At 36.0% G+C, this 60,948-nt stretch overlaps 1 protein-coding gene across 6 annotated transcripts; it reads left to right on the top strand.

Moving 5' to 3' along the window:
* The first annotated feature begins 2,462 nt into the window (after nucleotides 1–2,462).
* On the top strand, nucleotides 2,463–27,309 carry LOC111719702. Of its 6 annotated transcripts, none has more exons than XM_031959753.1 (4): nucleotides 2,544–2,626; nucleotides 11,901–12,246; nucleotides 21,853–21,902; nucleotides 22,808–27,309. In XM_031959753.1, the coding sequence occupies exons 3-4, from the start codon at nucleotides 21,872–21,874 to the stop codon at nucleotides 26,857–26,859; spliced, it is 4,083 nt and encodes a 1,360-aa protein (XP_031815613.1). In that variant the 5' UTR covers nucleotides 2,544–2,626; nucleotides 11,901–12,246; nucleotides 21,853–21,871; the 3' UTR covers nucleotides 26,860–27,309. The 6 variants fall into 6 exon arrangements, with proteins under 6 accessions (XP_031815609.1, XP_031815608.1, XP_031815607.1 ...); XM_031959751.1 differs by having other exon boundaries at nucleotides 22,805–27,309; XM_031959748.1 differs by lacking the exon at nucleotides 11,901–12,246 and having other exon boundaries at nucleotides 2,479–2,626.
* Nucleotides 27,310–60,948: the final 33,639 nt, after the last annotated feature.

Raw genomic sequence — 60,948 nt, 5'->3', positions numbered from 1 at the left:
GGAAAACAAAAAGTCAATAATATCAAAAAGAAATAATGAAAAAAATATAAAGTTAGGTTAGCAATATCAGATCTTAAACTATATTATAAGTCAGTAACTATCAAAATTATCTGGTACTAGCTAATAAATAGAAAAGTAGATCAATAGAATAGAGTGGACATAAAATTTACAGCAGCAAATAAACATAATAATCTTATATTTGACAAATGTGAAGATTTAAAATTTTGAGATAAGAATTCATTACTTAGTAAAAATTGTAGGGAAAACAGGAAACAATATGGCAGAAACTGGTCACAGATAAATATCTTAATCCATTTATAAAGATAAGGTCATAATGACTACATGACCAAGATATAGAAATTTTACAAGAAAATTAGAAGTATACAGAACAGTATTATCTATCAGACTTATGAATAGGGCAACAATTTATGAATAAACAAGAGATAGAATCAAAGTAAGGTAAAATTGTTAATTTCAATTATATTAAATTAAAAAGGGTTTGTATAAATAAAACAAATATAACCAAAATCAGAAGGAAAACAGAAAATTGAGAAGAATTTTAAAGCTAATTTATCAAATACTTTTGATCTGAAATATATAAAGAACTTTGTTACATCTATGAGAATATAAGTCATTCTTAATAAATGGTCAGAGGATATAAACAGGCAGTCTTCTCATGAAGAAATCAAAACAATTCATAGTTATATGAAAAATTCTCCAAATCATTAGTGATTAGAGAATACACATTAATAATTTTATACTATTACATTGTCTAAAATGAAAAAAGAGGAAAGAGACAAATGTTGGAAGGAATGTGGAAAAATTAGAGACACTAATTCATTGTTGGTGAAATTGTGAACTGATGCAACCATTTTGGAGAGCCATCTGGAATTATGGAGTTCTAAACCTGCCTATTCCCTTTGATCCAGAAATGTTTCTACTTGGTCTATATCCAAAGATAATTAGGGAAAAAGGAAAAGAGCTTATATGTTTTGAAATGTTTATAGCAGCATTCTATCTCTTTTCTAGCTGGACTAGAGAGAGAGCTGAATAGTTCCTTTAGATTTTGACATTTAAATCCCTTTACGGAAAAATCAGCCAGCTTTCCAGGGTCATGTCATTATATTCATCTTCCCATACTGAACAAAACACTATGGCTTACTTACCTGTTCCTGAAATCTGAATAGAGAGGGCTGAAAAGTTCCTTTAGAAATCATAATGCCTAATTGTGATGCACAGAAAGAACTCTCACTGAATGGCAAAAGAGATATCCTGGGTTCTAGTCTCAAGTCTGCCTCAAACTTATGTGATTTTTGAAAAATATCACCGTGCTTCCTTGAAAAATTAAGCCACATTTGGTTCTCTGGGTCTAGCCCAGGATTATGATTCCTACAGTACCACCAGTCGCCTTGACTTTTGTGTTGTCAGTGGATTTTAATGACCCTGGAAGAGAGAGTGAGACTGACCACTTTGTGTAACTTTGCCTCACTTAAATCCAATTCATGCAGAAGTCAAGACATCACCCCAAGATGTCACTGGTCCTCTTCAAAAATGAAGGATGAACAATGTTCACCATCCTAAAAGTCTAGATTTTTTCATCTAAACTGGTGTTGTCAGACTCAAATAGAAAGAAATCACCAGAGCAGTATACTGACTTAGACAACCACAAATTATTACTAACTGGGTTTTGCTGCATGTTTTGGGGGGTTTTGTTAATTATTTCCCAATTACATTTTAATCAATTGCAGGCCATAATGGAGAGTTTTTACATTGTTCTCCTTTGCCTGGTAAAACATAAGCTTTTTGCAGGGAATTACTTTTTTTTTGTTTGTTTGTTTTGCTGTGTGTTTGTGTGTGTATGTGTGTGTATACATATACATACATACATATATACATATATATATATATCTTTGAATATATTTATAGGTATGTCTTTCCATAAACATATACATGAGTATTTGAGAAGGAAGAAATCACTAACAACTAAGAAAAAATGCCCACAAGAAATAGCTGAGGCTAGGAAGCCAGAAACCCTAGATAGTGCAATGGATAGAATGTTGGTTGGGCTTGGAGACAGGAAAATCTGAGTTCAAATCCTGACTCAGACATTTGCTTGCTAGCAAGGCACTTATCTTCTCTTGGACTCAGTTTATTAATCTGCAAAACAGGGATCATAATAACTGCTTCCACACAAAATTAAATGAGAAATTATGTAAAGTTTTTTTGAGGCTTGCAAACAATTTTTATTACTTTGAGATCTGCAAAGAAAGGACGTAAATTGGGGGCTTTTATTGTTTGTTCTATTAGAAGAAGCATTCTGGGGCAGCCAGAGGGCATAGTAGATGGAGTGCCAGACCTCAAATCAAGAAGATCTATATTCAAATCTAATCTCAGACATCAGCTGTGTGACCTGGGCAAGTGACATCACTGAACTTCCTCATCTGTAAAATGAGCTGAAGAAGGGAATAGCATACCACTCCAGTATGGAGTCACAAAGAGTTGGATGTGGCTAAACCATCTGAACAACAACAACATTATTTCTACTAATGGGTGAAAAAGAGGAGGAAAAACATCCCAGCCATGGGAGAAAACTTGCACAAAAACAGAGATCAGATTTCAGGAACAGGTAAGTAAACCATAGTGTTTTGTTCAGTATGGGAAGATGAATATAATGATATGACCCTGGAAAGCTGGCTGATCTTTCCGTGAAGGGATTTAAATGTCAAGCCAGAGAGCTGTTTTTTTTTTTTTTTTGTTTTGTTTTTTTATCCTCAGGGACTAAGTAGTCTGACACTAAGCTAATGAGAAAGAGATTCCCTCTTAAATGAAGGAGAATTGACTTAGAAATATTTCTTTTTCTTCTTAAAGATTATAAGTGATGACAACATGAACAGTTCTAAAAAGAACAATCCCTCTGTTCTAGATGACTGAGAGATGACTTTATTCCTTGCTTATACAGGATAGAGAACACTTAACTTGAATTCAGATCTTCCCTTTGAAACTTTCTGTGTGTGATCCTGGTCAAGCCACTTGACCTTTCTCAGCTTCAGTTTTCTTATCTGTAAAAAGGAGGGGGTTGGACTTAAAAGCTTTCTTTCCAACGCTAAAGCTATAGCCCTCATCATCATATCCTCTTACTCCAAAGCCAAATAATTTTATATAATTTAAATAATGTGGAATTTGTCTATTTCGTTTAAGTTTGTGTCTGGTGTGGGAGCCTAGATTGAACCTCATCTCAGTGGTCAGATCTCAGTTCATCCTCAAGTTAGTCATCATAACCCGTTGGAGAGTGATGAGTTTGTTAGTCTATAGTTGAGGCTTAATGGAACTGTTTCCAGTATTTTAATATTGAAGTTTCACCCTTTGGGTTGATTCATAGCTAGGTAGAAGAGTAATTTAGGATTTGGGAGTGGGTAAGAATATGATGTGGTTGTACAGACCCACTGACAATTTTGCTGCAAGGTATAAGATATGTTGGAGCTTGATATTAAGATTTGGAACAATGTCTGATTGGTGGTTAGGGTTGACTGGAGATATCCCAGTAGTTGGGCCAGATACAGAAATCTTTTATATGAGGGTATATTCTTGGTAACAGATATGTTGACCTATAATCCTAGTTTATTCTATTTTTTTGTTCTGTATATCAAATGAGATTGATCTTCAGTGGCCTAATTCTGGTTGAAATGAGAGCTAGCCAATAGGATATTTCATATATATATATATATACACACATACATATATGTATATGTACACATATACACATGCATATGCATATATGTATGTACCCTTTAAATTTAATTGTAAAATGAAAAATTGCATCATTTGCATCAATTTCACTCAAATGATTCATTAAAGTTTTCATGTGTACTTGATTGAACATAAATTTAATTGAGCATTCATTTTCTGTAGAACAATTTACCAGCATTATTTAATATGACTATTTCATCATCAAACATGTGTCATGCTATCACTAAGAGTATGATGTGATAAATCAACAAAATTATTTTTTACTGTTTTTTTCCTCAATAGAATTTTGTTTTTCCAAATACATATATGGTCTTCAACGTTCATTTTGATAAGATTTTGTGTTCCAAAATTTTTGTCCCTCCCTTATGTTCATTTTCAAGAGAGAAAACAATTTGATATAGATTAAATCTACAATATTTTTTAAACATTTGGATATAAAGTAATATTTTATGGCTAATGAATGCATTTTAAATAATTTTATAGTTAAATAGACAATTTTTAGAAGAAGAAATTAAAGCCATTAATAGAAAAAGTGCTCTAAACCAGTATTGCTTAGAGAAATGCAAATTAAGACAATTGTGAGCTACCACTTCACACTTTTCAAATTGGCTAAAAATACAGGAAAAGATAATGATAAATGTTGGAGAGGATGTGGGAAAACTGGAACACTAACACATTGTTGGTAAAGTTGTGAAATGATCCAGCCATTCTGCAAATCAACTTGGAAGTGTGTTTGAAGGGCTATAAAACTTTGCATACTCTTTGATCCAGCAGTATCACTACTAGGTCTATATCCCAAAGATATCATTAGGACCAATACTTGCAAAAATGTTGTAGCATCCCGTTTTGTATTGACAAGGAATTGGAAATGGAGTGAATACAACCCATCAACTGGGGAATGATTGAATAAGTTATGATGTATGAATGTAATGGAATGCTATTGTTCTGCAAGAAATGATGAGCTGGCTGATTTCAGAAAAGCCTGGAAAAACTTTACATGAATTGATGCTGAATGAAGTGAGAAGAACCAGGAGATCACTGTATACAGTAATAGCAAAATTATGTGATGATCAACTGTGGTGGACTTGGTTCTTCACAGCAATATGGTGATTTATGAAGATTTCAATAGACTTAGAATGAAAAATGCCAAACTCATCTAGAGAGAGAACTATGGAGACTAAATGTGGATCAAAGCATAATATTTTCACTTTTTTTGCTTATTTATTTGCCTTTTCTTGTGTTTTTTCCCTTTTAGTCTGATTTTTTTATTCAATATGACAGATATGGGAATATATTTAAAAGTATTGTATATGTATAACCTGTATCAGATTGCTTGCTGTCTTGGGGAGAGGATGGAGGCAAGGGAAGAAGGGTGAAAAAAATTGGCAGTACAAAATCTTAACAAAAATAAATGTTAACTATCTTTATATGTATTTGGAAAAATAAAATACTATAGATTAAAAAAACAATATAAAGATCAGTTCTAGATGTAGGATAAAAAAAATAATGTAGAATGTCTAAAGACAAGGAAAGAATATCAAAAACAATAAGAAATGAGTGGTAAATAGCATAAATTGTTGCAGAGAGTTTAAGAAAAATGAAAACTAAATATGCATTTGTTTTTATGATTTAGAGATCATTGGTGAATATTGTGACAGCAACTTCAGCAAACTGGAATGTGTCAGGTTGTATGTCATAGGGACCATAGATAGACAGAAGTAATGGCATAAGTTAACAGATAACTTTTTTCTTCCTTTTCAAATAAAATTTTATTGACAAAAATAATTTTTTATTCTTTCCTAATTACATGTTAAAAAGTTTTTCCTAATTTTTAAAAAAAATTTTGAATTCCAAGTCTCCCTTCCTCCCTTCCCCTTTCCCTGAAGCGGTAAACTTTTTGATATATGTTATACATGTATATTACTATATACAATGCTCTTCTGTTTTGGCTTACTTCACTTTGTATCAGTTCATGCAAGTCTTTCCAGATTTTCCTGAAATTATCTTGCTTGTCATTTCTTGTAGCATAATAGCATGCCATTACAATCATATACCACATTCATCCGTTCTCTAACTGATGGGTATCCACTCCATTTTCAATTCTTTGTCATCTTAAAAAGAGCTGCTATAAGTATTTTTGTAAGACGGGTCTTTTTCTTTAATAAAAGCTCTATGGGATATAGACCTAGTACACTGGCATCTATTCTAATTCTGCTTGCTAATCAGGGTTGGCTGGGCATATGGTTCCATACTTAGGGCTAAGTACAGTTTTGGCCTGGGAAGGTCTAAGCTTAGCAGGTAAAAGGATCTCCTAGTGGTCTTGGTCTTTTACAGTATTGATTTAGTGGTTTGCTCCCTATGGCATTGTTTCCTAGGGTTATAATTCTGGTTGAAGTGTGAGCTGCATGTGGAGGTCTTGGTATATTCTCAGTCTGATTGTCACAGTTAGATGGAGATTTGGCTTGGTGGAGTTGTGGACATGTGCCTTATTGGTAAGGACCAATTATATTTGTGTCCTAAGACCATAAAGATAATAAAGTTACTTCTTGATGATCATAGATTGATAAAATGGTGGCCTGGAATTCCATTTCCAGAGGAATTGTTTCTTAATGTCATTTTTTTAAGAGGGTGGGAGAAGAAAAAATGAAGAAATGTAGATGGTAATTTTAATACATATTTAAAAGAAATAGTAAATTGTACATAATAGATTTGCAATTTCATATTCTATCATTTTTTTGTTATACTATGTTAAGAAAATATTTGTTTTATTCCATAAATTAATTTTTTTGAAGAGACTTCAACATTGGGGTCTCATTAAGCCTGGTTCTTAGGTCTGAGCAGAGATTTTGTCCAGTGGTTGAGTCAAGTAGAGTAATATTTTAAAGGTTTTTACCCATTTCAGATGGTTCTTAGTAATCCTGGACTGCTGGAATTTTGGCCTCATTGTTTAGTCTCAGGGATATTTTCCCAAATAATCTGGTGCTAGTTGCTGTGTGATCTGGGGCTAAGAGTATATTAAGGCCTCAGCCTTGGGACTAACAATTGTTAAATCTTATGAAATCTCATAAGTAGACTTAAATTGAGATAAATTCTGGGATTAAGATGTTGTTTGGCGATATAGTCCTCTCGTGGATTTACCTTCAAATATTTGGAATCTGATGAAAGTCCAGTTGTGTGATTAGCAGTAAGTAGCAACAAGGCCTTGTGATGAGAGGCAGGTAATAATCTGACCGATGGTCTGGATATTATGACAAAGTTGTACAGTGGGCAAGTTCCATCAAAATTATAGCAAAAAGGTCTAGACTCATTATTTAGATGAGGAAATCTGATATACAGAGAAGTAAAGTTATTTACCTAACAACCATTGGCTAATAAATGGTATATTTGTTGTTGAATCACTTTTCAGACATGTCTAACTCTTCATGACCCATTTTGGGTTTTCTTGGCAAAGATATCATAGTAATTTGCCATTTTCTTCTCCATCTCATTTTACAGAAGAGAAAACTGACCCAAATATGATTGTGACTTGTCCAGGATCACACAGCTTCAGGATGGTACTATATCCAATAGGCCACCTACTTGCCCAAATTGTGAATGACTAAGACTTAAACCTAGAAAACTTGAGTTTTGAGCATGTGGGTGGTTTCCTTAAAGGCATGGTTATTTAGTGACAGACACAAGATTAAAATTCTGGTCCTCTGGTTTTTATAATATTGGCCTTTGGCTTACTATCATGATTTTGGTTCTCAAGAGAACCACAAGAAGTATTGCCTTCTCCCTCCTTAGAGATTTCTAAGAAGAGTCTGAACAGCTATTTATATGGTATGCACTTCTTTCATGAATAGACTGAATTAGATGTCTATTTTCTGTGATTTTAACTGGGAAGGTTTCAGTGAAGAAAAATAAAAAACAATGTCCTCAGGTTTGGGAAATAATTCTGTTTTTCTCTCATTTGTTTATCAAATAATTTTTTTGAGAAAATAGTATTTACAAATAACTGGAAACATTATAAAAGCTCACCCTTGCCAGAAGTAATGTCCCGTGGTGAGGGGCTTTTCTTTAAGACTTTGGTGTGTCTGACACATAAATGTTGTATGATGTAGGCAAATCAATTAGCCTCCCAGTGGATAGATAACTCTCCAACTATAAATGGTAGAAAAGATGTCATCAGTAGAGGAGATTCCCTCCTTCAGCAAATTTTCAGCAAAATTACAAGTTCAGTTTCTATCACCATAGCCTTCTATAGCTTCCCTTTTCCCACTGTCAGGTTGACCCTTACCTTCATTAAAACCTACTCTAAAAAGCCATGACACTTATTTACGTGCAATTATAAACTACCCCATTTCTAATCTCCTAACACCCAATTACTCATTTTTTATTCCTTTTACCTCACCTCCTCCAAAGTTTCAACCTAACTCCACTTAGTTCTTTCACTGGACCCTTTGGAATACCTATTACATTGACAATAAACTTGTCTTCATCTTAAATCTTTGTCTCTCTTCTGTATTCTATCTCCCAGCTCTTACTGAAAACTGGCTTTTCCATTATGACATAACCTTTCTGGCCATACTTTCTAGTACTGGCTACACGTTCACTCATTCTCCTTAGCTCTCCAGTCAAGGCAGGGGTGCTCCTCAATGCTATTTCCAGGTTCTACCTCTAGCTTTATCACTTAGTAATCTTGTCTTCCTTTTGAAGTTCATGTTATATTTACATCATCTAACCAATCAAAAATCATAGTAGCCGATGTCTAGGCCCCCAGATCATGCGTTCATGGAAAATGAATAGATTGAGGAACTATGTAGTTAGAGTATTTGAAGGAGAGTCAATATATACATTGAAGACCATTATGAAAGGAGTCAAGAAGGAAAGAAAAATTATGAGCAAATTGGAGAATAAAGAAAAATGACTTGAAATCATTCTACCTTGGCCATGACTCTACCTTCAATCTTGCCAACATCCACAAATGTTCCATCTCTATGTTCAAGAACTCCCCAATCTCCTTATTCAATCATAATCCATGGCTTTTCACCTCTCTTTGTCTTTTCTTACAAAACCCTATTCTTTATCAACATCATGACCTTCAATTTCTTTGATCTGCTCAATTCTCTTCCAGGCCATCTCTCCTTAATTAGCTACTTTTTCCTCTTCTCCACATTATAACCTCTTGGTGAATCAATTCAACTCTAGATTGTCCTTCTCTTTTGAAATCCTAGCCACCTTATTAAATCACTGATTACATCCAGTCAAGTCTCAGCCTGGATCACTCTGGATCAACACTGGATCACTTATCACCTTCAGTCCTATATATGAACAAAAATTCACTGAAGAAAAGAATTCCTTAAAAATAATATGACAAATGGAAAAAGAATTATGAAAGCTCACTGAAGAAAATAATTACTTAAAAATTAAAATTGGGCAAGTGGAAACTAATGACTATGAGACTTTAAGAAAGAATAAAACAAAGTCAAAAAAAAGAAGAAGAAAATGGTGAAATATCTCATTGAAAAAACAACTCTCCTGGAAAATAGATATAGGAGAGATAATTGAAGAATTATTGGACTACTTGAAAGTCATGATCAAAGAAAGAATCTAGACATCATATTTCAAGAAATTATCAAGAAAAACATTCCTACTATCTTGGATCTAAAGGGTATAATAGAAATTGAAAGAATCCACTGATCTTCTCCTGAAAGAAGGCCCCAAATGAAAACTCCCAGGAACATTATATTCAAATTATAAAGTCCCAGGTCAAAAAACAAATATTTCAAGCCATGAGAAATAAATCAAATAACAGTCAGAATCACAAAAACTTCCATGTTAAGAAAGTAGAAATATGATATCCAAAAAAGCTAGGATTATAATAAAAAATAACAGTAAAACTGAGTGCAATCCTTCAGAGGAAAAAAATTAATAAAATAGAGGAATGTCAAACATTTGTTATGAAAAGACCAGAACTGAATAGAAAATATGATATTCAACCACAATACTCAAGAGAAACATATCAAGTAAACATGAAAGATCACTCATAAAGAACTCAATGAAGTCAAACTATTTTAATTCATATATGCAAAAATGATACTTGTAACTCCCAAGAACTTTATCATTACTAGGACAATTAAAAAGAACTTTATCATTACAAGGTCAGTTTACATAGATAGAGGTTATGGATGTAAGTCTATTATGTTGGAATAATCTTCAAAAAAAAAAAATGAGAGAGTGAGAAAGAGAAGAATGAAAGGAAAAGCTCTTACAAGAGAGAGAAAAATCAGCAAGAGAGGTAAAGGGTAATGCCTGAACTTCACTCCCATCAGAATTAGTTCAAAAAAGAAAGGATATATACAGTTAGTTGTGTATATACACAACATGCTCAACAGGGAAATAAGAAGAAAAAAAAGATAAGAGTAAGGAGGGGGGATAATAAAAGGGAAGGTGGATTATAGGAGGGCAGTTGTCAGAAGCAAAGTAGATTTTTGAAGAGGGATAAGATGGGGGGGGGGAGAGGAAAGCAGGGAGGAGAAAGGAAAGGCAGGAAAGAGGGAGAATAGGAGGGAAAAAAAGGAAGGGAAGGAGATAGGAAAGGAAGGAAGGGGAAGGAGGGAGGGAGAAAAGAGAGAGAACAGAAGAAAATAGGATGGAGGGAAATACACAGTTAATAAACATAACTATGAAAATAGATGTGATGTGCTCATCCATAAAACAGAAACAGAAGAATGAATTAGAAACCAGAATCCAACAATATGTTGTTTATAAGAGATACATTTGAAACAGAAAGACATATACAGAGTTAGAATAAAAGTCTGGAACAGTATCAAATATGCTTCAGCTGAAGTAAAAATGGCAGGTGTGGCAAATGACATATGTTGGTGAGAATGGAGAGGAAAAGAATATATTAATGAACTGCTAGTGGAACAGTGAACAAGTCTAAACATTCTGGGGGATAATTTGGAACTGTGTCCAAAGGGCTATAAACCTGTGCATATCTTTTGACCCAGCAATACCACTAAGAGTTCTATGTCCCAAAGAGATCAAAGAAGAAAGAAAAAGGCCTACTTGTGCAAAAGTACATATTGCTATTCTTTTTGTGGTGGCAAAAAACTGGAAATTAAGAAAATGACTATCAATTAGAAAATGGCTAAACAAGTTGTGATATATTATTGTGATGAAGTACTATTGTACTATAAGAAATGATGAGATGGGATGGTTTCAGAAAAAAATATGGCAAGATCCATATGAACTGATGCAAAGTGAAGCGAGAACTGAAACAGCAACGTTGTAATGATCAACATGATGATCCAAGACAATTCTAAAGAAATTATGATGAAAAAATGCTGTTCACATCCAGAGGTAGAACTGATGATCTCTGAATGTAAAATGAAGTATATAATTTTTCATTTTTCTTTATTTTTTGGAAATATATGGAAATATATTTCACGAGATTGATTTCACTTGTATAAAATTTTTATAATATTGCTGGTTTTCTCAGTGGGTATGGAAGAGAGTGGGAGGGAGAGAGAATTTGAAACTCAAAATTTATAAAGAAAAGGATATTAAAAATAAATGATAATTTAGAATTAAAAAAAACTACTAATGGCCTCTTAGGTACTAAATCCCATGGTCTTTTCTGAGTCCTTATTATCCTAGACCTCTCTACAGCCTTTAACATGGTTGATCACCCTCTTCAATTTGAATATACTCTTCTTTTGAGTTATTCAGAATACTACTCTTGTTAGTTCTCATGGATTACAAGAGCTACCTCTTAGAGGCTCTTTAATAAGAATCAAAACGTTAAGCTAAAAAGGAGGAAGTTCTTACACTTTGTGATTTGGAATGATTTTAGTTGAGAGAGGGCTTCTTTTTAGCCTCCCTGAAAAACAAGTTGTCTAAGACTAGCTCTAACATTCTTTGATTTTATAAAATCATCTCACAGTCTTAAGCTTGAACTGCAAAGCTATTCCTATCTATGACAAAGAGTTCTTTTGTATATTTCTGGATTTTTCATTTGTTGCCAAAAATACTTTATTTTGAGAATGTGAGACAATCTTTCAGGAAACAATGGGGCAAATTAATATAAAATGAGAACTAAAATACTAACTAGTTTACATGCTCACCCACACTTCCAATATATGTTTTTCTTCTCTTCTTTCACATAGTAAATCATTCTAATAAGCTGAGAACTCCCATCCTACAATGCTTCTCATCAGTAGAGGGAAGAAAGATACTAGAAGAGTAGGAAGCAGGACATTGCAAAAGTTCCCAGATCAGGATATTGGAAAAGTCTAATTTCAAGTGGTTTCAGTGGATCAAGTTTTCCCTACTTGATGAAGACTGGAGAGAAAACAAATACCCAATAGAAAGGAAACAACCATAAGAGAAGCTCGGTAATGAAAAAAAGAGAAGTGACTCTGAAAGACTTGAGAATTTTGATCAATTAATTATGTCTCCAAAAAACTGATGATCAAGCCGATTCTTAAAGAGGAAATAGACTATAAGTTCACAGTAAGACATGTATTTTTCAGATGCAATCAATGTTTTAAATTTTTTTCCTCCTTGACTTATATGAGGGAAAGCACTTATTTGAAGAGGGAGTAGAAGAATTATAGAGGAAGGAAAATAGGGACTTATGATAGTAAGAAAAAGAAAAGAAAGAGGAAAAGAGGGAAGGGAAGAAGAAAGGAAGGAAGGAAGGAAAGAAGAAAGGAAGGAATAGGGGAAGGAGAAAGAGAGAAAGAATATGAATGAGCCATTAGAAAATGCAGAAGAGAGCTGAAAGAAATTATGCAGTGGACACAGACAAGCAAGGTAGCATTGGTACTATAATAACAAATTTAGTATGTGCTTTTTAAAAACCTGTAAGAGAGAGGTTCATATACAACGTGTTTTTAATATACTTTGTATATGGAAATGTTCATGTTTGCTGATTTCATAATAAAAATAAATAAACAAGACTTTTCAGAAAAGTTTGAGCAAGGCTGGTGCCCTTGCTCAAAGAATACATAACATATCCTCTCTCAGACATTTATAGCAGCATTAAATGTTATCTCTCTTTACAAAAGCAGTTCTGTCCCTTTCTTGTTCCATGAACTACTTTGGCAGTCTGGATAAGCCTATGCACTTCTTGGAATAATGTTTTTTAAATGTACAAAACCAAAAACATAGGATTACAAAGGAAGCCAATCAAATCAAAATTAGTTATAAAAAAAATAATGCATACACTCCAAGCTTAAAGCCCTGAATATATAAATTTTCTTTTGAATGCATAAAATCATTAACATTCTCTTTTTTGTTATTAAGATCATTAATGGAAGAATTACTTTGCTCATGATCTTTGATCTAAAAAGCTCAAAAAATTTACAGGGGCTACTGATATTGGGATGAACTTGTAGTAGGGCCCTAATAAAAGGTCCAATAAAAGACCATTTATTTTTCCCTTCATGATTCTTTAGGAAATTTGGTCATTGTTTTTTATACTTCTGTTAAGAAATCACTAGCTCATAGTGATTTCTTAGCAAAGTTCAAATCAAGCTTTTAAGGCATGAAAATGGGAAGGACAGCATAGTAGGAGAAAAGATGACAGTTATGGGAGAAGGGATTTTTTTTTTGATGGACTGATTAATTCTATGTTCAAGAGAGTCCAAGATGGATGTGTGAATTTAATGCTTTTACCAAAAAGGGAGGCTACCGATCCTTCCTTAAATCAACTTTCTCTGTTGCATTTAACACACCTCCAAAACAGCTTGAGAGAACAGTATAAAATATGCATTCTATCTTAACTTCCCATAATCTGGGTATAAATGTTGCCCTCAGGGGAAAGAGGAAGAGACTGGAGCTCCAAAATTCATTCAGTCTAAGTATATCATAGATTTAGAACTGGAATGGGTCTTGGGACCATCTCCTCTCATTTTACAGATGGGCAAGTCATTTGACTTGCCTAAAATCATACAGGCATCAAGGAGCTAAAAAAAGATTTTATCCCGTTTTTTTTTTTTTTTTTTTTTTTGACTCTAAAGCAAGCAATCTTTTTACTCAGACTGGAGTTAAAAATTCATGAATTTTATGCTTGACAAAAAGTGACTCCTCTGTGGAAGGGGTATGGAGAGGGATGGAGAGATAGGTGTGGGGAAAAAGGTGTTCAATTGGTTAAAATCAACAAAAAAATTTATTTGTCAGTATGGCTTTGAGACAGAGCAACTTATAGTCACTGAACCAGTTTATCTATTTATCTCTGCACATCTCTGATTGACTGGTCTCTTATGGGTGGGGCAACTCTGCCAGCTAGTGGACAAAGGACAACTAGTATTTTATGATGTCAAGGACAACTCAGATCCCTTACCTGGGATAGAGGCATCTAAAGGCTCAGTCAAACTAAAAGTATCTGAGGAAGCATCTCTTTGCTTTCTCTGTGTTCTAGGACCCGGACATCTTAGGACAATGGCTTTTTTTTTTTTTTCTTAATTGACCAATTATTCTTTTAGTTACTCTATTTTTTTGTGTCAGGGGATTTACTCCCTTTGCCTTCCTTTCTTGGAAGGTTCTTGTTGCCACCAAGGACCAAAAACTGCAAAAAGAAACTATCTACTCCTGATCTTCATAGCCTGTTTCTAGCTCTTCCTGAAGTTCTGGTAAGAGGTGTTGTAGTGCTTACTCTTTGTGCTGGGAAGATATTTTTTCCCAGGTATAAAAATGATAAAAAAATTTTTTGCCGCCAGAAATGGAAATAGTAAAAGACTGAAGGTCTGTCTGTACTCAGAGAAAACTCAGCAAACCTAGATCGGGGATCCCTTGCTGATTCCTCAACAGAGAAGCTGTTGAGAAGCAAATATCAGATGGTAGAGTTGGGAAGATTTAGAGAGGATGGTTTAGGCACTGAAAAGAGCACTGACTTTTGGAGTCAAGAGGTCAGCATTTGGGTTCAAATCCTGATTCAGGTGTTACCTGTTTGTGTGACTTTGGGCAGATCACTTAGGTTCAAATTTAATATCCTTTTCAACTCTAAATTAATCATAATTATATTTGAAAGTGGTTTACCAAGTAATTCTCCCCCCCCCAAAAAAAATCACCATCTATCAAATTATGTTTAAATAGAAATAATAGCTTCAAGTATCTTTTCCCCCGGAGACAACTGGGGTTAAGTAATTTGCCCAGGGTCACACAGCTAGGAAGTGTTAAGTGTCTGAGGATATATTTGAACCCAAGTCCTCCTGACTTCAGATCTGGTGCTCTATCCACTGCTCCACCTAGCTGCCCCTAGCTTCAAGGATCTTGAAATACAATAAGTTGGCACACAGGGATTCAGGGGTGGGAAGGAGGGATTTAGTATAACAAAATAAACCCAAAGATGGCTTCAGAAATTGTTTTCTATTTTCATTTTCACCGAGTTTGTGTGAAAACATTCAAGTAAGTGCTTATTGGGAAGATTGCTAGACAGAAATCATAAGACAAAATCTGTTGGATTTCATGTCTGACCCACATGGGCAATTTTGGATTTCCCAAGGGTTGTCCCTGGGCACCATAAGACAAAATTTGCTTTGTTGATAATTGTTGTAAATAAAAAGACTCTTTGCCAGATAGATATTACCAATGTCAGGGAAGCATTTGGGGGGAGAAATGTCATTAAGGAATACATTCAACAAGCAGAACCCTTCCCCCCAAAAAAATAGTGTCCTTAAGAAACTTAAATTATATTGCAGGAATTATTATCCTGGGAACTTTGAGCTTTTTTTTTTTTCAATATTTTCAAATAATTACATTTCAACATAATTGATTTCTTTTGAAATCATTTTATGTATTATTTTATCCTAAAAGACATTATTCTGAGAAGGGGGATCCATAGGCTTCACAAGACCACCAAAAAGAGCCTAGGCCACCAAAAAAGGAACATGCATTAGAGCTTTCTGAAGAGAGGAGTCAAACATGATCATACCCTGAACCTTAAGATATTTTATTGACAGATGTGTATTGGATGGACTAGAGTTGAAAGAAAAAATGCTCCAGGTTGAATCAGAACCACCAGAGTAGTCCTGCTATAGATGTCTATGGGAGAAGATGCATTTTTCCATGATTCCCAGGATATATTGCTCTCTGGAAGAACTCGGGAGGAGACTGATTTATTTACTTAGTTCTTCAGACTTATTATTTTAGTCTCTGCAAAGATCTTTATTAGTTTTTCAATTACTCAAAAGTTCATCATTTTTGTGATCTCTTCATTGATTTTGTAGCTATTATTGCATAAGTCTTTTTTTTAGGCTTATTCATCAGTTCATATACATTTTCTCCCACACATTTCTTTAATTTCTTCATATTCATGGTTTTTTTAAAATTATTGCTTGTTATTGTTCAATGTTCAATGACATATTGTTACATTGCATTCCCCTCCTTCTGCCCCCAATCATTCCCTAGCCCATTAGTACCTACTGTCTTTTCAGCTCTTTAGTATAACAAAAAGAATCTCTGAACATTTAGCCATATGTCAGACCTTTTTTTTTTTTTTTTTTTAACTTTTTTGAGCTATTAATATGTTCCTTAGTAGGATTTCCAGGTCAAAGAAACAGTTTTACTCATTTTTTCTTGAAAAATGACAAGTTGACCATTTAATAACCCCATCAACAAACAGTACATCAGTCACTATTTACCTGCCTGAAGCAACAGTCCCTGCAACACTGATTGCTCCCATTTTTGACTTATTTTTGTCAATCTTCAGAGAATGAAGTATTGTAGTGCTCTTTCTATAAGAATGTCCTCTGTTGAGGTTTTCTTGGGGTCTCTGGGAGCAGCCTTAGTTTCAGTTCAGTAATCACTACAAGTGCAGCCAGGTGTTAAAGTCCAAATCCTTCATTGTCTCTTTCAGAGTCCTATCTCCTTCACTTGGGGCTTGGCTAGTTTTCTGGAGGCCTTCCTCTCTCCTTGGTTCCGTGAACTTGAGGTCCTGCCTCCTTCTCTGCCCTCTGAATCTCTCTAAATATCCAAAGGTTTATGCTTCAGCCTCCAGCCACAACAAAGGCGGACGATGGAATGAATCTGTCTCAGACTCCAGGGCTTCTAGTGCGCTTGTCTCTTCTGGCCCTGAGAGCTTCTAACTTATATGCCCTGCACTGAGTATACACCAGTCACTATATCACTAGAAAACCATTATTTGTTGTAGGATTAAATCAATGCTAAACTAGATTTAACCACTGTCTCCTCAATTCCACTTAGTACCTTGTTTCAAGTTCTGCTCCATCACATTTCCTTGTAGGATTAAATCAATCATACTGCACCATGCTAAATTAGATAACTATTGTCTCTATCAATTCCACTGACTTAGTACCTTGTAAGAATCCTTTGTTTCAAGTTCAGCGTTCTGGCCCATAACAAAGTATAATCTCAGAGTTGTTTTAATTTTAATTTCTCTCATCATGAGTGATTTGAAACATGTTTTTCTCATTTATAACTTATAAAATATTTTTTATCATTTACAATTTATGGAACACATTTTTATATCACTTATAGTTTGAAAATTCTTTTTTTGGTAACTGTCCTTTGGAAAATTTTCTTCTGGTTGATAGCTATGGGCTTTAGATTGACCAAAACTGTGATTTCAGCAGCTCTGCAACATAAGATTATTGTTGTTTGTCCTACATTCTCAAAGATCACCAATGACAGCAGGAGGATGATGTTTTGACTTGCAAGTGAATTGTATTTAAGTGAAGTTGTACAAAATCACCAGCCTCACTTTATCCTTCAGAGTCATCTGAGTCCAGTGGCAAGACAGGTAAAGATGACTGTTGATGGCTCTGGATGCAGTGGGAGATTTTGGCCTTTTTAAGCTAAGTTCTTTTCCAGATTTCAATTTGTCTGAGGCAACTCCCAATCAATGATTAAAGGTTAGATAAGAATTGAGACAAACTATGTACTTGTCTTCAAAAGGAGTCAGTTTGGGAGGGGAAGATCCTCACAGTTTCTGGCAAGATTGGAAGCAATTTCTATTTACACTCACTCTGAGCAACATAGATAGATCCAAATAATAAATTGCTTAAATATATAGCTTATAATAGCCTAATTATACATATCATGTATGTTTGTATGTATATATCAATCAATATTAAGTGTCTACTATGATCTAGGTACTATGCTAAGATCTGAAAATCCAAAAAATGGTCCCTCAAGGAATCTACAAAATTCCATCTCCATCTCTGTCTTTGTATATCTCTCTTTGTCTCTATCTCTTTCCATCTCCATCTCTGTCTTTGTATATCTCTCTTTGTCTCTATCTCTTTTTCCCTCTCTCCCTCCACTTTGATTCCATTTCTGTCTCTCTCCCTTCCACCCCTTTTTCCTCCTTCCCCCCTCTAAACACACATGCACACATCCCCATATCCCCAAAAGTCTTAGTGAATCTTTAACCTTTACTAGCTTAAATATATAGTCTATAATCACTCAATTATATATATCATGTTTGTATATATGTATATACCAATCAATCAATAAACATTTATTAAGTGTCTACTATGATCTAGGTACTATGCCAAAAGCTGGGAACCCAACAAATAGTCCCTCAGTGAATTCACAGTCCAATGGAGGAGACATCATGCAAACAAATACATATAAAGCAAATTACACACAGAATAAATAGAAAATGAAGAAAAGAAAAAGAAGGTACTAGAATTAAGAGGGATGGGAAATGGTTGTAGGCAGAATTGAGAAAGGAGAATGTTTCAGATATGGGGAACAGCTAGAGAAAATGGTTAGAGCCCAGAGATGGAGTCCTTTGTTCATGGAACAGCTAGAAAATCAGAAAGTATGTGTCAGGAGTAAGGTGTATGAAGACTGAATGATAGATCTATGAAGGGCTTTGAATGCCAACAGAATATTTTGTATTTGTTACTGGAAGCAGTAGGAAGTAACTGCAGTTTATCTACTGGAGGGGGGGTATGTGACATGGTCAGACCTACATTTTAGGAAATCATTTTAGTGACTGGAGAATGTTAGGTTGAGGAAATACTTGCAGCAGGCAGACTGCTCATTCATCCCTGTTACCAAGCAAGCTTTTGCAATAGTCCAAAAGAAAAATGACAATGGCCTGTACTAAAGTGGCTGGGTTTTTTTGTCCTTCATTCTCAAAGAAGCCAATAACATCAGGGAGGTGATGCAATGACATACAGGTGAATTGGATTAGAGTGAGGAAGGCTGTGTAAGATCACCTGCCTCACTTTCCCCTCCAGAGCCATCTGGGTCCACTGACCAGATTTAGATCAAAAGGACTAGAGATGGCCCTGGATTCAATGAAAGATCTTGGTCTTTTGAAGTCAGGTCTTCAACAGGTATCAGTTTGACTTGAGGACTCACCCATTCAGTTATTAAAGTTAGGTAGCAATTCAGGCAAAGAATCTCCTCTTTAGTTTAGACAAAAAAAAAATCTAAATAAATAAATAAGTGAATGAATGAATTAATCTAGGAAGGGAAGATTCTCAAGGTTTCTGGCCAAAACAGAAATAATTATTTACATTCAATTTGAGTCAATCAGGGCTCAAACAATGAGCAAACTTCTAGGACCTATTGGTGGCCAATTAGAATCAGATTGGTTTTAATTTAAGGCCTGGTCTTTAAGAAAGAAATCTAGCTAGCAAACCTCAAGATATCTTGGGGAGGGTTCGGAAATGCAAAAGAGGGAAAAAAGCTTTTAAAGTGATGACAGTATTAGAGAGGAAAAGGGAGAATATCCAAGAGATATGACAGAGGTGGAACCAAGTTGGCAACGAATTGGACATGAAGAATGAGAGATGGTGAAGAGTCCAAGATGACTTTCAGATTGTGAATCTGAGGGATTAATTGGATGGTGTTATCCTCTAAAATAACAGGGAAGGTGAGGGTGGAAGGGTAGGTAGGAAGACTTTAAGGAGAAAAGTAAAGAGTTCTGTTTTAGACATAATGAGTCTAAGAAGTCTAGTAGGTATGAAAGGCAGTATTGTGAGACTGGAGATCAGGAAAGGTAGATAGGAGCTGATGAGATTACCAAGTGAGGTAGAATGGAGGGCCAGGTTCTGTCCTGTGGTTAGAGAGAATGATCTAGTGAATGACTGAGCAAAAGAGAATGAGAAAGAGTTATCAGAGAGGTAGGAGAAGAACCAAGACAGAGTGGGTAGTCTGAATACCTAGAAAATGGGAGTGTATCAAGGACAAATTGCTGATCAACAGTGACAAAGGCTAATGAAAAGTGAAAGAGAATGAGATTTAAGAAAAGGCTATTGAACTTGGCAACTGAATGATCATTGGTAACTTTGGAGGGAGCAATTATTATGGAATGATATAATCCAAAAATAGATTGTAAGTCAAAGGAGAAAAAGTGAAAGTATCTATGGTAGACAATCTTTTTCAGGAATATATCTAACAGGGCAGAAGAGGGGGTATAGGATGCTAAGTTACAAGGGATGGAAAGATCAAATGAGGATTTTTTTTGAGAATGGGGGAGACATGGGCATGTCTGTAGGAAGTAGTGAATGAGTCAAGAGATAAGGGAATGATTGGGAATAAATGAAAGAGTAGAGATGACAGAGGGAGCAGTCTATTAAAAGAGATGGGATTGAATGAGGTGTCTTGGAAAAAGTAGAGAGGTTGGCCTTGGTAAGGAGAAAACATACCTCATTTTGTAAGAAGGGTAATTGGAGGAAAATATAGTAAAAAGACACCTAACAGGAAATGAAGAGGAGGGAATTTATAGTGAAATGGCCTTAATTTTTCCTGTAAAATATGAGGTGAGAAGGGAGAAGGGAGAGTCATGGCAGGTATGAGAAGAGATGGAAAAAGTTTGGAAGAGCTGCTGTGGTGAGAGAATGAGATGACAAAAGAAGAGGGTACAGTTGGATTGCCTATCAGCAGTGAGGATCCAGTTGAGGGTTACGTAACATAAATTTGTACAGGACCCAATCAGAATTTTCTCTGTTTTCATTCTGCAGCATGTGTATAGAAACAAAGGAGGCAAAAGATGGGAGTGATTCAAGGTTAAAACTTGGCAGACATAATTGACAAAATAAAAAGGAGGTCATAGATTCAAGAAAAGAGAACCAGGTTGAGTTGAATTGGTTCACCAAGGGGTCAAGATGTGAAGAGGAGGAAACAGTGGCTAGAGCAAGGAAGATGACCTGGGAGAGAATTAAGAATATATACATGTATACTTATGTGTATGTGTGTATGGTGTGTCCCAAAAGCCATAATGTAATCTTAAGCTTTAATGACAATTATATATTTAATATCTGATACATAATAGCTTAAATATTTAAGCTTATGTATCAGATATTAAATATATCTTAAATTAAATATATTAAATAAATATATATGTATGTGTGTGTGTATCATTAAGATGCATTAGTTAATTTCCTGTATATGTGTCAATTCTCTGTAAAATTTTAGATGTCAGACTTTTACTGTGATGTTACATACAAATATTGTTTCTACTTTACTAATTCTTTTTTAATCAGTTCTTTTCTTTAGAATAAATTTTGCCAATGTTAGCAGCTAGGCACAGTGAATAGAACACTGAGCTTGGAATCAGACATCTTCCTGAGTTCAAATCTAGCCTCAGGCACTTACTAGTTTTGTGACTCTGAGCAAGTCACTTAATCCTATTTGCCTCAGTTCCTCATTTGTAAAATGAGCCAAAGAAGGTAATGGAAAGCCAATCCAGTATCTTTGCCAAGAAACCCCTTACTCCTCTCCCCCCCCCCAAAAAAAATGGGGTTATGAAGAGTTGGATATGACTAAAACTATTGAACATCGATATATAATATCAATGCTGGGAGTCAACACAAGGTAGGAAAGAGAGGAGGTAAGAAAAGAGGGAAGGTTTGGAAGACAGTCACTAACTTCACTTTTTTTTTTTTTTGGAGTTGGTTATTCTAAGGTGAGAAGATCATAACTTATTCATAAGCTAGCAGTGACTGGAATGAATATAAGAGGAATTGGGTTTAGAAAAGAAATAGCCCAGAACAGGGTAGGGTCAGTCTTCATGGCAGCCAGTTATTTGACTGTTACTTTTCAAAGTCCTTTGGGAGGAGGACAAGACCTTAGGGTCAGAGTTCATGCCACATATTTATTAACAATTTATTTCCCTCCCTTCCCCCCTTCCCCCAGGAAATCCTTTAGTAGTCAAATGGGGAGAAGACACAGAATATTCCCCAAAGGTGAGAACTTTGTTTTTCAATGATTTCAAATTAACCTCTCCACCTCCCCTCCTATACAGCACCTCTCTCTCTTTTTGACCATTTTTGTGGTAGTAGTCATCCATTTCATCATGATTCTATGAATCCTGAAAACCGACAAGATATAGTAAATGGAAAGAACATTTATCTAAAAATCAGAAGATCTGTGTTCTGGTTCTGCCATGTGTTCTGGTCCTACCCATGTTACCCTGGGCATAGTCACTTTAAGATCTCTGAATTTCAGTGTCCTATATTTTAGTCCTGGACGTCCATCTTTCTGCTAGCCTTTGGGCAAATCATTTACCTATCTGTACCACATTTTTTAACCTCATCTCTAAAATGGGGATAATATTCACAAACACACACACGTACATACACACACACACACACACACACACACACACATACACAGTGTAAAACGGTTGTTGTCAGCAAGACCCAAGTTAAAATCTGGCCTTAGATATTTAACTTCCGTTTGTCAGTTTCCTTATTTGAAAATGAGAAAAATAGCACCTAGTCCCCAGGACTATTGTAAGGATGAGAGAATATTTGTACAACACTTTGCAAACCTGAAAGTGTAATATAAATGTTGACTATTATATTTATATTTATTATTATTAATAACTTATGAAGGACACTATTATAAAAATACAATCCCCTTCTTCATCTATCACATAGGATTAAGACATCTACCTTAGAAACTACGTGAGCTTCTAGATCAAAGGAGGCAATATATATTCAAATTGTCAAGTACTTGCAGACATGTTAGGTATAGAAAAGCCCATCCATTTGGTCCATTATTTCTTTTTCTCCATGTTTCTTTCCCAAATATTATATATGTAAGTATTTTTTGGCTATCTTCACTCACATTATATCTTTTTCAGCAGCAGAACTGATCCAGTTCCCTCAAAATAGTCTGTATCGCCAAACCTCATCAGTGTTGTTACCATGTCATCCACACCGGATTTCACCATTCTGGGAAAAAGAATACCAGTCAAGGACTGAACTGATGTCTCTCCTTCAACAAACTTCTAATACCTCACAATCATCACACCGTCACTACCACAAGAATGTACAAGAGCCTACATCTTGGCTCAAACATTCAGGCAATGCTCCCAAGATGCCCCACCTTAATTATAGAGCAGTGGCAGCGCCATTGCCCCGTCTTCATCACCTGGCTAAACCAGCTTCTCGTCACAAGCACCGTACAGTGGCTCCAGTCTTGCCTTTACCTAGGACTGATATCCCAACCAGAAAAACTTCTGGGTCTTTGATTCCCATTGATCAGTGCCTTATACCTCCTCTCAGTCTCAAACACCAGTATGATTTTCCTTCGGATTCTGACCACCGGTTGGAGAATTCTTCAGGTTCTGACCATCTTCCCAAGATTTTCCCAGCTTGTGATCATTTGAGTATTGAGGATCTATCACTTCTTAACCCAAAGGACCCAATTTCAACCTTCTCTGACCACCAGACTAAGGTTCCATTATATAAGGGCCACAAATCCAGGGATACTCCAGTTCCTGACACCCAGATCAAGACCAGTGGTCCTCTGGCAAGACCCCCCACTCAGGGGACCAAAGTTTTGCCAAGACCCAGGCGCCGGATCAAGGCTACCAATGCACTGTTAGGACTTTTTAACTTGGACCCTGTACTCCATCCACTTGCAAAATCATTACCTTTTACTAACTGGACCAAGGGCCCAAATTTCAGATCACCATCTCCAAACCACCAGGCCCAGACCCAAGCTCTGAAGACATCACATAGTGACTTGCAGCTCAAGGAAGCAATGTCCTTTTTACAATACCTTGAGCACCGTCCTAGACCCCTAGCTGTACCTACATCTCATCTGAATCGGAAAAACAGGTCTACAACAGTATGCAAGTATAACAATCGCCAACTACATGGACCATGCTCTCTTGCCCATGTCTCAGTTCAAACAGAACAAGACAACTGGGAAACTAAGCTTCTGAGAAAATACCTCCTGGATTCGCGTCCATGCAGTCCTGAAGAGAAGCCTTCCACATTAGTGAAAATTGACAAAGAGCCTTTTGAAGCAATTTTTCAAGGAAAAGCTATCCAGGACTTAACTCCATCTAATCTTGACCTGAAAACTGGCGTGACCTCAGAGCCAACTGTCCATGTCTCCATCCAAACAGAACCAGACACTTGGGTAACAATATCCCAAAGATTAGAGCTTCAGGAAAAACTTCCATCCTGTCCTGAAGTGGATGTTGACATGATCTCAGAGCCTATTGTCCATGTCTCCATCCAAACAGAGCTAAACACCTGGGAAACAATATCCCCAGAGACAGACCTCCAGGAAACATTTTCATCCAGTCCTGATGTGGAAACTGACATCACCCCAGAGCCTACTGTTCATGTCTCCATTCAAACAGAGCTAGACACCTTGGAAACAATATCTCCAGACACAGACCTCCAGGAAACATTTTCATCCAGTCCTGACCTGGAGACTGACAAGATCCTGGAGCCTCTTGTCCATACCTCCATGCAAACAGAGGTAGACAATTGGGAAACAACATCTCCAGAGACAGACCTCCAGGAAACACTTCCATCCAGTCCTGACCTGGAAACTAACAAGACCTTAGAGCCTCCTGTCCATGCCTCCATACAAACAGAACTAGACACTTGGGAAACAATATCCCCAGAGATAGACCAGGAGGAAATCTTTGTAACAGGACAGGATGAGAACATAATTCCACTGGACTCAAGTCCCCAGGATATAACTCTATCTGGCCCTCACCAAAGGACCACACCTCCATCCAGTCCTATGTCCGGAGCTGAGCATACGCCAGACTCCAATGCCCTGGTCCCTCTTCATCAAGAACTAGAACGATGGAAACCACCACCACAAGAAATAGATCATCTGGATATATTTTCATCCAGCCTAGAAATGGACACTAGCAATGTATCAGGACCCACTGTCAAAGAATCAGTTCCAATAAAAGAAATGTACTGGGAAATAATATTAGCAATGCTACTTGGACTATCCAATCACCAGGCAATAACATTAACAGATGAGAAACATGAAACTGCTCATCCACTGGATTTGGATAACCAGGAGAGAATATTTTCTAGCCCTGATGAGGCAAAAACACCTTTACCTAGCCCTAAGCACCAGATTGAGGATATTTCAAATCCTGATGCCCAGGCTACACTTAAACAAAAATTAGAAGAATGGGCAACACTATCAGAGGAAACAAATCTCTGCAACACATTAACATTTACCACAGAGTCACACTCTGAGAAAACTCCAGTCCTTAGTGATGTGGATGATCATATCTCAGATGGAATAGAGAAAGAAACAATTGAAATCATAGATATAATGCCACTGAGAATAGAAGTCCAAGAAGCAAATCAAATAGTTGAGGATCATTGGGCAATAACACCTCTTTCCCCAGACAACAGTGACCAAGAAAATGCTGTACCTGCATCTGACCATCAGCCCACACCACTCCTCACTCTGGACCAAGAGCAAGAGGCTGAAGATACAGCACATGACCCTGTCCAAGATTTAATAGTTCAAACAGACCAAGAGTCTGGAGAAATAACACCATTGAGAACAGATTTAGTGGCCACATTTCTAACCGACCAGGATAATGAGGCAACAATGCCTCCAGTGGACATAAAACCTAAAGAACCAGCTCAACTTGTCCTTGAATCTCAAATCATACCTTCATTCAGTCCTGACCAGCAGACTGAAGATATACCAGATCTAAGCTCTCAGGTGTCCCTTCAACCAGGATCTGGCCCATGTGACACAATGTCATCAGGAACAGAGCTTCAAAACATCATTTTAGTAGACCAGGATCAAAGGATAATACCACCATTGAACTTAGACAATGAGGAAATGACTCTACTTAGCTCTAACCAGTGTACAATACATCCACCTAGTCCTCCTGACAGACAGTCAGAAGTTGCTGAAGATCTCAATAGTCAGGCTACATCTCCAAGAGATTTAGAATACTCAGCAAAATTGTCTGAGGGTCGAGAGTATGATACACCTTCATCTAGTGCTAGTCCCTCAATCACTATTTCATCTATCTCAGAAAACGAGACTGAATCTGGAACAGAATCCACCCATGCATCAAGCACATCACCAGGAAATGTGGATGATGAGGAAGAAATGCCTCCAAGCCCTGACAAGACCATATCATCATCAAGTTCCAACCACCAGATTGAGGCTCCAACAGGTCGTGACCACCAGCCTGAGACTGAGCTGAGCTCCGACCACCAAGACGAGGTTGAATCTGGGCTCCCACATCAGCTCCATTCTGTGCAAAAGAAACAGACCAAATTGCATTTAAATTACATCAAACCGTACACCATCGAGGGGGGAACCATCTCTGATAAAACTGCTCATGCCATCATCAATTCCATCCCTCAGAAGAGAATAAAAAATGACATTTGTAAGGATGTTCCCCTCCCTCTTGATGAATACAACTCATGTGAATACATAGTCTGTTTAATTTGTGCCTCCTGGATCCCAGATGGCTGCCCACATGAAGGAATGAAATATCCATGTGAAGCTCAATTGCTTGCTGTACCAATACCTATACCCATGTGTGAGGAGGAGATTGATATAAAATTTGTCTTCAAATGCCCCGAGGCAACAGTCTCTTCCCTTTTCAGCACCTCAAGCACCCATAGCTGTGCGAGAAAGTCTTCAGAAGGTGCAGAATCATTTATCTCAGACACTATGCTACCTGTTCCATCAAGGCCAAAGTGGTTTCACTTCATCCTAGGCAAATCTCTCCCACAGTGGAAGAAAGATAGTCCTAGAAGCCCAGAGCCCCTCCTAGATAAGGTCTTCGAGGAGGGAAGCATTAGCAAAGAAGGGGAAAAGGCAAAGACACATCGGACATCTTTCAGGTCTCTCCTAGAGAGATTTCAGTGGAGGCAAAAGGAAACTAAATAACTATATTTTGAAAGGAATTGATTCCCCCAGTATATTTTTGGCTTTTGTGTCTTATTTTTTATAGTGATTTTAGGTATTAACAAAAGGAAATGATAAAATTGTCTCTTCTTTGCAGTTCAAGAGTAAATTCTCCATGTTTTTTCCTTTCGTATTCCATAGTTTGTAGAGCCCTCTGTGATAAATATGGGGAGAATATGGACAATAGTCACAGAGAAGGGGCATGCAGGGACCTGGGTTGCTACTTGCATCTTTGGTGGAACTATTCAAATCAATATCACATGTGTATCTGAGTATTGAGGTAGATAGACTGTGCTCAGAATTAATGGATTCCCAATAGGCCAGAAAACTTCATTCTTTACTTTTCTCACACATTAACAATTTAGTAAATGTTTTCATAGATTAAAATGTGACTACATATATAATCTATAAACCTTTTTATCCTCAACTCACTTCCTGACTTAGTCTTCATTCTTTACTTTTCTCACACATTAACAATTTAGCAAATGTTTTCATAGATTAAAATGTGACTACATATATAATCTATAAACCTTTTTATCCTCAACTCACTTCCTGACTTAGTCTATGTTATATATATATATATATATATATAACAAAACCACAGGATTTTAGAATTGGGAGGGAGAGGTCAGTCCATTTTCACAAAATTCTCCGATACAATATACTCCCAAATTGGTCTAAACATTCACAATATTTAGACCTCAGTGGCACAGGTTCAAGCCTCATCTTGGTTGCCTTCTTTTGGAAATTTTCAAGGTTACTAATCTGTTTCTTAAATTGAGATACCCTAATCTGAATCCTATACTGCAACATATGTAGTCTGATCAGAATTGAGTCCAACAAAATCGTCAGACTCTCTTTATTCCATGGAAGCCAAGTCTCTGAATTCAGTTCAAAATAATATTCGTTTTTGTGGTGTCAACATATGGTGGACTCATTTTGTGCTTGGAAATTCCCTAAAATGCCATAGATCGTGTGTGTGTGTGTGTGTGTGTGTGTGTGTGTGTGTGTAAACACTGGGCCAAGAGCTAGAAATATAAATAAGAAAAAAGACAGTTCCTTTCCTCAAAGATCTTATAATTTAATGAGGAAAGAACAATAAATAATGGGAAGCTGAAAAAGCCAAAGGACCACTAGGGGTTACAGTTTCAAATTAATGTCAAGTTGACACTGAACCATTGAGACCATTGTTTGAGTACTACCATTCAATACCTGAATCCCATCTATCTCTACTGCAGCTCTCATCTCTATATGGTTAAAATAAGAAAACCGGTGACATATTTTATCAAGAATTATGCTGCAATCAAGGTAATGGTTATGCTCAGTTTCAGACTTACAGTGAATCAGGACTTCAAAAGATCTGTCATTGTATCAATATGAATAATTCTTCAATCTTCTAAGATGGAAGAGAAATTCATCTTGTTGCTCATCTTTTGATGCTGAGCTTGTCTAACTATAGACCAATTAACAAGCATTTACTTTTTTTTTAAATTTTTAATTGAAGTCTTTAATTTTCAATATGTATGCAAGGACAGTTTTTCAACATTGACCCTTACAAAACTTTGTGTTCCAATTTTTCACTAGATAGCAAGCAATCCAAATGCTGTTAAATGTGTTAAACATATATGTTAAATCACACGCACACACATATTTATACAATTACCTTGCTGCACAAGAAAAATCAGATCAAAAAGGAAAAAAGAGAAAAAAATAAAATGCAAGCAAATAACAAAAAGAGCAAAAATGTTATGTGGTGAACCACACTGAGTTCTCACATTCATGTCTCTGGATGTAGCTAGCTCTGTTTATCACAAGATCATTGGAATTAGTCTGAATTATCTCATTTAACAAGCATTAAGCACCAAATATGCACTAACTGTACTCTAGGAAATGGGGATACAAATACAAAGAAATGATCTCAACTCAAGGTATTTACATTCTAATGGAGAATACAAGCACATATGCAGATATGTGTGCATACGTGTACATATATATATATATATATATATATATATATATATATAATGTGTGTGTACTTCTCCATTAGAATGTAAAAATACCTTGAATTCTATACTTATATGTGTATATATATATATATATATATGTAAAACATATCATGTATAACAAAAAACTACAAGTGTCAAGATTTTGAATACAATGTATTTTAGGAGGGAAACCACTAGCAGTTAAGATCAAGAAAGACAATATAATGGTGTTTAAATTATGCCTTGAAGAAAGAGGGACATAATGAGGTGGAAATAAAGAGGAAGGGCATTCCAAACATGGAGGCATAAGAATAGGAAATGGAGTATGATATTATATATATTACATATAAGAAGCAGTAAAATGGCCATTTTGACCAGATCACAAATTACACAATGAGTAGTAACCAGTGTGGGTGGAGAAGTGTCTGGTGAGGTGGATAAAGGCTTTAAAAATTAAATATAGGGATATAAATTTTATTCTAAAAGCAAAAAGGAGTCATTGAGTTTATTGAGAAAAGAAGTGATGTGGTCAAATGTGTGCTTAAAGAATTACTATGGAACTGCCCCAGCACTTAGCATAATGTTTATAGGAAATGTCAGATGAGAGTAGATGAGTATTTGAACTAAGATGGTAGCTGTGTGAATAGAAGGGGTCAGATTCAAAAGAATACAGAGATAGAAATGGCAAGTTTTATCAATTGGCAATATGGAGTGAAAGTGAAAATTGAGAATCTTTTGCTAGAAATTAGGTCTGGAAAAGGATAGTAGGGGTGGCGGGGGTTGGGGAGATGAGTTCAATCTAGAATATGTTGAGTGTGAGAGAGCTCTAGGATATTAAGTTAATTTAAAAAATTATTTATTTTACCCTAATTATAGGTAAAAATCTTTGGCATTCATTTTTAAATATTGAGTTCCAAATTTTTTCCTTCTCCCCTATCATTGAGAAGGCAAGTAATTTGATATAAGTTATACATGTGTGGTCATGAGAAACATTTCAATATCAACATGTTGTTGAAGAAAACATAGATTCCCCCCAAAAAGTACACACACAAGAAAAATAGCTTAAAAAGTATGCTTCAATCTATATTTAAACTCTTATCAATTCTTCCTCTGGGGATGAGAATAGCATTTTTCATCATAAGTGAAACAGATGTTTAAAATGTCCAATAGACAACTGGTAATTCAGGACCAAATTTCAAGCAAGAGAGTTGCATGTGCATGCACAAGCATCTGTCTGCTTAGAAAAGATAAACTTTAGGGAGCTATTGACTAGGCTACCAAATGAGAAATCATTGGGGTGAAGAGAAGAAAGCTTGATTTTGGAAGCTGGAGAGTGCCCACAGTTCAAGGACTAGATTAAAGGATGAGCCAGGAGAGGAGATTAAGGAACATCGGACAAGTAGAACCAGAAGAAAATACTTTCACAAAATCCCCCAAAAAAGGGAAGAGGAGAAGGAATGGTTAACAATGAAAAATATAGTAGCCAGCTCTGGAAGGATGAATACTATAAAAGACATACCACATTTACCAATCAAGAGGTCATAACTTTTAGGTCAATTTCAGATGTATGACAAAATCTGAAGCCAAAGAGTTAAGGAATGTGTGATAGGAGAAAAACTGAAGGCAGCAAATAGACTACTTTTTCTAGGGATTTGGCTGAGGAAGAGAAGAAGGGGTGTTTTTTTGGATGGGAAAGATTTGAGATTATAGATGAAAGAACTAGACAAAGGTTGAATATTTAAGAAAGTATAGTTGAAGTTGAAATCTGAAGAAAATAGAAAGGAAGTTACAGAGATGGAGAAAAGATGGCAGAGTACAGTCAAGAAGCTGCTTAAGCTCTCCCAATTTGAAACCAATAGAGTCTGATGGAATGAAACCACTCTCCAGCTCAGACAGACTGAAAAAACTTCAAGAAAGGTCAGTCTCACTGAAGTAAAAAGGGTATTCAGCCCAGGTCAGATAGATTCTGGGAAAAGCTGATGAGAGGGTCTTAATCATAGCAAATCAGAAACTAAATCTTTAGTCCTGGTTCACTTCTAAGGAGCAAATCAGTGGGGCAGCTTCCAGTCCCAGCTCAGAAGGCAAACTCTGGGAAACCAGGCTGTTTTCTGAACAGGGCAGGCAAAACTACTCCCTACAAACACAAGGGGAACTTGTGCTCAAAGTCCAGGCTCAGAACTGCACAGGAAGCTTGGGACTGTACCACCTTTATCTCAGAAGCAGAGCTTCACCTTAAAAGTAAAAAAAATAATAATAAAAATAAAAGGAAAGACAATGAGCAAGAAACAGAAAAGAATCTTGACCATAGAAAGCTACTATGGCGATAGAGCAAACCAAAACACAAAATCATACAAGAATAGAATATTCACAGAAAAAAAAATCTCAGAGAGTGAGATAAACTGATCTCAAGCCCAAAGAGGCTTCTTGGAAATGCTCATAAAAGACTTCAAAAAACAAATAATAGTGTGGAAGAAAAAAATGAGAAAAAATATGAGAGGTATCCATGAAAGAGTCAACAGTTTGGAAAAGGAAGGAACAAAAATTATTTGAAGAAAACAACTTAAACAATAGAATAAACCAAATAGAAAAAGAGATACAAAACATAACTGAAGAAAATCACACATTAAAAACTGAAACAGGGAAAATAGAAGCTAATGACTTATGAAACAGCAAGAATCAATCAAACTAAAAAGAATGAAAAGGTAGAAGAGAATGTGAAATACCACACTGGCAAAACAGCTGACCTGGAAAATAGATCCAGAAGAGATAATTTAAAAATTATTGGCCTACGTTAAGACCATGACCAAAAAACAGAGCCTGAATAACATTCTACAAAAAGGCATTAAGGAAAACTGCCCCAATATTCTAGAAACAGAGGAGGAAATATTCATCCAAAGAATCCATCAATCACTCCTGGAAAGAAATCCTACAAGGAAAACCCCAAGAAACATTGTTGCAAAACTCCAAAACTATAATCTCAAGGAAAAAATCTTGCAAGCTGCCAGACAAAAACAATTTAAATATCAAAGAACAACAGTCAGATTTACCCAGGATCTGGCAGCTTCTACAATAAAGGATTGGAGAGCCTGGAATATCACATTCCAGAAGGCAAAGAACCTGGGGTTATAACCAAGAATTAAATATTCAGTGAGACTTAGCATCAACTTTCATGGAAGGAGATGGAGCTTTAATAAAGTAAGAGAGTTCCAATCATGTCTATTGGGAAAAAAAACAGAACTAAACAGAAAATTTAATCTACAAAGAAAGGGCTCAAGAGAACCATTAAAAGGTAAACAGAAAAAAATATATATTTAAAGGTTAAACTGTTCACATCCACATGAGGCAGAGCCAAGATGGTGGAGAGGACACACACTTCATTCTTAGCTCCCCTACTACCCTCACTACTGATTACAAAATTCAGCCTCTGAAATAGTGCTTGACTGGTAGAATCCACAAATATTGGGAGTACAACAAATTACCAACAGAAGATAATTTGGAAGATCACCAGAAAAGGTCTGCGTTGATTGGGCGGGAGGAGGCCAGAACAGGCAGGGAGACCAAACATGGAGGCCAGCAGGCTGAGCAGACTAGGGGTGGGGTGCAGTCTCCATGGGCGGAGAATTCGCAGGGAGGACTCTACCAAGTGCTGGCTTCTCTGCTTTGGTTGCAAAGCAGTAGCTTTGTAGAGAAGTTACACAAATGCAAAAGGTAGAGTGTACCCCAAAACACCAGAGTCTCACAGGACCTGGCCACATCCACCCAGCACCAGGAGTGACTCAGCACAATCACAGCATATCTGCTTTTCTGTTCTGTAGAGGAATCTAGGAACTTCCTTGCCCTAAAGGCAGATCCCAAGGGTTTAAAAAAAAAATGAGTAAAAAAGCAAAGCAACCTCCAACTATAGATAGCTTCTATACGGAAAGAGAACAGATTTCCAACCCTGAGGAAACTAACAGCAGACAATCTCCAGACAAAACCCCAAAGGGGAATATAACCCGATCCCCACCACACCACTCCTAGAAGAAATTTAAAAAGATCTTAAAAGAGAGCTAGAAGAAAAATGGGGAAAGGAAAGGGAAGCCCGGCAAGAGAATATGGAAAAGGCATATAACTCATTAAAAGATTTGAAAAAGAAAACAACAACTCCCTGAAGTATGAAATGGAAAAGGTAAAGAACTCCCAAGGAAACAGAATTTGTGAATTGGAAAAGATAAAGAACTCCCAGGAAAGCAGAATTTGTGGATTGAAAAAAGAAAATAACTCATTAAAAAAAAATGTGAAATGGAAAAAAATTCCACAAAACAAAACAACTCATTTAAAAACTCAATTGGGCACATACAAAAAGAAGTTAAAAAAAAGTAAATCAAGAACAAACTCATTAAAAATCAGAACTGAACAAATGGAAATGAATGATTTGATGAGACATCAAGAATCAATCAAGGAAAAACCAAAAAAGTGAAAAAATAGAAAAAATGTTAAATATTGACTTGGAAAAAACAACAGACCTGGAAAATAGATTTAGGAGAGATAATCTAAGGATTATTGGGCTCCCTGAAAATTATGATGAAAAAAGAGACTAGACACTATTTTTCAGGAAATCATCAAAGAGAACTGCCCAGGTGTTATAGAATCAGAAGGTAAAATAGGTATTGAAAGAGTTCATCAAATACCTTCTGAAAGAGAGCCCAAAATAAAAACTCCAAGAAATATTGTGGCTAAATTTCAGAACAATCAGACTAAGGAAAAAATATTACAAGCAGCCAGAAAAAAAACAATTCAAATACTGAGGACCCATAATAAGGATCATCCAGAATCTAGCAGCTTCCACATTAAAGGCTCAAAAAGGGCCTGGAATGTGATATTCCAAAAGGCAAAGGAATTTGGAATGCAGCCAAGAATAAACTACCCAGCTAAGCTGAGAATTTTTTTTCCAGAGAAGATGAACATTCAAGGAAACAGGTGAATTCCATTTATTTCTATTGAAAAAACCAGATCTAAACAAAAAACTTGACCTCCAAATATAGAATTCAAGAGAAGCATAAAAAAGTAAAAAGAACTCTTGAGAATTGTATTTCTATTACAGGCATACATAAAGAGTGCATGTATAATTTAATTTTACTGTTATAATATGTAAAAAGAATCAGGAGTAAAAAGGGGATTGTATCAGAAAAAGGGAAAAGTGGAGGCAAAAAGAGGGAAATTACATCTCAAAGAGGCAAAGGAAACCTATCATATCTGAGGGAATTAAGGGAAAGGGAGGAACATTGTGTGAATATTACTCACATCTGATTTAACTCAAAGAGAAAATATTAGATATATTTGGTTTACAAAGAAACTTCTTTTACCTCATTGAAAAGTGGGAGAGGAAAAGGGAAAAGGAAAGGGGTAGGCTAAATAGAAGGGAATACAGAAATAGTAAGGGCAAGGTATAAAAAGGGGGGAGGAACTCTTAAGGGGAAAGGAGGGATTCTAAAGAGTGAGAGTTGCTGAGGCAATTGGTGCTCATAAGTTTAATACTGGGGAGAGGGGTAAAGTGGAAAGGAAAGAGAAAAGTATACTCTGGGGATAAGATGATGGCAGGAAACACAGAATTAGTAGTTTTAACCATAAATGTGGTTTGTGATTCAAATATGAATGTGATGAACTCTTCCAAAAAGTGAAGGCAGATAGTAGACTGGATTAAAAGCCAGAATCCTACAATATGTTGTTTACAGGAAACATAATTAAAGCAGAGTGATACATTCAGAGTAAAGGTAAAAGGCTGGAGTAGAATCTACTATGCTTTAGATGAAGTCAAAAAAGCAAGAGGTAGCCATCCTTATCTCAAATCAAGCAAAAGTAAAAATTGATTTAATTAAAAGAGATAAGAACACTATATCTTGCTAAAGGGTAGCATAGATAATGAAGCAATATCAGTGCTAAACATATATGCACCAAGTGGTTTAGCATCTAAATTCCTAAAGGAGAAGTTAAGAGAGCTGCAAGAAGAAATAGACAGCAAAACTATAATAGTGGGAGATCTTAACCTTGCACTCTCAGAATTAGATAAATCAAACCACCAAACAAATAAGAAAGAAGTTAAAGAGGTAAATAGAATATTAGAAAAGTTAGTATGATAGATTTTTGGAAAAAACTGAATGGAGACTGAAAGGAGTATACTTTCTTTTCAGTAGTTCATGGAACCTACACAAAAATTGACCATATATTAGGACATAAAGACCTCAAAATTAAATGCAGAAAGGCAGAAATAGTAAATGCCCTCTTTTCAGATCACAATGCAATAAAAATTACATTCAACAAAAAGCCAGAGGAAAATAAGACCAAAAAGTAATTGGAAACTAAATAATCTCATCCTAAAGAATGAATGAGTGAATTAGCAAATCATAGACACAATTAACAATTTCGACCAAGAGAATGACAACAATGAGACAACAAACCAAAATTTGTGGAGCAGTCAGAGTGGTAATAAGGGGAAATTTTATATCTCTAGAGGCCTACTTGCATAAAATAGAAAAAGAGAAGATCAATGAATTGGACTTGCAACTAAAAAAGCTAGAATAAGAGCAAATTAAAAATCCCCAATCAAATACTAAACTGGAAATTATAAAAATAAAAGGAGAAAATAAAATTGAAAGTAAAAAAAAAAGTATTGAATTAATAAATAAAACTGAGTTGGTTTTATTTTTTAAAAAATCACACAACATTGTACACCAAGGTAAGATCAAAATGGGTTCATGATTTAGGCATAAAGAATGAGATTATAAATAAAATAGAAGCACATAACATAGTTTGCCTCTCAGACTTGTGGAGAAGAAAGGAATTTGTGACCAAAAAAGAACTAGAGATCATTATTGATCACAAAATAGAAAATTTTGATTATATCAAGTTAAAAAGCTTTTGTACAAACAAAACTAATGCAGACAAGATTAGAAGAAAAGCAATAAACAGGGAAAATATTTTTGCAGTCGAAGGTTCTGATAAAGGTCTCATTTCCAAACTATAAAGAGAATTGACTCTAATTTACAAGAAATCAAGTCATACTCCAATTGATAAATGGTCAAAGGATATGAAGAGACAATTTTGAGATGAAGAAATTGAAACTATTTCTAGCCATATGAAAAGATGTTATTGATCATTATTGATCAGAGAAAGGCAAATTAAGAAAACTCTGAGATACCACGACATACCTCTCAGATTGGCTAGGATGACAGGAAAAGACAATAATGAATGTTGGAGGGGATGTGGGAAAACTGGGACACTGATACATTGTTGGTAGAATTATGAATGCATCCAATTATTCTGGAGAGCAATTTGGAACTATGCTCAAAAAGTTATCAAACTGTACATATCCTTTGATCCAGCAGCGTTACTACTGGACTTATATCCCAAAGAGATATTAAAGAAGGGAAAGGGACCTGTATGTGCAAAAATATTTGTGGCAGCCCTTTTCATAGTGGGTAGGAACTGGAAATTGAATGGATGCCCATCAATTGGAGAATGATTGAATAAATTGTGATATATGAATGTTAAGGAATATTATTGTTCTGTAGAAAATGACCAGCAGGATGATTTCAGAAAGGCCGGAGAGATTTACATGAACTGATGCTGAGTGAAATGAGCAGAACCAGGAGATCATTATACACATCAACAACAATACTACATGATGATCAGTTCTAATGGATGTGGCTCTCTTCAACAATGAGATGAACCAAATCAGTTCCAATTGTTCAGTAATGAAGAGAAACAGCTACATCCAGCAAAAGAACTATGGGAAATGAGTGTGGACTACAACATAGCATTTCCACTCCTTCTGTTATTGTCCACTTACATTTTTGTTTTCCTTCTCAGATTATTTTTACCTTATTTCTAAATCCGATTGTTTTTTGTGCAGCAAGATAACTGTATAAATAGGTATACGTATATTGCATTTAACATATACTTTAACATGTTTAACATGTATTGGTCTACCTGCCATCTAGGGGAGGAGGTAGGAGGAAAGAGGGGAAAAGTTGGAACAGGTGGTTTTGCAAGGGTTAATGTTGAAAAAATTACCCATGTATATGTCTTTTAAATAAATAACTATAATAAAAAAATTAATAACAAAAAAAAAAGCTGTTCACCTCCCTAGATAGGAAAACAATATCTATAACTCTTGAGAACTGTATCTGCCACTGAGGAAAGACAGAGGGGGCATCACATGAACTGAGGGTGTGGTTGTAAATGGACTCTGATATGATGACACCAAAACATTAAGGGTTGGGAAAAGATCTTTATTGGTAAAAGACAAAAGGGGAGGTATAATGGAAAATTAGTTCACATGAAGAGGTGCAAAAGACCTACTACAATCCAGGGGAAAAAAAAGAGTATGAGCACTGTCTGAAGTTTGATCTCATCACTTTTGGCTTTAAGTTTTTGCTATAATTAAGACTCTCTTAGCAGTTGAGTAATCCTACAAAGAAGTAGGAGAAGAAAGAGGAAGAAAAAGAAAGGGATAGATAGAAGAGAGGGCAGAAACACTAGGGGAAAAGGTGAGAAGGGGGGAAGGGTTAATAGAACATAAGGTAGTGGGTAGAGTGAGTTAAAAAAACCACTACTAAGAAGGGTGATAGGAGATAAGGTAGTGGGTGGGATGGGTAAAAAAATCCCACAAGACTAAGGACAGGGTGGAAAGAGAGATCAAAAGTATATACAGGGGAGAAAATAGGATGGAAGGAAATATAGAGCTGGTAATCATAACTGTTAATGTGAATGGGATGAGCTCTCCCATAATATGGAAGCAAATAAGAGAATGGATGAAAAAACAGAATCCTACAATTTTTTTGTTTACAAGAAACCCATTGGACACAGAAAGTCACATACAGAATAAAGGTAAAAGTCTGGAACAGAATTGATTATGCTTCAGAAGTTAAAACTTCAGAAGTTAAAAGTTAACTTTTAACTTTTAAAAGAAGTTTTAAAAAGTAGCAATTCTGATCCTCAGATAAAACAAAGATAAAAATAGATCTTATTAAAAAGATAAAGAGGGGAAAGTCCATCTTAATAAAGGGTGTACCATAAAAAAGTAGCAATGAAACTAAATGTGTATGCAACAAGTAGTAGAGCAAGCAAATTGCCAGAAAAGATAATAAGTCAGTTACAGGAAGAAATAGACAACCAAACTATTCTAGTGGGGAACCTCAACCTTCTGCTCTCAGAATCAGACAAATCTACCCATAAAATAAACAAGAAAGAAACCAGAAAGGTTAATAGGATTCTAGAAAACCTAGATAAGATAAACTTCTGGAGAAAATTGAATAGAGAGAGAAAGGAACACATCTTTTTCTCAGGAATACATGGCACCCACATAAAAATGATCATTAGGATGTAAAAACCCCAAAATGAAATGCAGAAAGACAGAAATAGTAAATGCTTCCTTTTCAGATCACAATGAAATAAAAATTTATATTCAGTAAAGGGTCAGGGAAAGACAAAAAAATAAAAACCAACTGGAAATTAAATAATCTAATTCTAAATGAGTGGGTCAAATAGCAAATCACAACAGAAACAATACATAATTTCATCCAAGAAAATGACAATGTTGAGACAACATACCAAAATTTATGGAATGCAGCCAAAGCAGTTCTTAGGGGAAATTTTATATGTCTAAATAGCTACATAAATAAAATGGAGAAAGAAGAGATCAACGAATTAGACATGCAACTAAAAAAGCTAAAAAAAAAAATTAAAAAACCCCAATTAAACACCAAATTAGAAAATCTGAAACTTAAAGGAGAGATTAATAAAATAGAAACTAAGAAAACTATTGAATGAATAAATTACTCTTGAATTAATAAATTGAACTAATAAAACTAAGAGTTGGTTTTATGAAAAAAAAACTAACAAAATAGATGATCTTTGGTAAATTTGATCAGAAAAAAGAACAAAAGAAACCAAATCACCAGCATCAAAAATGAAAGAAGTGAACTTACAACCAATGAAAAAGAAATTAAAACAATAATTAGAAGCTATTTTGTCAACTCCATGGCAGCAAGTCTGACAATCTAACAAAATTGGATAAATATTTACAGAAATATAAATTGCTCAAATTAAGAGAAGAAGAAATAAAATTAATTGTTCCATTTTAGAAAAAGAAAAGTCATTAAAGAACTCCCTAAGAAAAAATCTCCTGGGCCAGATGGATTCACAAGTGAATTCTACTAAACATGTGAAGAAGTTAATTCCAATACTAAGTAAACTATTTGGAAAAATAGGTAAAGAAGGAGTTCTGCCAAATTCCTTCTATGACACAGATATGGCACTGATACTAAACCAGGAAGAGTCAGAACAGAGAAAGAAAATCTACTGAATGAATATTGATGCAAAAAGTTTTAATAAAATATTAGCAAAGAAATTACAGCAACTTATTAGCAGGATAATACACTATGACCAAGTGGGATTCATAACAATCTCCTCAATGAATATTGATGCAAAAATTTTAACTATTAGCAAAGAGATTACAACAACTTATCAGCAGGATAATACACTATGATCAAGTGAGATTTATGACAATCTCCTGAATGAATATTGATGCAAATTTTTTTTTCCTCTTTGAAAATTTATTTCTTGTTCTGTAATTTTTGCTTTGGCAAAGTGGGAAAGTGGGAAATCTTTCATCATTAGTCTTCTGAAGTTATGTTTGGCCTGCATTTATAAGATTCTTAAATGTTTCAAAGTTGTTTTCTTTTTTTAATTATAGCTTTTTATTGACAAAATGTATGCATGGTTAATTTTTCAACAGTGACCCTTGCAAAAACTTCTGTTCCAACTTTTTACCCTCCTTCCCTCCACCCCTTCCCTTAGATGGCAGGTAGTCCCATATATGTTACATTATGTTAAAGTATATGTTAAATACAATATATGTATACATATTTATACAGTTATCTTGCTGTACAAGAAAAATAGAATTTAGAAAAAAAAGGCAAAAATAACCTAAGAAAAACAAAAGTGCAAGCAAACAATAACAGAAAGAGTGGAAATGCTACATTGTGGTCCATACTCATTTCCCAGTGTTCTTTCATTGGGCGTAGCTAGTTCTGTTCAATACTGATCAACTGGAACTGATTTGGATCCTCTCATTGTCTAAGAGAGCCACGTCCATCAGAATTGATCATCATATAATATTGTTGTTGAAGTATATAATGATCTCCTGGTCCTGCTCATTTCATTCAGCATCAGCACTCATCTGCAGGCCTTTCTGAAATCATCCTGTTGGTTGTTTCTTACAGAACAATAATATTCCATAACATTCATATACCACAGTTTATTCAGCCATTCTCCAATTGGTGGGGCATCCATTCAATTTCCAGTTTCTAGCCACTTTGAAAAGAGCTGCCACAAACATTTTTGCACATACAGGTTCTTTTCCCTTCTTTAATATCTTTTTGGGATATAAGCCCAGTAGTAAAACTGCTGGATCAAAGGGTATGCACCTTTGATAACTTTTTGAATATAGTTCCAAATTGCTCTGTAGAATGGTTGGATCGGTTCACAACTCCACCAACAATGTATCAGTGTCCCAGTTTTCCCACATCACCTCCAACATTACTTATTAGCTTTTCCTGTCATCTTAGCCAATGTGTAGTGGTATCTCAGAGTCGTCTTGATACAAAAAATTTAAATAAAATATTAGCAAAGAGATTACAACAACTTATAAACAGGGTAATATACTATGACCAAGTGGGATATATGAATTTAGGGCTGATTCAACATCAGGAAAACTATTATTATAATCGACAATATCAATAACAAAATCAATAGCAATCATATGATAATCTCAATAGATGCAGAAAAAGCTTTTGAAAAAATACAGTAAAGCCTACAGCTAGCATTATTTGTAATGGAGAGAAGTTGGATGCATTCCCAATAAGATCAGGGATGAAACAAAAGATGCCTATTATCACCACTATTATTCAACATTGTGCTAGAAATGTTGACTTTGGCAATAATAAAAGAAAAAGAAATTAAAGGAATTGGAATAGGCAACGAGGAAATAAATCTATCACTCTTTGCAGATGATATGATGTTATACTTAAGAGAATCTTAGAAAATCATCCAAAAAACTACTGGAAATAATTTACAGCTTTAGCAAAGTTGCAGGATACAAAATAGTAAAAATGACAATTCTGAATAAATTGGTCTACTTGTTCAGTGCCTACCAATAAAATTGCCAAAACTTTACTTGATATAGAACTATAAAAATATCAAAATTGATCTGAATCAAAAGATCAAAAATATCAAGGGAATTAATAAAAAAAATACAAAGGATGGTGGCTGGACAGTACCAACCCTAAAGCTATATTATAAAGCAGCAATAATCAAATCCATTTGATACTGGCTAAGAAAAAGAGTGGTGGATCATTGGAATAGATTAGATATATATGACACAATAATCAAGACCTAGTGTTTGATAAATGCCTAAATTCCAGTTCTGGAATAAGAATTTGCTATTTCACAAAAATTGGCAGGAAAACTGAAAAATAATATTCCAGAAACTTGGTATAGACCTACATCTCACATCCCATACCAAAATAAGAACAAAATGAATACATGATTTGGGCATAAAGGATGATACCATAAACAAATTAAGAGAATAAGGGATAATTTTCCTCAGATCCTTGGAGAAGGGAGAAATTTATGACCAAAGAACAACTAGAGAACATTATGAAAGGCAAAATGGACAAATCTGATTACATTAAATCAAAAAGGCTTTGTACAAACAAAACCAATAGAAACAAGATTAAAAGGGAAGTACAATGTTGGGGGAAAAATCTTTATAGCCAATATTTCTGATAAAGCTCTCATTTCTCAAATATATAAAGAACTGTGCCAAATTTATAAGAATACAAGTCATTTCCCAATTGCTAGTCAAAGGATATGAACAGATAATTTTCAGATTATGAAATTAAAACCATCTATCATCATATGAAAAAAAATGCTTTAAATCATTATTGATTAGAGAAATGCACATTAAAACAACTCTGAAGTACCACCTCACACCTCTCAGATTGGCTAAGATGACAGGAAAGATAATGATAAATATTGGACAGGATGTGGGAAAACTGGGATATTGTTGGTGGAGTTGTGAAATGATCCAACCATTGTGAGAGCAATCTGGAACTATGCCCAAAGGGCTACAAAACTGTACATATCCTTTGACCTCACAGTGCCATAACTAGGTTTGTATCCCAAGGAAATCATAAAGGAGGGAAAAGAACTTACACATGCAAAACTGTTTATAGCAGCTGTTTTTTTGTGGTAGCAAAGAATTGGGAAAAGAGTGGATGCCCATCAAGTAGGGAATGACTGAACAAGTTGTAGTACATGAAGGTAATGGAATATTATTACTCTATAAAAAAATGATGAACAAGCTAATTTTAGAAAGGGCTGGAGAGATTTACATGAAGTGATGCTGAGTGAAACAAGCAAAACCAGAAATAGATTGTACACACAAGATTCAATATGTTCAAAATGGGTTCATGATCTAGACAAAAAGAATAATAGTATAAACAAATTAGAAGAATGTAGAATAGTCTACCTCGCAGATTTGTGGAGGAGGAAGGAATTTGTGACCAAAGAAGAACTAGAGATCATTATTGATCATAAAAAAAGATAATTTTGTGAATTGAAGCCCATCAATTGGAGAATGGCTGAGTATATTATGGTATATGAATGTTTTTAAAATAACTTTTTATTGCTAGAACCCATGCCAGAGTAATTTTTTACAACATTATCCCTTGCACTGACTTCTGTTCGATTTTTCCCCTCCCTCCCTCCCTCCACCCCCTCCCCCAGATGGCAAGCAGTCCTATACATGTTAAAGAGGTTGCAGTATATCTTAGAGACAATATATGTGTGCAGAACTGAACAGTTCTCTTGTTGCTCAGAGAGAATTGGATTCAGAAGGTAGAAATAACCCAGGAAGAAAAACAAAAATGCAAACAGTTTACATTCATTTCCTAGTGTTCTTTCTTTGTGTGTAGCTGCTTCTGTCCATCCTTGATTAATAGAAACTGAGTTAGATCTTCTCTTTGTCAAAGAAATCCACTTCCATCAGAATACATCCTCATACAGTATCATTGTTGAGGTATATAATGATCTCCTGGTTCTGCTCATTTCACTCAGCATCAGTTCATGAAAGTCTCTCCAAGCCTCTCTGTATTCATCCTGCTGGTCATTTCTTACAGAACAATAATATTCCATAACATTCATTGGTATATGAATGTTATGGAATATTATTGTAAGAAATGACCAGCAGGATGAATCTGTATTCAGGCTTAGAGAGACTTACATGAACTGATGCTGAGTGAAATGGGCAGAACCAGGAGATCATTATTCACTTCAACAACAATACTATATGAGGGTCAATTCTGATGAAAATGGCTATCTTCAGCAATGAGAAGATCCAAATAAGTTCCAATTGATTGATGATGAACAGAACCAGCTACACCCAGAGAAAGAACACTAGGAAATGAGTATGGACCACAACATAGCATTTGCACTCTTTCTGTTGCTATTTGCTTGCATTTTTGTTTTCCTTCCCAAGTTATTTTTACCTTTCTAAATCCAATTTTTCTTGTACAAGATAACTGTATAAATATGTACACATATATTGTATTTAACATATACTATAACATGTTTAACATGTGTGGGACTGTCTGCCATCTAGAGGAGGGGATAGAGGGAAGGAGGGGAAAAGTTGGAACAAAACTGTTTGCAAGGGTCAATGTTGAAAAATTACCCATGCATATGTTTTCTCAATAAAAAGCTATAATAATAACAATAATAGATAATTTTTGATTATATTAAGTTAAAAAGGTTTTGTACAAACAAAAGTAATGCAGACAAGATTAGAAGAGAAGCAATAAACTGGGAAAACATTTTTACATCCAAAGGATCTGATAAAGGTCTCATTTCTATAATATATAGAGAACTGATTCAAATTGATAATATAGTTCAAGCCATTCTCCAATTGATAAATGGTCAAAGGATATGAACAGACAATTTTCAGATGAAGAAATTGAAACTATTTGTAGTCACATGAAAAGGTGCTCCAAATCACTATTAATCAGAGAAATGTAAATTACAACAACTCTGAGATACCACTATACACCTGTCAGATTGGCTAAGATGACAGGAAAAGATGATGAATGTTGGAGGGGATGTGGGAAAACTGGGACACTGATACATTGTTGGTGGAGTTGTGAATGGATCCAAACATTCTGGAGAGCAGATTGGAACTATGCTCAAAAATTTATCAAACTGTACATACCCTTTGATCCAGCAATGTTTTTATTGGGATTATATCCCAAAGAGATTTTAAAGAAGGGAAAGGGATTCACATGTGCAACAATATTTGCGACAGCCCTTTTTGTAGTGGCAAGAAACTGGAAACTTGAGTGGTTGCCCATCAATTGGAGAATGACTGAATAAATATGGTATATGAATATTTTGGAATATTATTGTTCTGTAAGAAATGACCAGCAGGATGAATACAAAGAGGCTTGGAGAGACCTACATTAATTGATGCAAAGTGAAATGACCAGAACCAGGAGATCATTATACACGGCAACAACAAAACTATATGATGATCAGTTCTGATGGACGTGGCTCTCTTCAACATTAAGATGATTCAAAACAGTTCTGCTTGTGCAGCGATGAAGAGAGCCATCTACACCCAAAGAGAGAACCATGGGAACAGAGGGTAGAACATTCTCCTTCTCTCTGTTAGTATTTGCTTGCATTTTGTTTCTTTTTTCTCAGTTTTTCTTTTTCTTTCTTTTTGATCTGATTTATCTTGTGCAGCCAAATGGCTGTGTGAATATGTATAAACATATTGGATCTGGCATGTATTTTGGCATATCTAGCATGTATTGGACTGCTTGCCAGGTGGGAAAGGGGATGGGAGGAAGAAGGGGAAAATTTGCAGCAGGGGTTATGCAGGGATCGATGTTGGAAAAATTACCTAAGCATATACTTTGTGAATAAAAAGCTTTAATAAAAAATCATATATTCCATAAATATATACTATAAAATTATATACCATAAATATAACTACTGGAGATGTATCCCAAAAGAGATTAAAAACAAAAAGGAAAAAGTCCTAAATGTACAAAAATATTTATAGCAGCTCTTTTCTTGGGTCAAGTAATTGGAGATTGAATGGAAGCCCATCAATTAGAGAATGGCTGAATAACTTGTGGTAGGTGATTATGATGGAATGTTATTGTTGTATAGGAAATTATGAGCAGAATTCTTTTCAGAAAAACATGGAAAGTCCTTCATAAGTTCATGCAAAGTGAAATGTACTGTGTACAAAGTAAGAGTAATGTTGTGAAATGGTCATCTGTGAATGATTTTGATATTCTCAGTATACAGTGATCCAAGACTACTCAGAAGGACTTATGATGAATAATGCTATCCATACCCAGAAAAAGAATTGGCTGTGTCTGAATACAGATTGAAGGATATTTTTTTAAACTTTATTTTTCTTGGAGATTTTTTTAGGGGGGAAGAGGAAAATATATATATATATATATATTTTGGCAACATAACTTTTATAGAAATGTTTTGCATAACCTCACATGTACCTTCTCAGTAGGGCAGGGGAAGGAGGAAGGGAAAGAATCTGAATCTCAACATTTTAAAAATAGATATTGGAATTTTTTGTAACTGGGAAAAATAAAATATTAAACTATATAGCACTCAAACATAGTAAACATATATATGTCAATAATATATATAACAGCATGAAAGTATAATATAAATGAAACATAATACGGTAGCAAAAGTATATCACAAAGCAAATACAGGCCATCTATGTAACACATGACAAATGCTAATTATATGGAGCTTCATTACATGTATTTCAAAGAAAGGTTATCTATCACCTAGCTATAGGAACAATGGTTTGTTACATTGTTCCTAAAAACTGATAATGATTCCTAGCCAGGTCCAAGAATTCTGTTGCCACTCAGTAACAGCACTCAACACAAACCTGAATTTTTGATGGTCTAGGCTGACAGTCAGTGTCCTCAGACTTGTTGGTTTGCAGCACCATTCTAATATAGAGGGCCCATCCTGAAACCATTATTTGATGACTGTGTGGATGACATTTGCTCTCTAGTGGCCTTACCAGCTAGACTATTTGGCAGGAAATATGTTACTTCTAGTTCCATCCCTCTATTCCTTCCTGAAAAAATGTCCTCTTCAGACCAATATAGACTTGGAAAGCTACCTTAATTTTTTGGTGGATACCAAGACATGGTATCTTTATCTTTAACCATATCTGGATTATGAATATATACACACGTGTGTGTGTGCACATATGTGTGTGTCTTCAACTACCTCTGAATACACCAGAAACTGATGGGTGAACTTATTCTTCTATTTTAAATTTATTTTTCATATTTTTATAGTATGTTTAATATTATATATATCTATGTACGTATAAATATTGTGTTGATCACTAAAAAGATGAAGATAAAGAAAAAACAAAAACTTCATTCTAATGGGATAGACAACAGATATATAAAGCAGAATATACCAGATCCATACAGATAAATACTATCATTCTCTGTACCTAGATGGAAAGCAACCTCAGAGCATCATCATGATGCAACATTCAGGTTACTACAATACAATAATACTACTACACTCTCATTTTGGGCGAGAGGTGTGGTGGGTCATGAAGTTGTTAGCCATGTGAGTGAAGTAAATTACGGGGGAGAAGTGTTGCTGAGGAGAGAATGAAAAGATGGGATAACTAAGCGGATGATATTTAGAGTAAGAAACAGAGGAGACTTGTGGATGACTCTGAGCCTGCAAACCTGAGTAATTGGAATAGGGAATTTCAGAAGAGAGCAGTTGTTTTTTTTTTTTTTTTTGGTTTTTTGTGTGTTTTTTTTTTGGGGGGGGGGACGAGTTTTGTATTGGACATGTTGACATTGTTTAAAATGGGGCATTTATTTCAAAATGTTCAGCATTATGTCGGAATTGGGAAGGACAGTTCAGGAGAGAGACTGAGACAGGATCAATATACTTGGGAATGGTTTGCATAGAGATGATAATTGGATGTCATGGAAATTGATGAGGTCCCACAGTAGGAGCACACAGAGCAAAAAGACCAGTAACAGAGGCATGAGTGAGCCATTACTTGGGTCTATGATATGAATAAAGATCCAGCCAGAGAGACTAAACAGCAAGCAGGTCATACAAGTCAGTAAAGAACCCAGAGAAAGCAGAGTCATGAAAATTCTGAAAAAAAGAGTAGTATCCTGAAGAAGAAAAAAAGGCAGTCACTCTCAAAAATGCTGCCAGAGAGATCTTGAAGTATCAGGATTAAAAAGACAGAGATCTTTCAGTTTTGCATTTTAGAAGTAATTAGTAACTTTGCATTTCAATTAGCAAAACTCATCTGAGTGAAGAACAGAGAAGGCAGAGTGCATAGAGTTCAGAAGAGAGGAAAAGGAGAAATAAGTGGAGGCATCAGTCAGTCAGTAAACATTTAATTGTATACTATTGGCTAAGCTCTGGACTAAGCACAGTGGAGGATACAAAGAAAGGCCCAAGCCAGGCCCTGGCTGAGGGGGTGACTCCATGCAAACAACTCTGTACAAATAAGTGCTTTAGAAGAAATATTTGGAAGTAACAAAGTTATCCCTTGGGCTTCCAGAAGTGTGAAATGAGGAGCAGCACATGCAAGAGTACGTGTAAAAGGGTCCAGCTCTACTCCAAAGGCCAACTGAGTAGATCTCTGATCCTTGTTCTGCTGCTATCTTTCCCACCCACATTGTTTCCTGATTCCTTCACCCTTACTCATATGTTCTCTTCTTTATCTACAGACTTGATAACTTTGCCTCAGAAAAGCCTTTGATGGAAGGCCAGGCCAGTGCTGTTCCCAGGCCCTCCTCACTGGATTTAATCATTGTGGGAAAAAACAAAACAAAAACAAAAAAAAAAAAAACCCTGTTCAGCATTAGCAGGTGCCCCACCTCAATACCAGGCCAAAATTAATGACTGGTCACTGACTCAAAGGAAGGAGCTCGTGCCCACCTTTTGGCACAGAAACTTAGACTTGTTATGCTGCACCTGACTCTGGCTGTTCCCAGAATAATGTTGAGCCATTACTTCCCCTTCAACCCCAGGACCAGCAGAAGTCACTCCAGCCCTGCCTTTCCATTAGAAGTTGGACACTAAGAGAACCCCAGTGTTCTTAAAATTGGTCACTGAATGCAGTCCTCCTCCACTCAACCTCAAAAGCCAGCCTACCCTTCTAATCTTTGACTCCTCCCTAGCAAAGAAGCCTTCAGCTCCTGAGAACCTTCTTGAGATTTTCTCCAAAAAATAGAACCTTTTACCAAGACTGTGGTATATTCTAACCAAGAATTCATATCTTCATCAATTCCTGGCCACAAGGCTGGTCTTTAATGATTTCCTGAATCATAGAACAATCACTATAGCTAGATCCAAAACATGTCCTGCCTACTGCCCAGGATATGCTATGGATGCCAAAAAGCATTGGTAGTCAGGTTCAAACTCCCTAAAGACCACTGGAAAATAAGACTAGCAGAAAAAGTCTTCCAAAACATAGGTATCATAACATCATTTCTTCATGAAGAAAAAACTACCAGGACGCAACTCTACCTGACTCTTAACAACCCAGATACACCTCCATTCAGACAGAACTTTAGTTAATTATCTATTATTTATTTATAAAATCATCTAAATTGTTTCAGCTGCTCTCAAAGGCACTGACCTAACCAACCGCTATGAGATAGCTGTTAGAAGAACACTCAGCCTCCGGGCTTATCACTCAGTAGATACCAGATTCCTACAGTCCCCAACTGTCACAAGGCAGCTGTTGGTGGAACACTTAGCCTCTGTGCTTGTCACTCAACAGATACTAGATTAATCTCCAGATCTCCCCAACTGACACAAGGTACCTGTTAGGTAAACATTTAGTCTAAAGGTTTGTCACTCAGGAGACAGATTCATGTAAGAATCCTGCTCTATTTTTTTTTTTTTTTTGAAAACTAAAAGATCAAGCAGATTAAAAATATGCATGCTGAACTCAGAACACCTTGAAAACTGATGTCTTAGGACTAGAAAAGGGTACAGGAAACGACATTCCTCTTTTCTTTCTAGTTCCAAAGTGTTAGACTGCAATGCCCGGATCAGCACTTGGAGATGGTAGTGAAGGAGAAAGGAGACTCTTGGATGTCGGCTGATGAAGCCCCTGTGCCAAGAGAACTTGCCTACACAAGCCATCTACCAGAGAGGTATGTGGAACAATTGCTAGAGCTAGCCATGACTCTCATTGAGAAATGAGGCGTCCATACTGAGCCATTAGAAATGTTCCTTGTTTAGACTCTAATGTGAAAAATATCTATAGGGCTCTGCCAAAAATGAGTGTCTTCCCAGGAAAGACTCAGAGGAACAGATAGAAAATATAGTGAAGTAGAGAGTAAGAAAAGAAAATTTCTTCTTTTATCACCAATTGAAGATCTCTTCCAGAAAAGCATGAGAAAGTAATCTTCCTTCTATCTTTCCATTCCAGAAGGGCCAGCTGATTGATTGATACCAAGTGCCTAATGATTATTTGATTTTTGCTTATGTAAAGTATTTTGTAAAAAAGAAAGCTCCACATAAATATTAGATAGCATTATATCAATTTATATGTGATTTGTTCTTGTCCTGCTGGCTTCGTGACAATTCCTAAAAGTCTGCTAATTTTCTCTGAATTGTTCAAAATACTCCAGTGGTTCCCTATTACTTTAGGAAGCAAATATAAAATCTTCTGTTTGACTTTAAAAAATTTTTATAACCTGCCTCCACCATCACCTCCTTTTTGAGGTTTCTTACTCTTTCCTCCCCTCAATATACTGCAGGATCCAGTGGCACTGGCTGGCTTCCTGTCTGTTATGTTGCATATTCCATCACTCTCTGGACTTTGATCAATTTCTTTGACTGACCCCCAAGACTGCAATTTTCTTTTCCTAATCTCTGCCAAAAGAGTTGTCTGACTTCCTTTAAATAGAAGCCCAAATCCCACTTTCTGCTTCCAGATTAATGCCCTCCCTCTAAGATTACTACCAAGTTAGTTTGAATATATTTCATTTATACAGAATTGTTTGAAGGTTTAGTCTCCATTGAATTGTGAGATTTTGGAGGGTAGGTACTGATTTTGCCTTTTTTCTCTCTCTATCACTTAGCCTAGTGCTAGTTAGTTTTTAGAGCAAAGATTTTTTTTAAATGTTTGTTGTTTATTTGATTTCTGAGGGCGTGATGATACTATACCATATAACCACAATTTTTTCAGCCATGGGTTGCCATGCATAGGCTTTCACATTGTTTATTCCAAAAAAAGAGCTATTATAAATATTTATATGAAATGAACATAAATTATTTATAAGACCTTTCTGATTGGCTCTCCTCTCATTGGGATAGATAACCTAGTAGTCTCCTAACTGAATCAATGAACAGGCACAATTCTACCAAAAGTGCTTTAGTGAATTTATATACCTTCCAATTTTGCCAATTTTGTCTTTTTTCTTCCAGGACCCCATTTTTTAGGGCTACCTGTCTAGATATTAAAAAAAAAAGCTAGGCTAAATATAGACTAATTCCATTGATTGACATATGATTCATAAGCTAAAATAAGCAAAATATCAGCAGGATTATAAATTGAGTTAAATTAAGGGATATCTCCATATGGATACTTTTCTTTTAAGGTTGGTCAGAAGGAAATGGTACAAGTTGTCATATGTTGGGTGACCTACGTGGTCATAATAAGATGGTCATCTGCTCCCTCCTGTAGAAGTTGAAACTCTGTCTTTCTGGGCTTGATCACCATGACAAGGAAAAACAAGGGTGGAGAGCCTTTAGTTAACTTCTTATGATGAAGCATTGTTGAAATATTATACCATGCCCAAAGAGCTTGAAAACCTCTGGGTTCCCTTTGATCTAGCAGTGTCTCTTCTGGGTCTGTATGCCAAAGAGATCATAAAAGAGGGGAAAGGACCCAGATGAGCAAAAATGTTTTTAGCAGGCTTTTTTCAATTGCAAAGAAGTGACAATAGAATGGATGCCCAAAAGTTGGCAACTGTTATATGAATGTAATGGAATATTATTATTCCATAAGAAATGAAGAGCAGTCTAATTTCAGAAAAACCTAGAAAATCTTATATAAATTGATATTGAGTGAAGTGAATAGAACCAAGAGAACATTGTATATAGTAACAAGGTTATGCGATAATCAGCTGTGATGGACTTGGCTCTTTTTAGCAATGCTATAATCCAAAGCAATTTTTTTTATTTTTTGTTTTTCTAAATCCAAGGCAATTTCAATAGATGTGGGATAGAAAATGCCATCTGCATCCAGAAAGAGAACTATGGAAACTGAATGTAGATCAAAGCATAATATTTTCACTTTCTTTCTGTTGTTATTGTTTGATTTCTGTTTTTTTTTCCTTTGTTGCAATATTTTCTCTTTTGGTCTGATTTTTACTTGTACAATATGACAAATATAGAACTGTGCTTAAAGAATTGTACATGTTAAACATATCAGATTGCTAGCTGTCTTGGAGAGAGTGGAGTTAAGGCAGGAAGGGAGATACATTTGGAACACAAAGTTTTTAAAAGAATATTGAAAATTTAACTTTACATGTATTTGGAAAAATAATATTGAAATAAATTTAAAAAAAGAAATGTTATAGGAAATCTTCCTATGTCTCTGTCTCTTGTCTCCCTCTTTATTTTTCTCTTTCTCCCTCTCTTCTCCTATTTCTCATTTTCCTCCTTCCCCTTTTATCTCTATCTTTTTCCTCTTTGTCCCTCAGTTGGTTTCACTCCATGCTGTCTTGTCTATTTCTCTCTTTTCTCTTCTCTCTTTCTCCCTCCTCCACTCTCAGAATCAGCACGTTAGACAAGGATTTCTTTGTACACATTTAACAACTGGCTCTCCAAAGAATCTGCATTATGTCCATGTTCTCCATCCCTTTCAACAAGAATTGATTTCTTGTTTTATTGATCAATAAAACAATAAATCAAGCCTTGTTTTTTATATTCTGAAATATAAATGCTCACAATGAAAATTTAATTGTCAGCAAGCATAATGGAGCTGGCTTCTGCAAAGTCCTTCCTGTCAGCCCCATGGATGTAGTGAAGAAACATATTAAAATCTCTCCCTTTTATAAACTATATAGCACGATACTATAAAGTATGTGAAAATAATGTTGGATGAGGGTATTTTGTTACAAGGACTAGACAACTGTTTCATCAAGAGTTAATATTTTAATCCTTAGCTTTGGAATTCAGTCAGCAGAATACCTTAAAATATGTCATTGTTGACACATAGAGACAAGAATTAGATTTGCAGTTTCCTTGGAATGGGCAATACCTGATCAAGGAAATGAGACAATTCAGGGCAGTATCTACTCTGCAATGTACATTTCACATGCTCTGTCCTACCTTAGTCATATACAAAGAAAGTCAGACTTTTGATCTTGCCATCCCCCCCACATGCATCACTTGCATGTTCACGAATCCTGGGATTGTCTTGTCTGATGGCAATTTATGGTCATTCCAACTTTGTCTTGAAGCCCAAACCTTTATCTGTGCCCTTATCAGGATCTGTCTCTCCATTATGTCTGCTCTGGCTACATTTTCTTCCTTTCCTTCTCATGACTTCTTGTTAAACTGATTCAAATCAAACAACCCTTTCAGGTCCCTTTTCCCTTCATGCTACCACCATTTCCAAGTTTTATACTGGGATTAATCCCACCATCTGCTACCTTCACTCCATTCATGCTGCTTAATGAAACTGTGCTGACTGGTCTACTACAACTTGATCTAATATAATTTCACCTAGACCTTCATTGCTACAAGGCAGACCATTGATACCTCCTACATTACCCTATTCCCCATGGCAGTTATGCTTCCTTCCTGAAACTTTATATTTTCATGGACAACAGAAGGCCAGTCAAGAAGAAGGGTTTCTTCTCCCTCTCCCTCATCTTACTCAGATGCTTTCTGCTACTCTTACCCCCTTTTGAATCATATGAAGAGGTAGTCCCCTTCTCCTTGCCAAGCAAACCTTTGACCTACACAAATGATCCCATTCTAGCCCATCTCCTCCAGAGCTTTACCTTTCTTTACCCTTTCTTTTAGTTATGCATTTTAAGGATTATTACTAACTTTGCATTTCAATTAGTAAAATTCAACTGAATGAGCAGGGGAGAAGCCAGAGTGCAGAGAGTTTAGAAGAGAGTGAAAGGGGAAAGAATAAATGGAGACAATAATCATTAAACTTTTATTAATTGTCTACTTTGAGCCAAGCTGTATAGTAAACACAGGGGGAATACAAAGAAAGGCCCAAGCCAGACCCTGGCCTGGAGAAGCTCCCAGTCTAAAGGGATGACTCCATGCAAACAACTCTGTTCAGATAAGTGTACAAATAAGAAGTATTGCAAGTAAGAAAGTTGTCCCTTGGGCTTCCAGAAGTAAGTGTGAAATGAGGAACAGCACATGCAAGAGCACATTGGAAAGGGTCCAGCTCTACTCCAAAGGCCAGATATCACTGAGTAGGTCTCTGCTCCCTGTTCTGCTGCTCTCTTTCCCACCCACACTCTGTTTCCTGATTCCTTCCCCTTTGCTCACAAGTTCCCTTCTTCCTCCACAGACTTGGTCCTGGTGCCTCAGAAAAGCCTCTTCCAGCAGGCCAGGTCAGTGCTGTTCCCAGGTTCCCCTCACCGGATTTCACCATTGTGGGAAAAGACCCCCTGTCCAGCACTGAGCAGTCATCCCACTTCAACTGCCAGGCTGAAATTAATCCAAGATCACCACTTTATACCTGGGACAGGAAGAAACTAGAGCTCACCTCGTGGCTCCAATACCTGGCCTTGGCTGGGCTGCAACTGACCTTGGCTGTTCCCAGAGTAATGGCTGAGCCATTACCTCCCCTTCAACTCATGGAGCATCAGGAAGCCAGCCAGCCTTGCCTCCCCTTTCCCGTCAGGGGAACCGTGATGGGCTTAAAATGAGTCACCGAATGCATTACTCCTCTATTGAGCCTCAAAAGCCAGCCTGCCTTTCCAACCTTCGATTCCTCCCTGGCAAGCCTTCAGGTCCTGAGCACCTTCCTGAGATTGTACCCAGGCAAAAGGACCTTTCGGGACAAGATTCTGATCAATTCCACCCCTAGGCCCCAGGTAGCAATTGTAGATCATCAGGCTTCTTTTTCAGGATCCATTAAGGTTAGCAGCATACTACCAAGAAGCCGCATGCACTCTGCTTACCAGACCAAGGACCTGCCTTTGTCAAGGAGGGTGCTCCTTGGTTCCACCCTGCCTTAGTCCCTGGGTCTCTGCTCCACTGATTGATAAGGGCAGGGATATCCCAGACACAAATGCCCAAGCAAATGAAAAACCTCAAAGAATTTTCTTTCATCTGGAGAATTTTGAAAAAAAAATTTATTTTTTTATAATTTTTAAAGGAATTACTGCTTCTTGTGACATCAAAACCATGTGTCTCATTTTACATGTCATTTTTTAATTTTACATAGTGAGGAGTCTGGTTTTTTTTTTTCCTTTTTAAATAGATATTAACTGGGATTTTTTTTCTTTAAAATCAACTAGATTGATTCCATTGCTCCCACAGGCAGTGACTACTCTGAATCTGAGCCTGGAATCTTAAACTGCTGGCAGAGGCTCTGCCAATTCTGAAACTTCCACACCAGCTATCAGACCGCTGTTGATCAAACACTTAGCCTCGGGGCTCATCACTCAGAAGATCCTGCACTCAATCCAGAACTCTCCAATTACCACAGGGTAACTTTTGGGGGAACACAAAGCCTCGGGGAGCTCCTCTGATCCCCTAGGATGTATGAGGCCTGCAAAATCATTTGCTAAGGCAACCATAGGCAATGATAATCTGAAAGTTAGGTATAATCAGTCTCCTACTGCTTGAGTTTTTGTATGGCCTGTGAGTGATTGTCAATTGATGTTGGCAGAAAAAAGGTCCCACCTCAGTCCTAGAGGGAGAGAGATAAAAAAGTAGAGATCTCACTGGAATGGGTATGGAGATCATGTCTTTCTTCGCTTTTTTCAGTGTGATAGTGTCAAGGATACCACAAAATGTTGAGAGTCCCTGGATCATTGTCACAGGTATCATGAATTTGCAAGCTCAAATGTGGGTCTCCCAAGTTAGTAAACAACATTTATTTACATGATAAACAGGGGGCTGAGTTCTAAAAAAATTTAGCAATGAGCCAGGAGCAAGCAGGTAAATTTCTAAGGAAAAATGAGAGAAATCCAGTGCTGAATTCATGTCACTGGTATGCTAATTTAATGACTTAAACATAAAGCAATCCTACTCAAATTCTTACTTTGAAGGCAAATGTGGTACCCATATAGTTCCCTGAAAAAAGCTATCATAGTGGCCCCCCATAAATGTGTTTTTAGGCTTGAAAGGTCACTAGATCAAATGGCTGGCATTCAATTTTGTACTTTGTTTTGCTTTAACTTTAGTCACCTTATTATTGATTCTCCTTAGCTTCCACAACTCCATTCTCAGCAACCAGCAGGTTGGTTATCTTGATCAGTAGCATTCTTTTGGCCTGCAAAGATTATCTGAGGAAGATCACACTAAATACAACAACTATATTTAGATAGTTTGGGGTCTATAGACATTATCCCCAGCATCTGGCAGCACTAGGTATCTTAAGAGTCTCTAATACCTGGGGTTTTCATGAAAATTGCATTAGCATACCATTTCTCATAATTGCACCACATCAGAAATCTTCCATCATTTCCTGAGTCAAAGATTAGGGACCCAAATTCATTTGGGGCAAAGGGTGAATGGTCTCATTTTCTGGAGTCTTCAACTACTTAGTTGAAGAATTTATAGAATTGTTCTTGCCTAGCAACATCCAGGTTAATAGGGGAGATGTGTAACTTAAATAGGGTGATAGCAGTTTTCATGGGGTGCTGGGGGTCTGCAGCAGGTAGAAGATGGTATACCATTGTTCAAGCAGCTGGAAGTTCATGTCCTGGAGCCTAGAAGAAATAAAGCTCACAAGTTGGTAAAAAAAAAATGCAGGAACCAAAAATGAACAGGAAAAGAATAATTAAAATTGGAGGAAGTATGGGGGTCAATAAAGAAGTAGCTAGAGCCCCATCCAGAGGAAGACTTGGAGAGAGGGAGATGAGATTTTTATGAATATCTCACATGCATCTGGTCTTTTCTAAATTAATGCTATAGTGTTAGATGAAGCAATTAAGCTGGAAAAAGTGAAAAGTGACAGGAGAAAGGCAAAGGGAAGTAAAGGAGGACACAAACAAATTTCTTTTTCCTACAATAAGTTTCCAATGTTAAGAAGAATCCTGGAACAGTAGTTTATGGTCTTCTCTAAATTCACAGGAAGAGCCAGTAAGGTCTGGATAAGAAGAAGTAAAAGAGGGAGTACATTGGATTCTAGAAACATGAATCCAGCTGAGAAGGCTTCTGAGATTAACGGCAGAATGATTAAAATGTCCTCGTGTGATTGTTTCTATTGGTGCCCAGCAGGCCAGGAATTTGAAATTAAACTTCCACATAAGCTTTTTGAGGTTCACAAAAACAGAAAGGATTTTTGTGCATTGGGAAACAACGAAGTGGTGATTGGGACTGAAATATCTAGTTGAAATATAGGGAATATCACAAACTAAATTAAGTGCTGCTTAATTTTAAAACAACTTGTAAAATTGGTGTGTGTGTGTGTATATATATATATATATATTTAGGGTGTGTATATATATATATTTGTGTGTGTGTGTGTGTGTGTGTGTGTGTGTGTGTGTTAAAACTGGAAACTGGATTATAAATTGCAGGAGCTTTCTACCCATTTTGGTCATATGTTATATTCTATCTGAAATTGAAGAATTGTCCTGTTTTCTCCCTAAATCAATAAGGAAACTCCCAGAGTTGTCATAACTAGGGAAAGAAAAATCCTACCAGTGGCATCTATGAGATTTGTGCTTACTCACTGACAAATAATGGGTTCTCTCTAAGATTGTACAACTAAGATTTGGTTTTCTCCAGGAACTTGAATTAAAATATAAACTGAAAAACTAAAAGAATTTGAGAAATGTATTATTTTATCAGTTTTCTTAACCCTATTATCCAATATTTTTGAATGTAATTTAGTGAATTAGATATTTGCACCTTTGCTTGTAAGTTTAGAGGAAATTATAGCTAAAACAATTTGGTTAGCATTTATGAACATTGTAAGATTGCTAGTTAAGTTATTTGGAATTACTTCATAATGATATAATCTAAAATTGATGATGGAAAAGGAGGGGACAAGTTAAACCCTTGTCTACTTCCTTAGGATTTGGTCAAGTACATCAGAGGTAGTCTATTTCCCTGCCACTTACACAGAATAGGGGGAAGCATCCAAGAGCACAGTCCATAGCATCTCCATGGATAGATATGGTGAAAGGGGAAGAGAAGCAAGGTCAGCCCCTTCTCAAGGGTCTATGTTGATTCCCCTGAATTTGTATACTTGTTTCTTTAAACCCTCTTTAGAGAGAATTTGTTCTGATTAAATTTCCAAAGAAGAAATTAATTTAGTGAGAATATACAGGTCTGCTTATTATTTTAGAAGGTATTTTTAAAGGCTGAGATTTATATCAGAATGAGTTTAAAGTCAAGGGGAAAAAAGAAAAGAAAAATAAGTGAAAGACGTTTAGTGAAATCTCTTATGTGTTTGAGGACTGGTAAGCTTTGTTAACTGTCATGAGACTTAATTTATTGTTTAAAGGGATTCTGGGAGTAGTAGTCTTTGTCTTTTTGAACATGGGTAATGCATCAACATTTATTTGTTTATTATTTTTTATTAAAGCTTTTTATTTTTCAAAACATATGCATGGACAATTCTTCAACATTAGCCCTTGCAAAATTTTGTGTTCCACTTCCCTCTCATCCCCCACACCCTCCCCTAGATGGCAAGTAGTCCAATATATGTTAAACATGGTAGAAATATATGTTAAATACAATATATGCATACATATTTATACAATTATTATGCTATATAAGAAAAATCAAACAAGTAAAAAAAGGGAAGCAAAATAAAATGCAAGCAAAAAGCAACAAAATGAGTAAAAATGCTATGTTGTGAACCTCCACTCAGTTCCCATACTCCTCTCTCTGGATGTAGATGACTCTCTTTATCACTGAACAATTGGAACTGATTTGAATCATTTCATTGTTTGAAGAGAGCCAAGTCCATCAGAATTGATTGTTGTATAATCTTGTTTCAACATTTATTTTTAAAACAATTTAGAATTCTAATATTCTATATTTCCTTGTTTACTATTGATCATCTTCACACAAAGTCATTTGTATTATGTTGACCTGAAAATCATCTCCTTAAATCTCAAAATTAGCTGTGAATTTTTTGTTATGAATCTACTAATTATTTATGGTATGTGATCCTTGAGAGCTGAAGTTGAACTTGTGAGACTTGCTTTTTGGGATAAAATCTTTTGGGACTGTAATGGATATGGTTTTGAATTTTGAAATCAGGTATAATTATCCGATGTACCATTAAGTAAGTAACCCATCATTCAAAAGAAATACTACAAGCTACTCAGAAGGATGTGATCCTGAACAAATTTGATAAATACAAGTCTATCTATTTATCTATACAAGTCTGTATTTGGGTAGGAACTGAGAGAACAAGCTTAGCTTAAGTTGAAGGTGGGGTCTTTCTGGCTCAGTTTTCCACCTTTGCTCCTGTGCTTCCCCACCTGATTATGGGGTGGAAATGTTACTGCCTGACTGCTTGCTAACTATGACTCTTACTCAAGTTGAAGATGCTTTCCATTAGAAAGAATCATGTCTCTGCTTTTTCCTGTTAATATGGATTTTTTTCCCCTGAGACAATTGGAGTTAAGTGACTTGCCCAGGGTCACACAACTAGGCAATGTTAAGTGTCTGAGGCCAAATCTGAACTCAGGTCCTCCTGACTTAAGGGCTGGTGCTCTATCTACTGTGCCATCTAGCTGCCTCCTATTCTGTGATTTTTCCACATTTAAGTCATGTTTATTTTGGGGAAAATTGTAAATGGTGTGAGATGTCATTTGAACTGAATTTCTGTTGGACTTTTTTACCCCACTTTTCCTGGAGATGTTCAAAGATTCTTCAAAGGATTTAGTCAAAAAAACGCTTGGAAGTCACACAAACAACAACCCAGTGTGTCATTTGATAGGTGTTAAAAGATCTACAGTTTTAATTTTTAAGATTATATTCTAATCCCATCATTTAACAAATAAGGAGCCTGGACCTCAGGGAGATAGTCTGACTAGCCAAAAGCTAATCTTGTATTAAGTATGAAAACTCCGGTCAAAACCTAAATTATCCACATTACAACTGAATGCTGGAAAATATGCCTCTTCCTAGACTCTTTGGAACCTGGTATCCCAAATCAAAAGGGGATACAATTTTAGAATGATAATTTTACAGATTAAAGGGAACACAGTTTCACACTCCCATCAATACTATAATACCAGAAAGAGACCAGCAAGCCTCAACACCAAAAATCAAGATGCTAAATAAGGAGAGATCTCACATGGATATTGTCCCTGAGAACACAAGGTTCCCTGCCCCAACTGCTGGGTAACACCTCCAGAATTTCCAATTCAGATACTCCTTCCATCGGATGTACCTCAGTGAAAATGTCAATGAGACCACACCACCACAGCCACAGCTCCACTTTCCATGCTTCCACACTGCCTGATGTTCTACCATCCTGAATAACAATCTGACCTTAAATCAGATTTCCCCACCGCTTTTCTGGAAATAACTCCCAAAATCTGATGAATAATCGGAAAGCCAACCCACCAATCACCAAGTATAAGACCACATCTGGTTCCGGATATAAGTATGAAGTTCTAACAGGTGCTGATGATCACAAACCTAAGGCTTTACTGACCTCTGACTTCTGAAGTTGAATCTGAAAATCTACACTTTACCCAACCCAAGCAGGATGGTTGAGTTCCAAGGCTTTTTTACATTGCATCAATCCATACATCATTGAAAGGGAAGAGAATCCTGACCTGTTCTGATCCTGCCATCATTAATTCTATACCTCAGGAGACAATCCAAAATATCATCTATAAGATGATTCCCCTGGGGAGAATAAAGGAATTCTTCACAGATCTTATGTAAATAGATGTTTTATCTAGCCTATGCCTTTTGGATCCCAAATGGGTGTTGTCATGTTCATGAAATAATTAAATATCCAAGTGGGCAAAACTGATGATCATACCAACAATTGTGTCCAGTTCTGGGAAAGAGAGATGGCTGTGAAGTTTGCCCTTAAATGTCCCCAGATATTGATATACTCCCTTTCTGATTCACTAAATACTCTCTCATATTGGTCTTCACACGGTTGCCCATCAATATTTTTAGCATCTTTCCGTCTCCTGTACCTCTTCAGTCTGAAAAGTTAAAATGATTGGCAATTATTTCCAGTATCAGAAGGCATCCAGTAAAACTGGACTCTTAATAGTCATCAAGAGTAATAAGAATAGGGATGAGAAAGAACCAAGAAAATGGTCCTGGACATTTTTCAGATCTCTGCTATGTGATTTCAAAGGACATAAAACAGAAATTAAGTTCTTATATTTTTAAAGAAATTTATCCTTCACATGACTTCAAAACTTGGGTCTTATTTTTTATTTCATTTTAATTTTATGTAGAAAAAAAAGCATATAGAAAAAGATAATTATGAATTTCCTTTTTTAATAGATTTATATGGGGGGGTTCTTTCTTGATTTTTATTTATTTTTTGTTTTAATGATAAAATCGCCTCAGCCACTCGCAAGGCATTTATCTCCTCATCCTCTGCGCTATCTGTTGGAAGAATACTCAGCCTCAGGTCTCATTACTCAAGAGATACCAAATTCCTCTCCTCCCCAACTGCCACAGAGCAGCTGTTGGGGAATACTTAGCCTCTGCGCTTGTCACTCAACAGTTACTAGATTCCTCCCTAGATCTCCCCAACTGCCGT

This window comes from Sarcophilus harrisii, chromosome 3 (assembly GCF_902635505.1).
Source record: "Sarcophilus harrisii chromosome 3, mSarHar1.11, whole genome shotgun sequence".
Taxonomy (NCBI): domain Eukaryota; kingdom Metazoa; phylum Chordata; class Mammalia; order Dasyuromorphia; family Dasyuridae; genus Sarcophilus; species Sarcophilus harrisii.
Note: the sequence above shows the minus strand (reverse complement) of the source record. Positions and strands in the feature narration are given on the sequence as shown.

Coding starts and splice junctions, on each gene's coding strand:
- LOC111719702 (XM_031959747.1), top strand. CDS start 2,547: ATGGGTGAAAAAGAGGAGGAAAAACATCCCAGCCATGGGAGAAAACTT. Junction 2,627..21,852: donor AGATCAGATTTCAGGAACAG/GTAAGTAAACCA, acceptor CCCTTCCCCCAG/GAAATCCTTTAGTAGTCAAA. Junction 21,903..22,804: donor ACACAGAATATTCCCCAAAG/GTGAGAACTTTG, acceptor TATCTTTTTCAG/CAGCAGAACTGATCCAGTTC.